Source organism: Pleurodeles waltl, chromosome 6, assembly GCF_031143425.1.
Source record: "Pleurodeles waltl isolate 20211129_DDA chromosome 6, aPleWal1.hap1.20221129, whole genome shotgun sequence".
NCBI lineage: Eukaryota > Metazoa > Chordata > Amphibia > Caudata > Salamandridae > Pleurodeles > Pleurodeles waltl.
In genome coordinates, this window is record NC_090445.1 from 1,681,126,323 (window position 1) to 1,681,198,411 (window position 72,089).

The following is a 72,089-nucleotide window of genomic DNA, read 5'->3' on the forward strand; positions in this document are numbered from 1 at the left end:
AGAGAGAGAGGATGGGAGACAGAGAGAGAGAAAGGACAAAGATAGAGAGGAAGTGTTACAAAGGCAGGAACCTGCACCAAAGTGAGATCACAGAAATACAGCCAGCCAGTGGAGAGCGAGAGAGAGAGAGCGGAAAAGAGGGCGAGAGAGAGAAGGAGAGGCAGAGAGAGAGAGAGAGAAAGCGAGGGAGAGAGAGAGATAGAGGAAGGGCAAGAGAGAGAGAGAGGGGAGGAGAGAGAGAGAGAGAGAGGAAGGGAGAGAGAAGGAGAGAAAAGAGAGAGGGGATAGCGAGAGAGAGGGGGAGAGAGAGAGAGAAAGAGAGAGAGGGATACAAAGAGATACAGAGAAAGAACTAGAATGAGAATGAGAAAAGGCGAGAGCGAGCCAGAGGTAATATGAGAGAGAAAGACCTTGAGAGAGGGAGGATGGTGTCAGGAGGGCAGGAACATGAAGAAAGGACAAACAGCGAATCCGTCTTTTTGGGGAGTTATTGGGGGAGTAGAAGTTTGCTCCTCGCCAAGAATTTTATTTAGTAAATGGGGCCTTACGATTTATTTTACAGCATGCACTTCTAAACATATGGGCTAAAAGTCATAGGATTTACAGGCAGTTCGGAGAAGACTTTCTTGAAATATATTGCTTGTTCAGGGTCAGGCACAATACCCAGGAGCAACGTTTATCTACAGCAGGAAATCATCATGTATGTGCTTTTAGAAACACGTGTGACAATGTGGAGCTGAATGGTTATCTCCCAGCCCATGTATTTCCAGGACCTCCACTTGCACAAGACAAGGCAGAGCAGCAGCTTTACAGTGGTGCCAAACCGCCGAAAATGCACCAGAAAATGGTCTTTTTGTCGTAGACGGGAGTGCTCCAGCAGGCAAAATACTATTTTGCTGGAAGTGCTGCAAATCCCAGCAGTGTTCCTACGCAGCTCTAGAAGCAGAATCTGACCCTCATCCTCCCTGGCAGTCACTGAAGGAAATAGATTAAAACAGAAAGGCGGAGAGAAAGACAGAGGCAATTGTTGATACCTTTTGTTATCATTGGTCTTTTGATCGGCTAGTTGAGCCATACCAGCAATTTTCATTGGTCATAGGAGTGACTTTTCCTGAAAGAAAGTATACTAGAAGATCAGAAAGTGAGCCAGAGGGTGAACGTGGGAAATAAGATGGAGAGAGGAATGACAGGAGGTATGAACAAAAATCTGAGACGATGCGGGACAAAATAAAGTTAATACTTAACAGGACAAGTAAGTTTTAGACAGACACACAGAGAGGCTGAATAAGATGGACAGGCAGGACAGAGGGGAAGTGAGATCAAGAGAGTTCCCGCGATACAATGAGGACAGGCAGGAGGATGTACAAACATACAAACATGGGCGTAGGAAGTGTGGGGGACGCGGGGGATATGTCCCCCGCAGATTTTGGAGTGGGGGGGACACGAGGGACAAGGGTGGGGGGGACGAGGGGACAGAAGAATTTTCCCTTCTCCTTTAATTCGCAGGGCCATTAGCGCATGAAAGCGCTACCTATACTGGCCCTGCACTTGACCTGTGACCTGGCTCCAGGACACTCGCCCTCCTCCCTTTTGTTGTGCTGCAGCACACAAGGGATTCCTTCTCACCTTGCCATCAGCTGCCTGCAGTCTGTACTTCTGAGAACAAAGGGAGACGAGAGGCCCTTTGTTGATTGCTGTCTGCATCCTGTCCCTCCTGAGCCAACCCTTCGTGTCCCTTGAAGATCCAACCCTGAAGACAGCAGCAAGATTTGAAGAAGATAAGGAGGTTTGGGTAATGAAATAAACTATTTTTAGATTTGAAGAAGATAAGGAGGTTTGGGTAATGAAATAAACTATTTCTAAGTAACTCCCTTTCTTTTTAAATACAGTGCTATGTTGCAGAGTATCTCCCTTTCTAAAAACAGTGTTGTTGAGTTACTGTGAGATATGAGCAGGGCAGGCTTTAGCGCACTAGTGGCACCCTGTGCGCCAATGTTTGTTAGGGCCCCCCTTTCTGTCGCCTCTCTCTCACTCTTCGCTTCTCTCTCTCCAGCCTGCCTGTCCCAGTGCTAATTATTGTCCCCTAAGTTGACATCCTGCCCCCCCAACATTTCGGTCCCCTGTCTCTCCCTCAGCCTTCCTGGTATTTGTGAAAGCCTGCTCTGAAGGCTAAGGGCCGTCTGTAAATATCATTTCCTGCCAATGGACTGTGGATGCAAAGCCAGCACTGTGGCAGCTCACAGGCTTTACAAGGACTTCACAGGCCGCGGTGGAACAGAGCCTGACACTGCTGGATAGACAGCGGAGAGACCAGCACAAAGCATGGGTCCCAGGAAGAACCAGATGGCCAGAGAGATGGACAGGGCTAGGTAAGGCACCTAGGGCGATGCAACCGCTGCTGCTGCACTTGGTGCTGACTTAGGATGGGGGTGCTATGTTTGCAAGTATATTGTGACTTTAAATGCACCTGCTGGATGTTCCTTGCCACCAACAGTTTTCAGGCAACAATACAAATTTCAAGTTAATTCAGGTGATTAATGGTCTTTCTGGAGAGAGATTGAAGTTTTGTCTAGTAGAAGTTTTGACTCATCATAACGTACAGGGTTACTATGCCTGCTACAAAGGATGTCTACATGCAGATCACAGAGTGTATATAATGTGAATAGGTCAGTGGGTTACTGCTTTTGTCAGAGGCAGGAAAGTACCCTCTTTTTGGCATGGCTACCCCACTTTTTGCCTGTTGTCAGTATGTTTTGACTGTGTTCACTGGGATCCTGCTCACCAGTACCCCAGTGCTCTCTCCCACTAAATGTGGTTGCTTGGACCACACACCCCACACTTGGCATACTGGTGCCCCTTATAAGTCCCTCGTATATGGTACCCAGATACCCAGGGCATTGGGGGATCAGGGGTTCCCCATGGGCTGCAGCATTTATTATGTATTATGCCACCTATAGGAGCCCATGTAAGCTGTGTTTGCAGGCCTGCCATTGCAGCCTGCGTGCGTGAAAAGGTGCTTGCACCTTTTCACTTCAGGTCACTGCACCAGGTCACTGTAAGTCACCCCTATGGTAGGCCCTCCTAGCCCCGATGGCAGGGTGCAAGTGTCTGTGTGTGAGGGCACCTCTGCAGAGGTGCCCCCACAAACTCCAGCTCCATTTTCCTGGACCTCTTGAGTGTGCGCGACGCCCTTTTACGCTTGTACTAGACATAGGTCACTACCTCTGTCCAGGTACATAATGGTAACTCCGAACCTGGGCATGTTTGGTAACAAACATGTCAGAATCATACCCGAATACTATTGTCAGTATTGATTGTATGATTCCATGCACTTTGGGGGCTCCTTAGAGGATCCCCAGCATTGCTCCTACCAGCTTTCTGGGGTTTTCTGGGCAGCCCACGTTGCTGCCACCCCTCAGACAGATTTCTGCCCTCCTTCTGCTGCTTGAGCAGCTCATGTCCAGGAAGGCAGAACAAAGGATTTCATTTGGAAGAGGGAGGCAACACCCTCTCCCTTTGGAAATAGGTGTTACATGGCTTGGGAGGGGTAGCCTTGCCAAGCTTCTAGTATGCTCTGAAGGGCACATTGGTGGCCTCCTTGCATAAACCAGTCTGTACCAGTTCAGGGACCTCAGCCCCTACTCTGACACAAAACTGGACAATGGAAAGGGCGTAACCACTCCCCTGTCCATCACCACACCGGGGGTGGTGCCCGGAGATCCTCCAGGTGGGCACTTGATTCTGCCATCTTGAATCCAAGGTTGGCAGAGGCCTCTGTGAGCATCCGAGTGGCCAGGTTAGGGAGGTGAAGTGTCAGGCCCCTCCTAGGTGGTCACTCTGCTAGGCAGTGGCGTAGCGTGGGGGGTGCAGGGGGGGCCGGCCGCACCGGGCGCAACATCTGGGGGGGGGGGCACGCTCGCACTCGCGAGTGCTAAAATCCACGGGTTAGGGGGCGCAAATTACTTGCCTTGCCCCGGGTGCTGACAACCCACGCTACGCCACTGCTGCTAGGTGACCAATTCCCCCTTACTGGGCTATTTAGGGTTTCCCTCCTGGGTGGGTCCTCAGATTCAACGTGCAAGATTCCAGCAGGACTCCTCTGCAACGTTTACTTTGACTTCTGGCCACTGGAACCGCAACTGGACTTCACAGGAAACTACAATCTGCAGCTCCAGCAACAACTTCGACATTGTTTCTCCGACTCCTTCCAGCAACTGCAACATTTGCCCAGCTGTGCTTCCTCGGAGGGCAGCAAGTCTTCAGTCTGCATGAGAAGAAAGAAGGAAAATTCCTTGGAGTGAAGGAGTCACTTACCTGCATCCGTAGGCACCAACTGCAACAACAACCGGCTGCGTGGATCTCCTCTCCTCCTGAGCTGCGTGGATCGTGCATCAGAGGTGGTAGTCTGAAGTGGTCCCCTTGGTCCTCTCTTCCATCTGTCCAACTGTGGAGTAGGTAGGTCCTGCCGTCACATGCAGGACAGTACCCCCATGCACTGCATCTCTTGCAGCTACCAAGGCTTGTTGTTATCTCCTCCACGGGATCTTCAGGCTCCATGTAGCCTCAGCCCCCAGCACTATTCTCTGTGAAGCACAGCCCTCAACGTGCTTCGCCTGCAATGTGGGACCTCTCTTCGGGTGTGCTGCGTAGGCCTCTCTGCAGCTCCTGGGCTCCTTGCCTATAGGTCTTCCGTGGGGGCTGCCTCTCATTCTCCAGACTCTCTGCCTTGCTGATGGTCACCTGGGACTCCCCTCCATGGGTTGAGTCCCCCTGGACCTTGCTGGTCCCTGGAAGCTCCACTTTTCTCCTACTGCGACATTTGCTTTTGCCAAGGCATTTTGGTGGGTTTTCCACACCCCAGACTGACTGTAATTCTTCATCCGGTGTGGGACATCAACTGCATCACCTAGGAACTCTTCATCGGCTCCATTGTTGCATTGCTGACCATCTTCGTCTCCCTGTCAACCAACTCCTGCATCCACAGATGGGTGGGTAGTGGCTCCTGCCACGACCAGACACTCCTACGTAAACTGGACTTGGTCCCCTTCTTTTCCAGGTGTTCCTCCTCCAGGATCCACCTCTAGTCTCTTGCAATCCTGTCTGCGTTTTGCAATATCCTTCTCCGAGGTCCTTTTGGAGGGATTGTACGACGGAACACCGACTTTAAAAACAACTACTGCCTTAACAACGAGTTCGAAACACCGACCTACTTCTTACTACTAATGATTTTACCACGAATGCCTTAACAACGATATTTTGTTGTAAAGGCATTCCTGATAAAAGCATTAGTAATAGGCACCATTCACCCTACATCCCTCACCCCACCCCCCCCAACCCCACCACAAAACCCAAAACCCCCTAACCCCACCCCAAAACCTAAAACCCCCTGACCCCCACCCCCTCCCCAAAACGAAAAAACGCCCCACCCCCCCAACCCCACCCCAAAACCTAAAACCCTCCACCCCCTCACCCCCTCCCCAAAACCTAAACCCACCACTTACCTTAGTCGACCCCTTCTCACCTGCGTCGTCCTCCTTCGCCAACTCCCTTCTTTGTACCTTAACCACGCATGTTCGTTGTTCAGAACATTTGTAGTTAAGGCACAAAATAACGGAGTCGTGGTTAAAAAAAGCGTTGTTGCGCTTTCGTTAACCACGACTTTCATAAAAAGAAAGTTGTAAAAAAGGATGTTTCCCTTTTGGTGGGTTGGGGAAAAAACAGTAACTTACCTCTTTTCTCCTGGTCGCTGGGGGGCACTCTGGTACTTACCTTTGGGGTTTCCTAGTTCCTCCAGATCCCCTCTACCGATTCCACTTCCTTGGGTGGGGACCCGGCTTTTGCATTTCACTTTTTTAGTATATGGTTGGTCCCCTCTAGGCCTTCAGTATTGCCTATTGCTTTTCACTGTTTCCTATAGCTTTTTATGCCAATTTCTGATTGCTGCTGTACATATAATAGTGTGTTACTTACATCCTATTGGAGTATTGCCTATCTAGTGTTTTAGTGTTTGTGTTACTGTGATAAGGAACCTTTATTTTCGTAACACATGTTTCTTTCAGGTGCTGTGTGACTACAGTGGTATTGCATGATCTTTGCATGTGTCCTAGATAAGTCTTGGCTGCTCATCCACAGCTACCTCTAAAGAGCCTAGCTTCTAGACACTGCCTACACTTCACTAATAAGGGGATACCTGGACCTGGTATAAGGTGTTAATACCATAGGTACTCACCACATACCAGGCCAGCTTCCTACATCAGAGAGCTCCTTTTATGTCCCCTGCAATTTATAAATTAAAACTGAATATAGAACAGTGAACAATGAACTCCTCAAATAGCTGCATGCAAACATCAAGGTGTAGATTAGAGCATTATGATTTCCCCCCACTTTTTGATTAACTTAATGTTGCAAAACAAGTTAATTTGAGCGCAAATCAGTTCTTATTATTAAAGAGAGCCCCCAACCATGGTGTTATTTTTTAAATTCTGAGTTTGCGCTTCTCCAGATGAAGCACTCTTAAACTATACCTGCTACCAGTATGGATGACCTGTGACACCTACACCTTGTAGTCCTCTGTCTTATGTAACATTTCATATACACTGATTTACACATATATGATGATTGTCTCTGCGTAATGTCTGTGTGATGTAAAGTGCTTTGACACCCTAGACTGGCGTGAGGGATGAATGATGGAACAACACATGCGTATATCGTGCATCCCTTAACATCGCGGTCTCAACAATGACCGTGTCTTTACTACGCATGCCTTTACAACGAATTTCATTATAAAAGCATGTTTGGTGAAGGAACATGCGTGGTCAATTCTCCCTACCCTGCCCCCTTACACCTGATACCGTACTCCACCCCTCCAAGCACTTAAAACTGCCCCTGCCCTAAGCCCTAAACCCGCCTGCCCTGTCCTAAAAACTACCCTGACCCCCACTCTGAACCCTAAAACCTACCCTGAACTGCTCTAAAAACTACCTTGGCGCCCCTGCCACCACCCTGAACCCTAAAACCTACCCCACTCTGTCCTAAATACTACATGACCCCCACCCTATACCCTAAAACCTACCCCACACTGTCCTAAAAGCTACTTGAACTCCACACCCTCCTCCTGAACCCTAAAACCTACCCCACCCTGTCCTAAAAACTACCCCGACCCTACCCTGTCCTAAAATGACCCCAACCTCCCACCCTAAACCCGGCCACAGCCCTACTTACCTTTCTCTCCTCTGCTTCTTCCTGTTCCACCCGAACAGCTAGACCGCTTTCTATGCTGTAACCACGCATATGCGTGGTAAAGATATGTGTGGTAAAGGCATGCGTGCTAGACCCATATTTGTTGTAATGGCAGCGTGGTCAATGCATTGCATTAATTGCGTTGTAAGGGATATTTCCCGGTATGAATGGTGCTATAAAACTAATGACATGCATCTGAGAGAGAGTGGTGACGGATAGTAGTGAAGGAATCCATGGCGGAGGTGGTCACTAGGGGGCGCCAACAAACAATGTCGCACAGGGCGCCACCAGCACTAAGGCCAGCCCTGTCAGACAGCACAGCAGTTCACAGGAACGCGGCAGCACAGAGACTGCCACTTGACAGTCAGACAAGGACCTAGCAGCAATCATAGGCCTTACTGACCTTCATAGGCAGGCAGGGGCCCAGAGACTGACACAGCCTGACTAGAAAGAAAGCTCCCAACAGGCACCACAGTGCATGGCAGGCAGCACAGGAATCAACGGGTAGAACTGCGCCCAGCAGGCAGTACAGGCCTCTTAGGACTTCACACAGGCAAACAGCATCACAGAGGCGGTCATTCTGACCTTGGCGGACGGCGGAGGCCGTCCGCCAAGGTACCGCCGTCAGAACACCGCGGTCAAAAGACCGTGGCGGTGATTCTGAGATTTGCCCTGGGCTGGCGGGCGGCCGCCAAAAGACCGCCCGCCAGCCCAGGGCAAATCAACCTTCCCACTAGGATGCCGGCTCAGAATTGAGCCGGCGGAGTGGGAAGGTGCGACGGGTGCAGTTGCACCCGTCGCGTATTTCAGTGTCTGCTAGGCAGACACTGAAATACTTTGTGGGGCCCTCTTACGGGGGCCCCTGCCGTGCCCATGCCATTGGCATGGGCACGGCAGGGGCCCCCAGGGGCCCCGCGGCACCCCCTACCGCCATCCTGTTCATGGCGGGAGAACCGCCATGAACAGGATGGCGGTAGGGGGTGTCAGAATCCCCATGGCGGCGGAGGGCGCTCCGCCGCCATGGAGGATTCTGACGGGCAGCGGAAAGTCGGCGGTACACCACCGGCTTTCCGCTTCTGGCCGCGGCTGTACCGCCGCGGTCAGAATGCCCGGCGGAGCACCGCCGGCCTGTTGGCGGTGCTACCGCCAACCTCCGCCATGGCGGTAATTACCGCCGGGGTCAGAATGACCCCCAGAGTCTGTTGCTGCCTAACAGGCAGCAAAGGGCCCAGCAGACAGGGAATTGCAGGCCACACAGGACTCGACTGGAAGCGACCGCCTTCCCCATCTCCCCCCACCACGGCAACCCTTCTGGGTGAAAACTTTGTGCAGGGGGCCCACCTCAAGGTTGTCCCTGTCCCCCCCAGAAATTTAGTGTCTCCTACGCCCCTGCATACAAATACAAGTGTAACAGAGAGAGAAGTTAGAGGTGTAGCTGTACTTTGAAGAAAGAAAAGGAAAGAACTAGAGAAAAAGAGACTAAGAGAGTGGGTGAGAGAGAAAGGAAGAAAGAGAGAACCAGCACTATAAAAATAAAGTATGTATATCTGCTCATGACATGGGCATTGTCTTCCATTCGTGTGACACAGCATAGTAGTGGGGAATTGCTATTCTCTACTATACTGTATTAAGAAGTAACCAGCTGTCCACGAATATACAACAGTGCGAGGAGATCAATGCTCGGTACATTACCACCCCCCAGTAACAGTGGAGAGTTCTGGTGTCGATATTTATACATCAAGAGAGATTTCCTCAGCCTTACACCGATATTCTACATTGTGAAAAAGTGATCCGCTGCCCACGAGCATCCAACAGCATGAGCCGAGAGCCCAGCTGTCCACAGATGTCCAGCATTGTGAGAGCAAAGCTAGGTGTCCGTGATTAACCAGCATCAAGAGAGAAGAGCTCAGCCGTCCATGAATAACCAACACTGAGGGAGAAGACCTCAGATGTCCATCAACATTCAACATGGTGAGAGAAGAGCTGAGGTGTCCATGAATAACCAACACTGAGGGAGTAGACCTCAGATGTCCATCAACATTCAACATGGTAAGAGAAGAGCTGAGGTGTCCATGAATAACCAGTGCTGAGGGAGAAGACCTCAGATGTCCATCAACATTCAACATGGTGAGAGAAGAGCTCAGCCGTCCATGAATAACCAACACTGAGGGAGAAGACCTCGGATGTCCATCAACATTCAACATGGTGAGAGAAGAGCTGAGGTGTCCATGAATAACCAACACTGAGGGAGTAGACCTCAGATGTCCATCAACATTCAACATGGTGAGAGAAGAGCTCAGCCGTCCATGAATAACCAGTACTGAGGGAGAAGACCTCGGATGTTCATCAACATTCAACATGGTGAGAGAAGAGCACAGCCGTCCATGAATAACCAGTACTGAGGGAGTAGACCTCAGATGTCCAACAACATTCAACATGGTGAGAGAAGAGCTCAGCCGTCCATGAATAACCAACACTGAGGAAGAAGAGCTCAGATGCCCATCAACATTCAACATGGTGAGAGAAGAGCTCAGCTGTCCATGAAAACCAACACTGAGGGAGAAGAGCTCATTAGTCCATCAACATTCAACATGGTGAGAGACTAATGAGCTCTTCTCCCTCAGTGTTGGTTTTCATGGACAGCTGAGCTCTTTAGTCCATCAACATTCAACATGGTGAGAGAAGAGCTAAGGTTCAATGAATAACCAGTACTGTGAGAGCAGAGCTCATTCGTCCATGAACACGACAAAGTGATTCTCAGCTGTCTTTGATGATCCAGCACTGTCAGAGACAAGCACATACGTCCAACAACATCGACAGAGTACAGCCCAGCTGACAATCAATATCCAGCATTGTGAGAGACGAGCTCAACTGGGCAAGAATAACCAACAGCAAGAGAATAGAGTTAAATTATTCATGGATATCTGATATTGAGAGTGGAGAGCTCAGCATCCATGAATATCCAACTTTAACAGAGTAGAGCTCAGCTCTACATTAGAAGCAGAGAGTAATGTCTGGGAGCTCAGCTGTCCATTAATATTCTGACTGAGAAAGTAGAGCTCAGCTGTCCACGAACATCCATCATTGAAAGAGTACAGCTCACCTGTCCAATAATCAAACATTGAGAGAGGAATAGCCATAAATATCCAGCAGTGAGGGTAAAGAGGAGAACCTTCCATGTTCCATGAATGCAACAGAGCGAGTGGATAGCTCAGCTGTGAATGGATACCCAACACTGAGAGTGGAGAAGTCTGACATCCATGAATAGGCAATAAGGAGTGGATAGTTTAAGCTTTTCATGAATCATGGAAATTACTTATCCTGCTAAAAAACACTTTGTCATACCCAGAGTCAAGTCCACGCTATATAAACAGTGCAAATAATAAACAAAACAGCAAAACTGAATATGTGACGTGTCCACGCATTGAGACGTGAGCTGCTCAAGAGTAGAAACGTAAGCTTCTATAAGTGTAGAGTTGAGCTGTCTATGAGTAGAAATATGAGCTGTCCCTGAGTGAGGAGGTAAGCTGCCCATGAGTGGAGATGTAAAGTGTCTATGAGTAGAGAAATCAACTATCTAATTATGTGACCCAGGAAACAGGCTGCAGGTACCAAATGGCTAGGACAAGAAAATGCCAACTTTTTAAAAGTGCCATTTTCAGAATTTTGGCTTAAAATCTTACTTTACCATTAAAGGGAATATTAAATTACAATTCATTTGAGTGTAAACATGACATTCCTACCTGCTCCCAATCAAAAAGTTAGCCCTTATTAAATGTAACAAGGTAATCCAATAGTATCCTATGGGAGAGGTAGACCTTGTAATAAAAAATGAATGCAAGTGTTTTTCCACTACCAGGACATATAAAACTTAAAAGTACATGTCCAACTTTTAAATACAGTGCACCCTACCTATGGGCTGTATAGGGCCTACTTTAGGGGTGGCTTATATGTATTAAAAAAGGAGTTTTAGACCTGGTGAGAAGTTTATTTTGCCAGGTCGAAATGGCAGTTGAAAACTTCGCTATAGGCTGCAAGGACAGGCCTGAGACATGTTTTATGGAGATACATATGTGGGTGTCACAATAAGTGCTGTAGGTCTACTGATAGCATTCAATTTACCATTTCTAGGTACATGATATATCACTTTACCAGGGACTTATAAGTACATTAAATATGCTATTCAGGTGTATGCCAATTTTACCATGTTTTCGGGAGTGAACATAAACACTTTAGCATTGTTTAGCAGTGGTTACCTACACTGAATCCTACAGCCCAAAAAACAAATCATCAAAACAGAATGGGTGAAGGCGAAAGGTTTGGGAGTACCACCCATGGGTGTCAAATCTAACAAAGTCAGTGCTAAATTTTCCTGCCTGGGTCGCCATGCCTCAAGCAATGAATATGGATGGGGGAAAGGCTGCATTAGACTTGTCTCCCCGGACAGGAAATGCCTTCCAACATGTAGAAGCCATCACCCCTGTGGTGGGTCGGCCTAGAGGTGAAATTGACATGTAGAGCCAAGCCAGAACCCAGCCAAGGATATGGATTGTCTCTAAGATCCTGTGCATGAGCTGAGTCATGAAAATGTGTGGCATGTGACTTGTGCAACAAAAATCCTGTAAAAATATTATAGGGGGTTATTCCAACTTTGGAGGAGGTGGTAATCCGTCCCAAATGTGACGGATTTACCACCAGCCGTATTACGAGTTCCATAGGATATAATGGACTCGTAATACGGCTGGTGGTATATCCGTCACTTTACCGTCACTTTTGGGACGGATTACCACTTCCTCCAAAGTTGGAATAACCCCCATAGTCTCTTCAAAATTCAAATTGAACTCATGGAAGCCGTTCATCTATGTACAAAAGAAATATATTGCTGCATTCAGAGGTATTTATTACAAATGAACTTAGAATCATTCACGCCCCCCGCCACTGCCACCTTGACGACAGTGCCATTAGGGAACTAAGAGGCAAGTTGGTTGTCATGTGTTTTCTATATGTGACCTAGATTCTTATTATAGACAGAGAAATATTATAGTATATTAAATCAAACATGAGAGGTTTTTTATAGCATGCTTCCTGAACTTGGGACGTGACTCAGTGAACTAAAACATTTGAGTAGGATCGTACAGTTTGGTCAAGTGGAGAAGCCACGATTGATCCCAGATTTTCGGCTTTCGCATTCTGCAATTCTATCACTAGCTGTGTATCTCTTTTGCACTTGCCAGTTCTCCATCAAAAGTCACTGTTGTCTTTTCAATTCCTGGCATCTGAGTGTGGTGGCAGCCAGAGGTCTTATGAAAACGTGGCTCATTTTGGGCTCGAGAGGCCGTATGAAAACTTGGCTCATTTTGGGATCGATGGTCAAGAGAATCTGGACCCAAGCCATAAGTCAGTGAAGTCACACACCTCCTGCAAGGGTGCCTTGAGCTATCTGTGGCTTCATCACCTCTAGATGGACCACTGGCCAAAGGTTTCTGGTGTAAGAGACAGCTGAGGCCTTGCGTTTGGAACGCCATGGTTCCCTCATCTCTGAAGAAAGCGGGCGAACTGCCGGTTTTGGGTAGCAGGGCACATACTGGATTACTGTCTATGCCTTGCTTCTTGCAAACCCTAAGTGACCCCTTAAGGTTTTCTCCACCATTAGACGTCCCATAATGCAACAGATTGTGGACTAAAAAGCAATGACTTGCTGGGGGAACAGGAGGGTGGAATGACATATGATTTGGCGCCTTTTGCCGACAGCAGCATGGAGGACAAAATGTCACTTCATCTAGGGAGTTCAAAAATACAAACCTCACTTGCTCGAACACCGCTTTTATAATGAAAAGACAGCAAACATGTTGCATCCTCACCGAAAACACAAACTGACCAGGGGCGGTTCCTTAGCTATGGCAAAAGAGTGTCGCCCCCTCTGGCTGAGCCAGCAGCAGAAAAATAAAACAATAGTTTACTATTGTTTACTTTTGTTTTAATTTTCTTCTGCAGGCTCAGCCAGCAGTGCCGGGAGGGTTGGGCTGGGCAATGGGAGGTGAGGGGGGGAGGAGGAGTGAGTGTGCACCTAAGTGCGCATGTGTGTTTGGCTGGCCGACTTAGGCCGGCCAAACACAATGCACACTCAAGTTTCTCCAGCCCGGCTGTGTTTAACAGCTGGATTGGAGAAACTGCACAGAGCCCAGGGCTGTGTTTGAGTGGCTGGCCAAGCCGCTCAGACCAATCCTGGTGCTGCTTTCATGCTAGGTGTAGTAACGATACTTGAAAAGCAGAAAAGGCCTCTACATATTTCTGGAGTGACGCAGAAAATGATAACGAATATTAAAATCAGCACTCAAGCTACTTGCGGTACATATGGAAATAACCGTGTCAATGAGTGAGACCAACATAGATCGCAGTCTCACAGGTCACCGCCCACTTCACATCTGTTCTACAGCACTGACCTGCCAGTCAGAAGTCACATATCTTCTCACTATTGATGCCGATCAGCATAAACTATCATCATCAGCATAAACTAGTTCATCCGACGTTACGGAACTTGGGCCCCCCGCCCCTGCCAATTTCATGGAGAGGCCCCCTTCTGAACAAACTCAGGAGCTTGCAGGCCGGGTACTGTGCTAAGGGGCCCCCTGGAGCTCGGGGCCCCCTGCACCATGGGAGCTGCAGGAGCCTTTGTTATGCCACTGAGTTCATCATGGGAGGCGGTGTGGCAAAGAGCCTGGCATCAGGAGGAGCCCAACCCAGTGTTGGACCCCTTCAACATCCTAATGGCATTTTGGGCAGGCATCTTGCCACCTGTCCTTCGGACACCAGCAAGCCTGATTCACAAAGATAAATTTGCTTGCAGATATGCTCCCCAACATCTAGATGTAACTTTCCACTTTTTTGCTATTAACCATTTCCGAGTGAAATGTATGTACACTTAGGTGTAGACTTACATGTCTCCACCTTCAATTGGGGCAGAGGGGCTGAGCTTCCTGTGACTGAGTGTAAAGGACAATTAAAAACGTTCTACCTGTTGGTAGAGATCTCCACCACTTGGGCATGAGATACCACTGCAGGAAAGCATAGGTAAATGTAATTAACTTTACTTTTCGAATTAATGAAACATCTTTTAATGCAAAATATAAATGAAAAATATATTAAAATAATTAATATCATGCCACAATTAATCAAAATAAAGTTACTATGCATTACCTCCTCAAACTACATATGTATTAATTTCTAAAAGAATTTAAATATGCTAGTTTTATTCATAAATATTTATTTTAAAACAGAAATGTAAACGTTATGGGTTAATTAATTTCGAAATCGTGTATAGTTTTACATGTGTTCAACTGTTTAATAATATTTTAATTTAAGTGCATTATTATTTTAAAAATAACAATAAAAAATCATAGCTAATTTTGTAATTACAAAAAAATAAAAGAATATAATTTAAATTTAGAATTATTTCGACTAATTTAACATTTATTATGGGGTCTTAGATAAATCCCATGCCATCACTGATTTCTATGGGAGTGTGTTGCAGAACCAGAGGCTGGCCAGGCTTGGTGTTTGACTTACTTCAGGATTGGGCTGGAGTACATTCAAGCCTGCTTTTACACTATCACTGTTGTAGTAAATGTAGAAGTTATATTTGTGGATTGCAATTGCATCCTAGATCTGGGCTTCAGCTGCGGCTTGGGCTTCTGTACTTTTGACCAATCCCCATGTGTTCAAATTGAAAGGGGTACTTGTCATTTCACTGGTAACATGTGTAGCCCTGTGAGTAGAATTCATTGGGTATATTGGTATGAATACCAGTTTCCTACCCTCATTTGACCCTGAAACCCTGGGCACTGCCCTTGCCAGCCTTATTCACAAGTTTGGGAAAACCCGAGTCCTAACACAGTAAACAGGACTATAGGAGTTCTGTTTATTTTCCTTGATTTCAGCTCCTTTCTCTTATCCTGGCCCCACAGCAGCAAATAAGTGATTACTGATGATTTAATTGTGAGATAAGAGGTATAACACTTGGCACCTTGGTGAGTTGCGGTCCACGTTAGTTATTAGGAGATAAAGTGATGTTGCATTTGCCATCCTATAATGTGTACAGATATATATGCCCCACTTACTTCTGTTTATGTATCTCTCCCCTGCAATGAACCTGTGACCAATTAGTCCTCCTGCAACTGTCAATTTGCATAAGTGTGATACAATCTTCACCAAAAAATTGAAGCAGCTGTTTAAAGTCTTTCTTTTCTTTCTTCTACTCTAATTCGTAGCTTACATTGACAAAAAAAAGTATATATGTATACTTTTTGCACTCCTTAGATAGAGAAAAGCTAGAATCTTTCTGCATGTTTCTACATGTTCCGAGCTACTGAAGTTTTTTTTTTTAAAAACAAGCTGACTTGTATAGAACATTTTCTAATATCTGTTAGCAACAAATGCTTAGCAGGGTTTTGATGTGTTTCATTTTTCATTAAAAGATTTATTTTTATCCTTCATGTTTGCAAACACGTTGACTCTTTCATATAAAAGAGCTAGCACCAAGGTTTGAAGTAGTTTGTGGGAAAGGTGATAGTGTGACTATGTATTATATGGGATAAAGTACCCCCTGGTGTATGTTCCTCTATATGGTTATAAACTTCTGGGTGACTTGTAATATCCTTATAATGTATGACAGGGTGTAATTTATCCCTTACGTAAATAGATTAAACTGAATATTATTTGGGGATATCATGGTCCTGATGAAAGCCACATGACCCATGTAGAGATCGTTATAATCTCAAATATCCCCCAGGTAATAATTCAGTACTTAGATTTTTAATCTTATCAGCATGACCACCAATAAATGATTACATATATAGTTATATATTAGATATTGTAACCTCAATATTTCTCATCCCTATAATTTCTAAGAGCTCCTAGATTTCTGGTCGAGCCCACCCTAATGCACGGCCATTCATAGGGTGAGGGCTCAGAAATGCAGCATGCCATGAAGTCTAGAGGGTGAGTACTCTTTTAAAGACCCACAAGGCTTTTAGAGTAAGCAGGCTCTTTGAAAAAGGGAACGAAGCATCTTTTGATTGGATAGAGAAGGAACTTACTTTGGTTGATCTATTTGTGTGTTGGCTTCATCACACTTTTTCCTCCTCCCCTCTTTGTGTCGAGGGGACTGTGGCTTTACAGGCAGCAGGAGAGCATCCCAGTGTCTTGCTGCTTAACCAGACAAGCTCTGACACCCACAAAAGAGCGACAGGGCTAAGGGACTTTTATTGTAAAGGAAGATTGCATACAGAGAGGGAGGAGGGGCTTGTTAAATGATATACTGCACCTTTTAAGTCAGATATCTTAAATTTATTAAAACCCTTGGTCATTTTAGAATAATTCCTCTAGGACTTTGCTTATAGTGTGAAGGCTTAAAATGCTTATATGATGTTAATTCATCTTTATGTATGATAGCCCATAGTCTTGTTAGATTTTTGAACAAAAATACTCAATTTAAACAAGCAAAATATCTGTGGTCCTAAATCTCAGATTCTGGTTCATGAAACAGGGAACTGTGGACATATATTTGGCAGGTGGGATCACGTGCAGTAGAAAGTTTGCAAAATTTTTGACTTTCTGTAATGCTACGCTTAGGAGTAGGCTCGGATACATACGTTTTTTTCCAGGGAAGAGTTCAAGAGGTTGGGTAGTTTGTGAAGACCCACATTTTTTTTTGTTTGTCAGTATTCACAAACATCCAAACATTTTGCCTCGCCTGTTTGCACACAAAGATTTACTTCAAAACGTTTAGAATAAATGTAGAAATGTGAGCTAAACAAACACCCCCATATATCATGGAGATATTGCGAAATTACCTATCCACAAAGAACACATTTTATTTAATAAATATGTGAATGTACACATTTGCTGAAGCACGGCAGGCTACTCTCAGACGTATGTTTAGCTGATGAGAAGTACTCTTGGAAATCTAGGACCATTCCTGGTTTTTGCAACTCCCCAACATTTTGGAAATGTCCTCAAATGATTACATTGAGTATATTTCTAGCAGTTTTCAAACGTTTTGGTCCCTTTCTCGTGACTTGTAAACAGGAATGTCTGAAGCCACTGAAGGAGAATGGATTTCTTTCTTAGCAGAAAGATGACCACAATATATGCGCTGTAAAAGGTCATACTGTTGTTTTAATGTTTGTACACATGCATAATTTTTTCTAGGAGTGGGTGGTGAGCTCCGCTCTGCTGGTGGAGTTAACAGAGTTTTAGGCACTCCGTGTGCCGTGCTCCACTTGGAGCATGGAGTTCGGGCAAAAACTCTGCTAGCAGTGGAGCAGAGGTCACCAGCGTACACTGCAGCCCAGTTTTGGGCCACAGAGCAGAAGCGTAGACAGTCTGCGTTTGCGCTGTGTGGCCCATAACTGGGCACCCACACCTGTAAACCTCTTTGTACTCCTGCCTTCACCAATGTATTCATCACTTGTGCAAGATAATTAGCTTGTTGCAAAAACAACTCACAGAGCTGCTCTGCCACACAATGCTGAAAAGATTTGTTGCTGAAAACATATTGCAGACCTGCCAACTTCAACAAAAATCACACTGTGCGGGTGGGGGGGGGGGGACCTTGGAGGGGGTGAGACCTTGTGCCAAGAAGTACCTAAGGGGCACTTTTGCCCCAAGTCCCCTCCTCTAAAAAAAAAAGAAAACAAAAGCTTGCTGAGGCTTTTGCCAATATCCTGGGGTGTTTTCACACCCATTAATGGATGTCGGCAGTCGAAAGCCTCCGAAAACAAGCTGAAAACCACTGTTTACAGTGGTTTTCATCCCTTTTCCTCTGCCATCATGTGATATTGACTCCTCTCTGGGTGACCATGTGATGGGAGCTGAGATCATGTGTCACACAGTGGCACCGTGTGAGTTGGCAGGCTGGTATTGTGTTTCTTTCTTGAGGCATAAATACTCCAAACCTTCTACCAGGATTATTGTATTGTAGAAACGATGTCCCACCAACCGTGCAGAACAGGACCTCTCTCTCTGAATAGAATCTCCAACTCCTCTGGCCCTGTTCACATTCTACCATTAACTCTAGTGACATGTCAATATTGCAAACCAACTTATCTCTTAAGCCACAATAGATAGGAATAGGCATGTCTGTGGTGAGTTTATGGGTTGGATTTACACAAAAACTGTAAACTTAAATGCATGGATTTACACTTCCACTTTAACATACCTTTATGATATTTTGCAGTTCACATACATTCCCATCACCAGTTTCCAGTTTTACTACTGTGAATGTCATCTGAAATTTTTACAGCTCACAGGCTCCGAAGGAGTAGTCTTACATACATGTACATTTATGTGGTGTTGCAAGATAGCCAGATATGCAAACTCACAATTTTTAGTTTCGTCTTCTCCTACAACATAGCCACATTTATGGGTGTCTATGTTTCTTCCCATGATGTAAGGGGAGATACTCGAGCCCTTTGCTGAAGTATCCAGGCTTAGAAAGGCTCACGGAGGACTTTCAGAATGTCCAGAGACTCACAGGTTTGTACAGATATATGTGGTATTTGTGCTATCAAAAAGGCAGCAGTCAAAGAAAATAAGTGATGAGAAAGGATGCTAAGCCCTGTAAGGTGGCGGTGGGCTGTTACTTTGCCATGATGTAGTGTTTCTTAAAGAAGTGTGTCTTCAGCTCTTTCCTAACTTGGAGCAGGGTTCGGTTGGTCCAGATTGATACGGGGATGTCATTCCTAATCATGATTGCCCATACGGAGAAAGTCGGTTGTCTTGTTTTTTTCTTTTCTAGAGCCACAGGAAGTGATGAGCTTGTCAGCCAGACAAGTGGAGAGTGGCAATCATCTGGGGGGATTCACAAACTGACCAAGCAAATCAAACCTCCCAATCCCTACCCTTGCGTGGGGTTTACTTCTGCATGAGTCTGTGTACTTGATGCAGCAAATTCAACAGTTGTAAACCCATTTACATCTGACAAGTCTTCTTTTATGATTAGCTGTAAGACATCATCTGAGTCATTTACGGTTATAGTGGTGACTGGTGAATGCTTTTGTGAAGTGGCTCAATTTAGTCACATGCGCAACAATGTACGACAGTGTTGAATACCTCGAATTTTTCACGCACCCCATGGAGACCTATTTTTACCAGCATCCAAGATCCAAGGGAAATGTTACACAGAAAGAACGAAAAACACTTTCTTAAAGTAGCAAGGCTCCAACACACACACAGCTGTAATTGTGAATGCCCAAACATTAGCTGTTGCTTTTTTGTGGTTTGCCGAGAGCATCAATTCTTTTAGTTGCTTCTAAACCAGCTTCCAAGAGGATCCTCTTCAGGACAAACACGACTAACCCCACACATCAAAACAAGACATCCGCTCACTTCTTCAGGCGGATCCCAACATGCACCGCATTCCACACGTGACCACACACCAGTGGACACATACAGAAACATGCCTGAAAACCAACAGGGCGAAGGGTCTTGTGCAGATTGTTTTCTTGCACTCGCCTGTCACGTTGGGACAGAAAATGCTAGGTATGGAGAGTTCAATGACTCTCAAAGACCAGAGAACGTCTCAGCGCTTTCCCCATCCGAGTCGGATGACAATGGTGCCAATTCTCCATATGAAAAAATTGAGGTCTGTTTAATAACTTGGTGTAGTTCTGCAGGGCGTTTCCTATGTATAAATAATGACTTGCTTTTTATGAGGCGCCTCAATTGCTTCTAAGGGCTATAAACAACAGATGTCTCTATAACCCAGTTTAACAGTACTCAGCCTTTGAAGGATGGGAGGTTGAGTTGGTTTTGCCAAGATTCAGACTCTTGCAACAAACAACACAGTGATGAAGGCATGCTTGAACTAATCTCAGTCTGTGCCAACGATCAAGCAACACTTGAGTCCATCGTTCTTCACCCACTAGGACACCACAGACAGAGACCCTCCGTATGCAACTGAGTCTTGATCATGCTCCAAAAGGAACAGTCAAGCCCAAGCAGCCATTCCAGATCTCTCCAAATAGAAAACAGGCCTACCTCATCAATGAAGTCCAGTTTGATTTATCTTTCATGGTGAGCACAGGACCCACATCTGGGCATACGCATTACGCTTTTGGAGTCTAGTGAAACAAGGTGATGGAAGGAATGCAAGAATTAATGTCAGCCACTGGCAACTGGTTGGAGCCTCATACCAGTCCATAACTTTTTGCCCACTAGGCCACTCTGAACAGAGACCTGACATATGCAAACCAGTCTAGGCCCTGCTTCGTCCCGAACCACCAGGCTAGGTCGCTTCCTAATGGGAACACACGCAACCCCAGACCGTGTTCAATCAATGAGACTGCCTGTTGTCGGTAGCATCTCTCCCCAGCCCCGGAGCATGCAAGGAATATGCCACATATGGAGCTCTGTAACTGACATTTATATTCTTCAACATACTCTCGCACTCTGCACACATTTCGTCATAACTCTCATGGCCACACCTTAACACCTCCCATCGGATTACGCAGTTCCTGTCTAGAGTCCACCCAGGATCGCATGGGTCCTAGCACACATGATATCAAAGACACCACGTCTCCCACTTAGTTAAATAAAAAGCACAAACAACAATGGCATCATATTTTCTCAATGAATCACGAGGAGCTCGCACTGGTCGGCCAGATTGGGTGGTATGAGGTCGTTGAGATGCACCGTCATTGTGTATCAATGACATAGGCTCAGATGTGCACCCTACTAGGTGACGGAGAGCTTCTTCTGTACACTTTTTGAATTTTTGGAATTCAACATCATTTGCACAAGGTTGAATACTTTTCTTCCAAGATTGCGCGGTAATGAGTTCTTTGAGGATGAACATGTCTTTATCTGCTTTGGTAGCAGCAATAATCTGTTCAATGGATAGAGCTGCTGGCGTGATGGACCTTACAATGAAGTGAAGATACTCTTTAGCTGCTTTGGATGTTGAACTGTGGTGATGAAGTAGCACTTCTGAAAAGTAATCTGCAGGGTTTTTGTCATCCCCAGCTTGTGCACAATCGCATAGTCCTACTCTTGCATTCACAACCCCCACCTCTCGATGCGAGGGGGCATCTTAACTTTCTGGTTCTGGATACTGAGCAACACCTGGTGGTCTGTGATGATAGTGAAACGTTTTCCATATAAAAACATATGAAAATGTTTGTAGGCCTACACTACAGCCAGGCTCTCCTTCTCCTCCGACTGAGAGTGGGCACATTCTGTTTCAGACAGGCTTCTACTGGCAAAGGTCACACTGATTCTCTTTGCATTTGGATGGCCATTGTTTTGAGCAAGGATTGCCCCCGGTCACACCAGGCTCGCATCTACTGAGATCTCAGTATGTAAGTTGGGGTCAAAATAGGCATTCTCAATTGCATGTTTTATTTCTTTGAAACTGTGATAGCATTCAGGAGACCACTAGCATGGGACATTCCACCATGTTAAGTCTCTCAATGGGGCACTCACTGTAGCAAAGTCACAAAGTGTACCATGAGCAATATCTGGCTGTTCAAATCTCTAAAACTCTTTTAGCTGCTTAAATTTCTTAAGAAAAGTCTTTGACTACTCTGTCTTTCGGCACAGAAAATTGTGGCCCCCATCTCTGATTGTATCCTGGGTGAACTACAGTAATGTGCTCTATTTAGGTGCCCTTAGCAAACACTGAAGAGACTTCAGATTGTACAAAATGATGCAGCACATCTGCTCTGCCATGTTCCCAGGCATTCCTCTGTCACTACTCACCTATCCTCTCTCCACAGGCTAACCACTGAAAAGTGAATCTAGTTTAAAACTTTGGGCCGAATTTAAGAAAAGTGGTGCTGCATCCAAAGTAGCACCACTTTTGTTGCGCCCCACTACCGCCACCAGCTGTGCACCTTATTTAATATACAGCGCACCATGGCACAGGGTAGGGGCAATAGGGTCACGATTATTATGGGAAGATAAGTCATCTAGTAGGCGTATTTTTGCCCTAAGTAATTCAATATGTCTTCTCTGGGATAATACACAGCAGCGAGGTAGGGATAACATTAATGTATATAAATACACTTGCTTAGGGCTGAAAGGGCTCCCCCTCAAGGTTAGAGAGACTCCTAGAGGGTTTCCACCCACCCTTGCCACAGGAGTTTGAGGTGCCTGGGTTACACCCCTGCACTTGCAAGGCAACAGACCCATGGCTGCCGCGTTCTCCATGCTAGGAAGAAGCGTACTTGCTAAAATGAAAGCACATGACATGAATTCAGATTAAGATGCCCTAAGGTCTTACAAGTCTTAGCAGCCATCTTGGGCACAGCTTTTGTATGAAGGTCTCTCCCAAACAACCGTGAACCACCATTTCTTGAATAGATTCTATGAAGCAACATCGCAGTTTTGAATCTCCAGTCAGAAAATCTCTGAGAAAGAAAAACTACGCTCACTAAGTTTTTTGACTTTGAAGTAGGAAGGAAAAGATTCTTTGGTTAGTAAAAGAAGACAAACTTATCCAATATCTGCTATGTGAGAATTCATAACTGATCTCCTCTTTATGTTTGAAAAATATTTTTTAAACCGTCTGAGACATACGTAACGAAAAAAAGATAGTTAAAAGAAAGTCAAAGATAGAATAAACTATGAATCAAGAGAAGGAACAATGCAGATTTTCAAAATAAATAGGTAAGAGAAAGCAATATTTGCAACTAATAGGTGATGCTCAAGTTTGCGACATAAAAGAATGACAGCCAATTTATGTCAAAAGGCAATGTCATAGTGTGCTAACATAGAGATAAAAGACAAATTAATCTATATTTTGAACAAGGGCAAATTACCCATGAATGTATCCAATGAGACAATCATACTAGATAAGCAAATACAAAACTTCACTGGGTAATTGCAGAGGTGAATTTAGGTACGAACAACAACTAGAGTAGGGGTGTCTAGTAAAACAGTGAATTGTCACAAGTTGAGCGTAGATCTGTATGTAACCTTTATGCCATTTATTTTATCAGGTGACTTTGAGAGCATCAGGTGATCACCCTCAGAGAAAGACCATTCAGAGCAGGGTCTATCGCACAAAAGCCCAGGAAAAAAAACAAAGCTACTGCAGTGTCTTTGTTTCTTTTCTCTTATCCCAACATCCTGTTCCCCTTTGGCAACATCGACCACCAACTAAGAACCCTGGTCGATGTTATTGATAAACAGAGGTTTGGTGTTGTTCCTCGTTGATCATGCCAGCATCAAACTAATCGGTGAAAGAGGGTAGCTTGACTGTGCCGCTATGTCTCTGAAAAATAAACGTGAATGGGTGGTCATTTTCTAGTGGTCACAATTGGTGGTCACATTTCTGCATGTTATAACTAATTGTTTCATTTAAATGGGGCACTGCAAAGCAGAGAAATACAATGCATAGTTGGATATAATGTTTTTAAAGTATTATTCTGAAAAATCATTTTATATATTCTAACGTCTAATGCCTAGAATTCATTTAATCTGAAAGTATATTCGTGTTTTTCATTTAACTTGGCTGGAGTGAAGGCCTACATATATATTTTCTTCATGGTTAAACTTTCAGTGAGGAGATAGTTTTTTTTTATGTTTTCTCCAAATGAAAGTTTTAGGCTCAGAGAGGGAGCTAACAAGAAGTCTAATGTACTTGAGAGATAAGAAAGCCTGAGACGAGCTGTGCAAGGAGGAAGAGGAGTATTCTGGAATTTGGAAGTCATAACTCTTTGAAATTGCTGAGATCATACTGTATCAAGGTTGAATGTGCGAGGCTTCTGAAGGTGTAGATACTAATCAAATTAAGTGGAAACTTCTTGTGCCAAACGAGAAGTTTTGATTGTGATGTCACCACCACTGAGGAAACTGTGATTTAAGAAAGACTTAGGACCTCATTATGAGTCTGGCGGTCTGCAGGCCACCCCGGTCATGGCGGTCCGACCACCACATTACGACTGTGGCGGAGTGGCCACGGTCGGTCCGCCGACACCACCAGATTGCCACCAGCCGGCAGCCTGGCGGTCCCAGCAGTTGTAATCTGCCAGGGATTATGAGTCCCCATACCGCCAGCCTTTTCATGGCAGTTCCACCACCATGGAAATGCTCATCAAATGGGGGCGTCGGGCGCCCCCTGGGGGCCCCTGTACTGCCCATGCCAAGAATTACCAGCAGTGGAATGTGTGACGGGTGCTGCTGCACACGCCGCACAGTCACATTGCCACCGGCTCGATTACGAGCCGGCTGCAATGTTAAGGCCCTGCGGTGAACTCCAAATAGGGCAGGTGGTGTATGGACCGCACAGGCAGTCTCTCAGCGGTTTGAGTTTGGCGGGAGGCCTCTGCCACCCGCCAAACTCATAATGAGGGCCTTAGTCAGTGAGAGCAGGCAGATTTGTTCCCCCCTTTAAGCTGAACTGAACTTTCTGAGGTTTAGACAGGGTGGCTTGCAACCACAGAGAGTGGTGGGGTGCGCAAATAGGGTGGGGGGGGATTGCATGCACGCCTGCTACATGAAAGGAGGAGGGGACATAAAATAAATCAAATTTTAATAAACTTACCTTGCTTGAAGTTGCTGACGGACAGGTCCTCCTCACTCCGGTTTCTTTCTTCACCCTAGCCTCCATCTCAGGCCCCATCTCACTCCTGTAACCAATCCTGGTGCTGCTCTCCTGCTGGTAACCAGCATGAAAGCAGCACCAGGATTGGAGGGAGCAGCCTCTCTCGGTGCTCCCAAGGGCACTGGAGGCCCGGTTTTTCTCTAACCCTGCTGTCTTAAAACAGCTGAGTTAGAGAAGTTTAAAGTGTGCATGTCTGGCTGGCTGTCGTAAAACTGCCGGCCAAAGGGACATGCACACTTTAAACAAGTGCTCAGGCAGCCCACCCTCCTCCGTGCTGCTGGCACTAAGGTATCCCCACCCTGTCTTGATACTCAGTTTAGGACAGAGGATGAAAATTAAATGGTGATAAATTAACTTTATCACCATTTTATTTTGCAACTCTGGGCAGTGCCTGGGGTAATTTTTCCAAGTGGGGTAACACTCCTCCACTCTATCAGAGGGGCTGTCCCTGGGTTTAGACCTCATACTTTGACGTTATGTGCCTTTATGCCACACACATCTCTTAACAGAATATTCTACAGAATATCTGTTTGCAGACTCCTTCTTAAATAATCTTTTAGAATTAGAATAGTTTAGGTTTAGTTTAAATGGTTAGGCACGAGAACTTGGTTCTAGAGACAAAGAACCACATGCTTTTTCTCATTTCCTGTGTTGTGGCTACCGAAGTCCTAGGCCCTGATTACGACCTTGGTGGATGGGATAGTCCATCACAAGCATGACGGATATCCCGCCCGCCGTATTACAAGTTCCATTATACCCTATGGAACTTGTAAAATGGCAGGCGGGATATCCGTCACGTTTGTGACAGAGTATCCCATCTGCCAAGGTCGTAATTCGGCCCATAGCCTTGTATATGTTGACTAAGTTTAATAATGTACGGCGCTTTAATTTTCCATTAGTAATTTTATATGTCTATATTATGGTTTTGAGACTCATTTATGTAACGCTGACTTTGAGTCTGCAATAAAGCCCTTGTGAATATTTGATTTGACTCTGAATATTAATATGTGAGTAATGAGTTGCACTGTAATTGATTGAATAATTTAATAACTGTCTCTGCCCACCCCTCAGAACTGAGAAGAAAAGATTCATTGGACCCCAAAATTATGGATAGGGCCCCAGGCTGGATCGCAGGTTAGTGGACTAAGGTTATAACATAGACTCATGCAAATCATTTTCAGTATCTCATGTTAATGCACAGTACAGGGATCCCAGGGCTACTCAGAAAAAATATAATTAGAGCTCTTGATACCATTCTCATACGATTTGTGTCTCTGAGCTCTGAAGGAATGGGCCAGATTTACTAAGACTTTGCACCTGTGCAAAGCGATGCAAAGTGACTCATGTTATTTGCTATCCAGCACATAAGCTGTTTTGCGCTGGAAAGGTGTCCTTTTTTGAAGATAAACTTCTGTGCATTGTTTTTGACAGTGCTTTGCACCACTTTGTGATGTTTTAGGTTAAGAAGTGTTACTGCGGTGGATCAGCTAACTACTGCTACGTTTTAATGCAAAGGCGCATCTACTTATATAGCTGTGACTGGGCTTTGCATTGAAAAACTAGAAGCATGCATTAACAGGAAATGAACATGAAATGTATTAATTTCCCTAAAAAAACATGTGTTACATGCGTGCTTCGGTGCACAGCGCTCATCAATGCATGGGATCCTTAGGAGTTTGTTTAGGCATGTGAATTTGCACTAGAAGGGTTTGCTCCAAGTTCAAGTCCCATGCTAGATAGTACACACTTGTTTCTCTGCCATGTTGTGAGGAAGTGTGTCACACAATGCAGTCTGATTGTGCACCCACATAGCAGATGACTGGAGTAGCAGGCCAATCTTAACAGATAAGGTTCTGCATTGTGTTTTCCCCAGTGCGAACCGCAGCACAGAAAATTTAGGGCTTATTTAAAAGCCCCTTGCACCACAGGTGCGTCACTTTTTCCCATATAAAAAGTCAAATCTTTGCAAATTTCAAACACAGAGGTGCATTTATCAAGACTTTGCTCTGCAGCAAAGTCTAGAAAAGTGACCCAAAGCAGTGCAGTTTTGATAGGGTATACTCTTTCAACCACAATTTTTTTTTGCCCTGGAAAAATGCCCTTTTTAGAGCAAATAGCACCTTGAGCTGTTTTGCACTACTTAGCATCAAGGTGGTATTCTGTGGGTAATACTTCGTCATTTTTGCACAAACACCCACGATTTTTTACACAAAGACCTATCTACTAAAACTGTTAGACTGAGCGTTGCATCATAAAATAATGCCTCCTTGATGCAGGTCAGTGCTTTAAATGGGCCGGTACTGTCCGGTACTGAGTACCGGCACTTTTTTATTTTGAGAGAGATAGTACCGGCACATCTCAAGAAAAACGTAATACTTTCAATTGGAGAGTACCGGCACTTCTTAGAAACAAGCAGGTACTCTGATACAGAGTACCGGCACTTTCATTTTTCCATTTCAAGCACTGATGCAGGTACAATGTTGGAGAAAATATTTTTATTTCTCCAAACATTTCACGTGTTCTTTGCTGTTCAGCACAGATCTAATGTGTGATGCTTTTAGCGTTTGTCTGGGTGTTGGATTTCGCAGTGGAAGAGAACACTTCAAGTACAAAACCTATGCTAGACATCATGCGCAAACCTTTGCACTAGAGGTGAGTGTGTGGTACTAGGCAGGCTATTTGTGCACAGCGCACAGGGAAAGAGAAGCAGCGAGACATGTTTAATAGACATAGCTTGGAAGTGCCCTCTCCTCCTAAGTACAAAACACTGCAGTAAATTTGGTTGTTTCAAGAGTTGTGATACAATTTAGTAAATCTGATGTACCATGTGCAAATGAGAAGACTACTATAATTCAAATGGTTATATGCTATAACTATGTTCAGATTGGCTCTGAACATGCTGGGCAATGGTCCACAGCCCATTCATCACAGATAACCTGGTTTCACAAAGGGCAACATCTGCTCACATTTAGTAGATTTGTCTCAGTGACATGTCAAGCCACATAGGCCCAGATTTACAAGTCTTTGGGGCTTCAGTACTGATGCGTCAGATTACTTGAGGCCGCCCATCGCCAGCTAACGAGACCATGGTTGCGCCGTCTTTAAAATACGGCACACCATGGCGCATGTTAGACCAATAGCATCAATATTTTTGACGCTATTGTGGTGCTTTGCTCAGCTAGTGTCAAAATGTTGATGCTAGTGGAGCAAAGTGCAAGGAGGCCCATTGATTTCAATGGGTGGGCCCTTTTAACACCTGCTTTGAGCAGGCATTAAAAATCAAACCAAAAATGGCGCAATTAAGACTTGTAGATTTCATTGTGCCATTTTTGCGGCCCCCCCTAATGCCAGAATGCCTCCCCTTTGCATACATTAAGCCTGGCGCAGGCATAATGTGGTAGAAGGTGTCGCAAAGTGGCGCAATGCATGCATTGCACCACTTTGTAAATATGGTGCTGTGATTTTTGCCTCGCTGAGCCACGTTATCGTAAAAAACGGACACTATTTTTGGCACAAGGATGTGCTAGGGCCTTCTACATCTGGCCTATAGAATATATGTTTATTTAGGTGAGATGCTTATCAAGCCAACATAACAACAGCACAATAGAAAATGAAGAAGTTTAATGTCTGCGACCAGCTGAAGCAAAATCCACTTGATAACACAGGACAAAGATCAAAAAAATAAAAAGTGTTGAACTAAGGGCAAGAAAGAATTCTAAAATAGTCAAAGATATCACCATTTATGAATAGTGCTAAAAGTGTAATGCTAAATATCAAGGGAAGGGTATCAAAATGTATAACATACAAAAATAAATTGTGATTGACTACCTCATCCTAAAAACCACTGGGAGCAAAAAATATAGAACCTTTTTAAAAATGGCATTACTGAAAATGAATAGAAACAATACCAACATACGCATTAGGTTATCCCAATTGAAACTTTAATAGTAAATATTCATTTCACTAAATGTCAAATAGGAGAAATCAAATTAAGAAAAATAATGAGAAAGTTAAAAATAGGACTGCCAACATAGGAAGCCTTAGTTACTGATTTTCAGTCGCTCTTGGCGGAGTATAACTATGAGTACTTTGTTACACTAAATGATTTTATGGTCTGGTGGAAAAATGTTTATGGAAATCAAACATCCTGACCAGAAGAAGTCTGGATGCTCTGCCTGATATTACTTCCAAAAGCTCAGATGGTCACAGGTTGAGATGTCAATCAACAGAAAGTTTGAATACGCTTTAATCGTGCTGAACCTGAAGTTGTGACCAGGGTTGGTCTCAAGGAGCTCAGACACTTTTTGTGTGGGATCCCAGTCACCCACAGACCTCTGGTTTACAGACTTCAAAGAGTTCTATGTCCCAGCAAGTCCAGAACATCCTTTCTCCAGGTTTCCCCTATCTAAATATTGAGGTTTCAAGTTTCATTTAAACAAGTGAAAACGAAGCGTAGTCTTTCCAGTGCTTCTCAGGACTTCAACACAGGTCTTCTGTGACCGTGTTCATCTACCAGAGATGTTACAAAGTGGTTTCGACAAAACAACCTGGTCTACTGAGATCCAGGTCAGCCTTTCCAACTGGTGAGAAACCCCTTCATAATTTCAGCAGTCAACTTATCTGGAAATAAGCAATCATCAGCATGCTCATCTGAGCACCAGGACACTTCCTAAGCCACAGCATGCAAGAACAAATGTTCCTTATGCAGGCAAACAAACATCTCCAGTGGGTAAAGGCTAACAGAAGCTGAAGCCTAATGCAGACATAGGTGCACTCCCATCCAGACATAAGTATTTCCCAACAGAATTAGCATGGAAAGTTTAAGCAATTCCTCCAGTTTATCTTGCCCAAGTCAAGCTGAATTCCAGTATATTTTCAGTGTCACAAATGGAAAAATGAGTGCGTAGCTCACCTAGCGCCAACAAACGTAAAATAATGTACCTCTAAAATGCACCATCTGTGCTCAGTGCCCAGCAGAGGTTTAAATCTAGGGGCGAGAAAAGCAGAAATTCCCAGGCAGATTACTTTCTGACTGAAACTAATAAAGAAGAAACACTACCTGAGGATACTTTTTACCTCACGAGATGTTTCATTCCAGATGCTGATTCACCACTGTGGGACGAACCACCTACTTCACCCATACAAAGTTTGATGCCATCTTGTGCTATATTAGTTGTAGAATTCGTGGAGCAGAACTCAAACCCAAAGGAAAATTGGTACAACAGATAATTCAAACAACTAGTGCAGCTGCTAGCCTAGTGAGAGTACAAGAAGAAGTTTAAGGCCATCCTAAATTTAAGATGATCTGTTTTTAATCATGGGTCTTTCGTTAGAGTACCATAGATGATCGACTTGAAAAGAAAGGACCTGCTACCAGTGCCAGCCTTCCTAGACCTTGTGGCTGTCAAGTTCATAAGTCTCACGCATAGGTAAGCAAAAGCAAAGTAGGAGTAAAGTACAACTAAAGGTGTATTGGGTGACTCCCAGACAGTAGGGAAGAGATAGAGTGGTGGATGCGGTGGAACATATAGGAGACTTATGGTTCCCAGAGCTTAGTTACCTTTCTATGGTTGCCACACCTTTTCTTTCTCCGCCTGCACTGCAGCAGATAGGAGGTTGTTGATGGGCTAAGAGCCGTGGCAACATTAGGGTATTTCTTCCATTTCTATTGAAATAGGCCTCAAAGCTTTATGGGTCCCCTCCTCCATGAACATCTGGGCCCGAGGAGGGACACAGACTCCGGGGCATCACCTCCTCGACTCTAGCTGCAGGTAAGCTGAAAATGGTGACACTCAAGGATGCAAGGTCCCATCGTCTACTAGGGATGAGTCTGTGGGAGACTGCAGGCACACAGGAGGATGATGAACTCCTGTCACTGTGATTTGTCCAACAGAGGTCTCGCAATTTAGTCCATTAAAAAGTGCGTTGGAAATAAAATCTGCATTGCTCTTACGGTTGAATGATACATGTACGATTGGCGTGTGAAAACAAAATACTTTTTTCATTCAAAGTTGTCTCATCGTTCAAACAGCATGACCAGTACTTAATTTGAGCAGGTGGTTTCCAGTGTTTGGCACCAGCACGTAATTGTCAACACCGGCACTTGTGATAGTGGCGCTGTTTACATGATTTAGGGATAAGAGGGTGACAGGGAAGGGGGATCATGAAAAATAAAGTTAGACTAACAGAGATAACAGCAGAGAGGTGGAAAAGGTGAGAGAGAGCAGAGTTTGAGAAGAATACGAGTGAAAGGAAAAGAGTGAAATGAGCAGGCTATGAGGAGGAGAATGTGGCAGGGAGGAAATGATACATGAAAGAATATTTGGCGCAGAAGAAAGAAAAAAGAAAAGCATTGCATATATTTTAAAAGGAAGAATAAAGCGAAGAGATAAAGACATAGCGAAAGGAAGGAAAGGAAGAAATACGCAGAATGACGGGGGAGGGGACATCCAGCAGTAACTAGCAGCACTAGACGACCCCCATTCAAAAGAAAATGGCGGAGAAGGTAAGGGTGCCATTTTGTTTTAAGGAGTGCGCGTGTCAGTTCGGGAGATGTCGAGGGACTTCCCAATACTAATTTGAAAAGGGTCCATTGTCTTCTTCAACTGGCCGTGTGTAGGGGCGGGACTAGGGGTCGACCCTGTGATGTCATCAGCAGTCAAAGTGTGTGTGGATTCACCCCCTTGTGTTGTAGAGGATTAGCTTCCACCATAAAGGCTGGTAGGTCATTCTGCACTTCGCACTCACTCTTTATTTTGGCAAACTGAGTAAAACAGAAGTGAAATATAATTTGATGGCAGTCGTGGCTTCGCGCAAAAACTAGATGCAAGAACAGCGCCATATGGCAATCGCTCAAAGTCAGCTGTCGTTCGGATTTGTTTCCTCGCTTGAAGTATTCGGCAGCTTAGCAGGTGAGATCATTCACACGGAGCGCAGTTTGTGTGCACCCGGCGAGGCAGCCTCCTGTGCAATGTACCGTTCACTCTGCTGTGTGCAGTGGGATTACCAAGCCTGGGTCGCCTGGACTTTTGTGTCATTGCCATGGGCTTCTAGATGCGGGGCTCCCTCGAATAACCAGCTGGAGTCACCCCTGGCTCCCCCCACCTCCAGCAAACTCATTTAAGTGCAAAACACCCGCCCTCCCAGACTCAGAAGAATAGCTCAAAGCCCAAATGTCCTCCCGACATCCACTTTCTAGCCAGAAATGGGAGACTCCGCTGACAACAGTGGAGTTGCGGTACCACAAAAAAAGGGTACAGGAATGTAAGACGACTGGACCACAGCAGAGATGGGGCACCTGGAGGTGATGAGGCCTCAGAAAACACTGATGAAATCAACACCTGATGGCGAACGTGTGTCTCTACTGAACTTGAGTGCTGCAGAGGTAGCCAGGGTTGTCAGCTGCAAGAGAGAGGCATCTTTCTGCCAGTTCGTTTTCCTTTGGTTTAACCCCTACACCCCACTCAAGGAATCCATCTATTGTATTTTTGGGCACAGTATGTTCAGTAGTACCTGCCCTGCGCATCCACATTAATAATTATGCACGCCAATGCCAATGGAAGGAACTCGTGTTAGTCTTGGTATCAATCCAGCTACAGATGAACACTGTTCTGGGTTTAAAATTAATGTTTAATCCGTGGGAAGGGATCCAATAACAACATAGGGAAATGTGTCTTACTCTGTCATCTTCAGCTTGAGGTTGTGAGACCTGTATAACTTTTCATTTTTAAACAATTTCTCTTTCACTTTGATTCCAAGGCATAAAAAAAGTCTGAAAATCAACTAGGAAGATTTCCGCAGGACTTCAAAATGAAGGAAGTGGAATTAAGAAATAAGGAAATGTGTTACATACATTTTACATTACGTTTTAGATGTCAAAATACATATTCAAATGCTTTAACTGCTTCTTGATTTTCAGACACTTTTCATGGAAATGCTGCTGAAAAGTTCCCTTGGAAAAGTTTGATCCCTCAAACCCTGAAGTTTGCCAGGCACACCATGAACACACTGGACTATTTCATGAGCACACATTTAGAACCTGCAGCTTTCTATGCACTTCATGAAAACACTGTTTTCTAAAATACATCACTTGGGCCCATTTGAACATAACTATTTTGTATTATTTCCGTTCTTCCTCCACAGGAAGTACAATAAACACAGCAAAGCCAACCATACATTTTCCATTACTTGCAAACATTTCGAACAAACGCACGAGGTGAGAGTGTCCCTGCGTAAATAAGTTTTGCCTTCTCACAAACCTTGAGTTCAACTTAAAAGTGCATACAAATATTATAATTATTATATTATTATAATGTAGCCTCTCACCCTTCTTTTGATTAAAAAATAAATAAAAATTATTTGCCTCTGCGTTCACCCACCATTTCTCAAGTAGATTCCACATTTTTAAGCCAGCTTCCTAGCCTTTCTGCTTTTGCATTTGAAGAGGCTTATTTCTGTGTGATAATGTGCACGATATTGTGCCATCCACTGATGGAAAAGGGTCGGACCTGGGTTTACCCACCCCCTTTCTCTGCAGTTTCTAGCGATAGCCATTTCCACAAACCAAGGGAAACTCACAGCCGAGTTATAAAGCTGTCTGACTATCTAAAAATATTAATACTAACAAAGGGCATCATTCATGTGCCTGTAATAGCAGAGAAAAGTTCCTCAATCTTTGCCCAGGTAACAAACTTATGCAGATTATCCGCCTCTAGGTTTCCGCACCTTGGACAGTCAGAGCTGGGACCTCCCTATCTCTGTAATTTGCTCGGAGAGAATTACAGATCAAAATTGTTTTAAAATGTTGTTTTTTAACCCGAGAGACAGCAAAACTTTATGTCCCATGATTAGTGACTCTTGGAAATTAACAGCCTCGTCATTGTTGTTTAGTTTACCCTTAACGTCATCTAACTCGAGTTCAGAGACATGGGAATATCATTTCCTGCCAGTAGATCCCTTCTTAGAAAACATTAAGTGCATCATAGCGATTTCTCCTCCATTAAACTTTTTTGAGTTCATCGTCTGCAGGAAAGGTCTAAACTGAAGAACTTTGAAAAATCCTGTTTCCCCAGATTGAAATTGTCTTGTAAGGGTTTGAAAATAACAGACATTGCCCCTTTAGCAATATCCACAACTTTTTAAATACCAGCGTGTTCCCATCTCATACAGTTAAAATCATGAAATACTGACTTTAATTTACTCTTTTTATAATAACTCTCCTCTGTGAATTTTGATTAAAAACCAGAGGCACGTTTTCCTGGACTATAAACATAAATTGATGGCACAGCATCCTCATTCTCTTCCTGAATGTAAGGCTGTACTACTAAATACTGTATCTGTTGAATCACTGCAGCCAGAGAGAAATGCATAAAGTTAGAAAAAGTTAGTTCGTCTCTGTGCAATGAAAATCCCGTAAATGTAAGGGCCCTTTGTGGCACTGGTGTAACAATGGACCCTGCAGCCTCTGCGGTGCAGGGACCACCGAGCTCCAGTACTGTGAACGGGTGGGCCTGAGAGATCCTTACTGGGCCCAAAGCGAAGGGGGGGCCCTCCATATACTTTGCAAGGGGTCCCCCTCAAGTTTCATTGCATCACTGCTTCTTGGTTGCTTACATCCCCAAGGAAACCGATCACATACCAAGTCTAACTTCTGAAATCACTTAGCGCATACTTCTAATGGAATTGCTCTGAATAAGTAGAACACCCATGACAGTATAGCACCTTGATTACAGTACAACGCCCAATGATCGTGAATTTAAGATTGTCCCAGCACTTCAAGCCCGTCTCTATCTTACTCAATACCAAATCACAATTCTGAGAGATGACTTGTCTTGCATTAGCTGTAATTTTGATGCCAGGATAAGTAGCGAACGCAATTTGTCTATCCTCAGGCGACTGTGAGCTCTTATTATAAATTATCTGTATTTTGCCATATTTCACACAATGTCCCAATACTGTTCCAAAAAACTTTGCTTCTTTCTCAATCTCATTAATGGTTACATCTATATCAGTGGAGAAAACTGTAACATCATCTGCATATGCTGGTACTTTAACTGAGTACCCCGCGTATGAAGGAGGTTTGATTTTAACATTTCATAATAAGTCCTGCAAGAAAGACTCTATATAAAAAGCAAATAAGAGAGTAGAGCATGGGCATCCCTGCTGCATACCCAATGAAATTAGAATGTCCTTAGCGTAGTGTAGTGTAGAATGTCTTTAGCGTAGTGTAGCTCTCGGGTTCATATAAAGAGTCTGGATAGAACTAACAAGCCTTGGAACGAATCCCATTCCGACCATGAATCTCCATAGATCAGGGGTTCCCAACCTTTTGATTTCTGTGGACCCCCACTTTAACATTAATGGAACCCAGGGACCCCCACTGAATTATCATGGGAATCCGGGGACCCCTGCCTGAGTCATTACCGGAAGCTGGGTACCCAATTTGTCAATATTTGTTAATATTTTTTAATTTTCTAGGCTTTCGCGGACCCCCTGAGAAGGCTTTACGGACCCCCAGGGATCCCCAGACCACAGGTTGGGAACCACTGCCATAGATAATCCCAGGACACGCTGTCAAAGGCTTTTCCCACGTTGAGCAGGATATTGGAAGAGGAGTGCTAGGGAATTCTGCATCAAAAAGAGCAATCGAGCGAATAATATAGTTCACTGTTCCTCTCCCAGGAACAAAACAGTGTTGTCATGGCAATACTAATCTCACAATTACCCCGCTCATATGTGTGGCCATAATGTTGGAGTAAATTTGGATGTCACTGTCGCTCAAAGAAATGGGCCTGTATGACCCAGTGCTTGTTGGAGGTTTACCTTTCTTGAGAAAGACCACTATGTTTGATCTGGGACTACAACTCCAGTGCTACCTGATTCTGCTTCACTGCTCCAAATAGTGCAAAGAGTTTGAGCAGAATTAGCAAACCGAAGTGGGAATAAAATGCTAATGGGATCCCATCCGACCCTACAGCTTTCGTGGCAGGTAGGTTTTTAATAGCTACTGTTATTTCTAGGAGGATCACAAATGCTTCCATAACTGTTCATTCTTTATGAGACAGAGATTCAAGATGTACCCCATCAAGAACATGACCAATCATACTTATTGTAGCATTATGATCCTCTAGCTACAAATCCTAAAAGCTCTCTTGAAACACCTTAATGACTTCATCTTGCCCATACAGCAAATCCCCCTGTGCATTTAGAATTTCTGTAATTGAGCTCTTCACTTCCCTTTGTTGAATCTTCAATGCCAAAACTATCCCGATACAATCAGTATATTCATAGTACTCCGAATTCTGCATGTGAAATCTACAAGCTGCCCTTTCTCCATAGAAACTGTGCATCTGGACTTTAAACACTGCAATTTGTGGTGTGATTTCGATATCTTCAATATCGTTGCCCACCAACCAACACATTCTGGATGTATGCTCTTTCTCTAATCTTGCAATTCTTGTAGCACACACCCTTGATATCTTTCTGTCTTAATTGAATAACTCAAGGTCTCTCCCTGATGCCAGACTTAAATACATCCCAGACTATTCCAAACTGGGCACTATTCCAGTTCCAGCTGAAAAAATCTGAAATCTATTGATTCATGTGTTCTGTGTATCCGGGTCTACTAACAGGACTCGCTCCGACATCCATTGTAATTTAGAGTTGCCTCCTCATTGAAACGTTACATCCAGTGACAAGAGATTCTGATCGGATGATATGCTAGACTATTGTATCATTTGCGCACATCTTAACAAGCTCAGGGAAAATAAAAATTAATCAAATCATGTCTATTTTTTTATGTGTATAGGAATAAAAAGTGTAGCCCGGGTCATGGCTATTGAGTTCTGCCCAGGCATCAATGAGGTCATGTGTTTTCTTAAGATCTAATATTGCCTTGTAAATTTTAGGCTTCTAATCATTATAGGAGCATTAGGGTTTAAGGTTGAAGAACCAGAACCTTATGGGCCTGGCGGCGCAGGGTACGCCTGAAATCTCCTTGGATTCACCTGCCTCAACTAACAGAGACACGGGACACTCTGTCAGGCGTAAAAGATCAGATTTTATTAGCTGCAGCTAGTACAGTTGTCCAAGAAGTACACAAGGTATGTTCTCAGGAGACTGCCACTTTACTTTGTGGCGCACAATCTTATATACCGTATAAAAACCATTTATTAACTACATACACTCCCAGAACACATAGAAAGGAGCCAGTAAGAATAATGTAAAGATAGAACAGAGCCAATAGAAATGTCGGAAAACAAGACAGCACCAATAGAAGGAATTGGAAAACAAAGTATCAAGTGACTTAAGGTTGCCTCCCCTCCAGCTGTGTTTGTCACCCCTCCCTTGAACTAATTCATTAACCGATCCACAACGAAGTTGCATGTGGTGTGATAAGTTTGTGTGCGTTTGGAGGACAGTTGTGAAATGAGAGAATACTAGCAAAGGACAGCGAAGGCCAGACGATAAGATAAGATCGGCGGAGAATAGTGTGAGCCTACAGATAGTTGAAACAAGGATTAGAAAACCAGACAGGGATTAGTGTACTCGGTCAGACCTTAATACCAGCCTTGTAAAGATAGAGGCAGAAGGCTGTTTTGAACACCATGTTGCAGAATAAGCAGAAAAGGCAGAATGGACTTCGTTCGCTGTGCTGCCTGAGTGAAGGCAACATAAAATGGCGGCGGGCCACAAAATGGCGGGTCGATACGATCGTATTAAAAATCGAATTTCCTCAGACCCTCCTTTTGCCAGAACTCAGGCAAGATACACAAACTCATGTTAGTCTGAGTCGATGTCTATGGCCATGAGGTCATCAAGCTGTTGCTGTACCATCATTTTGATATTCTCTGCTCTTTGTGACTTGGGTTTGGGAATACATGCAGTAGCACATAGGTTACAGATGGCAGGACCGCAGTGCATACAAAGACAACAAGAGAATATAAAAGCTAAAATTACTCCAAAGAATGTCAATACCTTCCAACCCCATTTGGACAGTAATCCCCAAAACCACTCTGAAAAGGACCAATCTCCTTCGTCCTGATGAATCGACTCGGAGATTATGTGTAACTTAGAGATAGCTTGGTATACTGTCGGAGCGTCATTAGGTATGAAAATACAGCAACTTGATCCGATCAATTTGCATACTCCACCACGGTCCGCAAGAACAAAGTCTAAGGCAACACGGTTCTGCAAGGTCATAAGACGATCAGCCTGTAGTTCAGCTGTAATGTTACTTAAAGCTCCTACAGTGATGTCTATGGTGGTTTCTACGACACGAACCAATTGCCTTATATTTCTGCTGTTGGCCATTGGACCCCAGAAGGGAAGAAATCCTTTGAGGAAATCTCCTCCCTCTTGTCCTGCTGTGTCTTTCGAATCCACAATCCCTCTGCCATATCTATTTTTATGATGGTTCGCAGGAGCGGTGTATGTAGGGGGAAGAAGGAAGGCTATATAACAAGTACCAGAGAAATCAGCTGGCAACCATGTATAAGCCCTATTGTAGCAAACGAAGTATGTACCTTGAGATGGTACTAACGGCGGTGAATTCAGGGCTGAATAAACATATGTATGGGAACATAAACTTTCTCTTTGTCCGGTGTTTGGAGTTCTACCATTTATTTGCAGACAGAAATTTCCTTGTTGGGGTATGACCCGTATCGGAGGAGATTTTCCTTGCTTAACCTTATCATTGAGGCTGGAAATGTAATTAGTTATGTTCCAATTGGTATATGCTTTTCTTTCATCTATGGAAGCTTCACTTTTTTCCATGATTTTAGCCATAGCTACCATTCCCTTTATCAATAAACTATGACTGAAATCTGAACCAACACTATGTGAACTGACGGGTTGTTTAATTTTACTTTGATATGCATTATTGAAAATGACAAAATAAGCCCAAGCGGAACCTTCATAGGAGAATGGAAGAACTAAATATGGCATTCCTTTTTCTACCGTATGTGGTATGAGTCCACACACCCAACAGTCAGTTGTATTGATCACTAACTGATGTTGATGTAACAACTGGACGAAGGAATTGTTAAAGTATTCAGTTCTTCTGATGAGTTCATGCTGGGGAAGAGTGTGAAATAGGTGCGGAGAGATAGTAGAAGAAGATGTAGAGGTAGGAGAAGAGACAACTTTTTGCTGCAGAGTAATAATGATCCAGTTTACAGATGCCAAAAGAATACACGACAATATAATGACGCATAGAGCAATACTACAACGACTATATATTTCTTTACAATTATTCTTTACATTTTTACTTTCTCTTTTATCTAATGTAGCCTCCATCTTTCTAAGTGGATGCTCACGGCAATCTTCCTCAATCACTGTAGTCACGATTATCTACCGTCCTATGACACTGTGAGGTCCTGCAGGCCTATTGCCACTTACTCAGGTCGTAACTAAGACTCCTACCGTGACCCTGCAACCGGGATAGAGTACTACATAGGAGAGAAATTTACAAGTTCTTTGGTCTTGGTCTCAAATTATAGCGTTCCTGTCCAGAGGCAGTCTGGTTTTGAAACAATGTTCCTGGATTTGTCGTGTTCAAGCGACGATGCGATGGTATTGCTTCTTGAAGGATGTCGTCGTCCTCTTTCTCAGAAAGTGTTCCAATTAGACGTGCATCACTGAATGGTACAAATTGCGGAACTTTCTCACTTTCAGAGTCACTGATGCCTCTACGGACCCACTGATCGAAAAGGCAAGGGCAAAGGCACTTTCTTGCAGTGCACGGCATGCACCCAGTTTTTCTTTCCTTCGACTTTAACTGCTGTTCTTGTGGTCAAAAGAACCAGGCGTGGCTCTCTCCATCTGGGTTCCAAATTTCTCTGTCGCTGGAAATTTTTCGTGCAGACCCAGTCACCTGGTCGGATGGAATGACCTGGGTCTGTGGAAGCCTCTGGTAGAGCACTCTGAACCTGTTGATGAAGAACACGCAATTTAGTTGTAAGGTCATGCAAGTAGTCAATCAACATCGGGTATGGCAAGTCTGAGTATTTCTTAGGGCGAGGAACTCCCCATACATTAGCTGGGCGACCAAATATCACTTCGTAAGGGCTAAGCCCCAAACGAGAGTGTACTGCTGTTCTGGTGGACAGAAGAGCCAATGGTAAAGCATCAGGCCAATTAAGTCCTGTGCTAGCTTGCACCTTAGCAATTTTAAGCTTCAAGGTTCCATTGTAGCATTCTACTAAACCAGCCGACTGTGGGTGATTCGCCGCGTGGAACTTCTGTTTTATGCCAAGACCTGCACAAACTTTTTGCATGACTTGACCCACAAATTCGCTCCCATTGTCACTCCAGACAATGCGCGGCAAACCAAACCTAGGGAAGAATTCTTTCAAAAGTATTTTGGCAGTTGATAAAGCAGTATTGTCCTTCAGAGGGTAGGCTTCTACCCATCTAGAAAAGGCACATACTACCACCAGAACATATTTGAGGTTGTTGCATCGTTCCATGTGAATATAATCGATCTGCAACACCTCAAATGGATATGTTGGAGGAGCAAAATGACCTGCTGGAGTTGGGGTTCCCTTTCCCGGATTGTACATCAAGCAAACAATACAATGTTTTACTACATTATTTGCACACTTTGGGATCCCCTCATTTTGCCACACTGGAGCCAGAAGTTTACATATTCCTTTTGCACTTAGGTGAGCTGGACCATGTGCCATAGTAACTACAGGTAGTACATAAGCATCTGGTAACAGCCAACGTTGATGTTCTGATAATTCAACCCAACATCCCATCTCATCTAACATTCCTGTACTTTCCTTCTACTTTCTCAACTCATTCTCCGTAGCCTCTCCTTGAATTGATTTCACACTCTCTACTGTATCTTCACACATTCCCTTTTCTCTTACGCAGTTTGCGGGACCTGCAACATACATTCGACTTGTGTTGTCTCTGGCTGTCTTTTTCGCTACCTCATCTGCAAATGCATTTCCTCGACCAACATCGTCCACAATCTTTTTGTGTGCACTACACTTCACGATCGCTATCTGAGTAGGCATTGTAAGTGACTCAAGAAGTTCAGTCACTAATTGACCATGTTGTATCTTAGTACCATGGGAAGTAAAGAATCCTCTTTCCTTCCATAAACGCCCAAAGTTAAACGCTACACCAAAAGCGTATTGGCTATCAGTGTACACGTTTACTCTTTTTCCTTTGGATAACACACACGCTCTAGTTAAGGCTATCAATTCAGCTGCCTGAGCTGAATTATGTCTAATGCGTGCTGTCTCCACAATCGTATGCAAAGTAGTAATAGCGTAGGCTGAAACTGTATCTCCATTCGGGAGCTTGAAACAAGAACCATCTACCCATAGTGTTCCATCTGGATTCACTAATGGCGTGTCTTTTAGGTCAATTCTACCCTTAGTCTCTTCTTCAGTACGGAGAAAACAATCATGCTGTTCAGAGACATCTCTCTCTTCTGGAAGAGGCAACAAAGTAGCTGGATTCAGGGTATTACATCGTTTGATGTGTATGTGACTAGCCAAAAGCGTCAGCTCATATCCGGACAACCGAGCACTCGTAAGATGCTGCGTTTTTGTCCTATTTAGTAAAGTATCCACTGCATGTGGCACCATAACAATGAGAGTATTATCTAGCACTACTCCAGCAGACTGTCGAATAGAAATTGCTGCTGCCGCTGTCGCCTTAAGACAACTAGGCAATGCTTTAGCTACTGGATCTAACGTAGCTGAGAAATATGCGCATGGTCGCTGTTGATCTCCAAAACGCTGCGTTAAGACTGACAATGAACAACCCTCTCTTTCGTGGACATAGAGCGTAAAGGGCTTACTGTAATCAGGAGTACCCAATACAGGAGCAGAACACAAAGCAATACGCAAATCAGTAAAACTCTTCTGACATTCGTCAGTCCACGGAAGAGGCTGAGGCGTATCTTTTAAAGTTAGCGCCAACAGCGGTTTAGCCAATAAAGAGAAACTCGGAATCCACTGTCTACAATAAGAAGTAATGCCCAAAAAGGCACGTACCTCTCTTTGTGTGGATGGCACTGACATTTGTGCAATTGCCTGAATTCGTTCGGGGGTCAATCGTCGTCCCTCCTTTGACAAGAGATGACCCAAATAAGTCACCTCGCGACAGACATATTGTAATTTAGAAGGAGAAACCTTGTGATTTAGATCAAACAAATGACGCAACAGTGCAACGGTCACGTTTTTGCAAATCTCCTCTGAATCAGCGGCAACTAATAAGTCATCCATGTACTGAATGAGAGCGGCACCGGACGGTAAGGAAAAGGCATCAAGATGACATTTTAGAGCTTGACTGTAAACAGAGGGACTTTCACAATAACCTTGAGGTGCGCGTTTAAACCGGAAGCTTCGGCCTCCGAGGGAAAAACCAAAAATATCTCTACTCTCTTCGGCGATGGGAATACTAAAGAAAGCATTCTTTAAATCAATAACTGAAAACCAAGTCGCTGTAGAAGGTATCATCGTCAACAGAGCAGTGATATCTGGGACTACAGAAACTGCGGTACGACAATCTTGTTTACCTCCCGAAGATCAATTACAAAACGATAAACAGGAGGCTGAGAAGGATCAGTGCGTTTAAGAACCGGAAGAACAGGACTGTTACATGTATTTCCTCTCGTTTCCTCAACCACACCCTTCTGAATCAAATCATGGACAATTTCCAGAAGTGCTTTCTCACCTTCAGTAGAGATTCTGTATTGCGGAATACGTGGCATTTCAGCATTGGGCTTAAGAGTAACAACATAAGGTGGGATCTCAAGACAACCAACGTCATTCGGACCCGTAGCCCAAAGCGTTTCGGGAAGAGAAAGCAATTCAGGTGGGAATTGATCTTTTGATAAGTACATTGGACTAGTCATTTTCTGTCCTAGAGTGAGGTATACACCAGAAGGTGAACAATATATCGTAGCATGCATTCTTTTTAATAGATCTAAACCCAACAGATTTTCACCACAACCATTCGTCAGAAGAAGCGGAGCTTCTAAATCATAAGGGCCTATTGAAACAGGCAAAGGGCAAGAAACTGGATTGCGAACAGGGGCGCCAGAAAATCCTACAGATACATTCGTTAAGCCAGACAAAGGTGCGCCAGGGAGTTTAGAATGAATGATAGAGCTTCTCATGGCACCAGTATCTAAAAGAAATGGCTCTGAAACACCCATTGTAGTGACATTAACATAAGGTCCATTCTGATCCACTGGAATTGACGTAACCCCCTTACTTTGTCCATGGCTGTCCTATTCAAAATGAAGACTTTCATTCCCTCCTTCAATATACTGATCCTCACTGTAATACTGTGTAGACCTAACATTTTGCTGGTCAAAGTAATTTCCGGAATTTGGAGGAACAAAAGAACGCTGCTCTTGGGTTAACACACCTCGACCTCCACCTCTATTTGCTGACTGAAGACCACCACGACCTCGTGAAGCAGATGTTGCTCCATTACGCTGCAACAATGCCGGACAATTGTTCTTAAAATGACCTTCCTCCCTACAATAAGCACATTGATTGGGACCTAGCAAAGGTCTTGGAATGAATGGTTCAGGCTTTTGATACAACCTCTGAAACTGCGGAGGCTGTTGAAACTGAGGCTGAACATAACGAGGAGGATAAGCCTGTTGCAAGAGAACTTTAGTTTTTAATTCTTTCGTCTTTTTCTCTTGTTTTTCCCTTTCTTCTTTGTCTCTATTTTCATAATATTGTGCAGTAGCCAATATCTGGGCGGAAGAAGAAACTGCCCATGAACTCTCGGAGTCTTTTAGCTTGTGTGATAGTTCAGGAAGCAAGTTATATACGAACTTATCCACAAATAATCGCTGTCCCCCTTCTGTAGCCATATCTTGACCACTGTGATCAATGAATGTCTCCTCGAATTGGGTAAAGAAATCGGAAACACTTTCATCTTTCTTTTGTTTACATGCTGCTAGCTTATCCCAATTAACTCTCAAAGCAGGCATCATTGTTTTCATTAATGTAATAATCCTACCAGGGAGTTCTGAGATCAAAGCGTCGGGCTTTGCACCACCTACTTGACCTCTATCTGCGGCAATAATAGCGTTCCAATCGCCGCCTAATTCTTGAGCGTGATCCTCTCTACGAATTTTAGCCCATATTGTCTGTGGAACTACATTTCCCATCAACATGTCAATATCTGCTAGATTCATAGTACATGCATCAACTGTTTGCGACAACTCTTTATAGTAACCAGCAGGATTTTTGCGTGGATCTGGTAGTGACTGTTTAAGTGCTAAAACTTCAGACCTTTTCCAGGGGACATGTATCCATATGCGCTGAAAATGCGCAGGAATAGCTGGATTAGCACCTGCTGCTGCAACTTCTTCCTTCCATATTGGAGAAACCTCTCTCATGGGATAGTTTTTCAGTGCTGTCCTAACTGAAGGATCAGAATCAGGAAAAGTCTGTGAGAACAATAGGGATCTGAAAGAAATAAGTGTTCTGACAGCGTTTTCAACCTTAGGACCCACAATAAGTCCTTTGTCAAAGTCAGCCTGAACATCTAACAGATCCTGTGGGACCGAACCCAAATTCATATCCTCCCATTCTTTAGCGAGAGTATCGCACATAACTTTAAAAACATATCTCTGCGTAGGTGCATTCCATTGCAGAAAGGTGGACATAATATCAGACGTACTATATTGGGGACCCTTCTTGATCCATCTACAAGCAAGTGAGTCCAATTTTTCTCGCTCTTCGGAGTCTGGGAATTGACTACGAGACTGTCTTCGAGAAAAAGCTGGAGACACGTTTAAAGCTTCAAAGAAAGGTGATAAGAGACCAGAGACAGTATCTGCAAATCGCTTACGCATAGATGGAGAATTTGACATAAGGATAGGGGACAAGGTATTAGGTGAATTAACTAAAGGAGCATTAGGAATTGCCAAAGGAGCAGAAGGCAAAGGAGTTAAAGGCAAAGCTGGCATAGGCAATACTTGAGGAGGCAAATGTGGAAAAGCTGGAGCAGGCGGAAGCACAACTGGCGGCTGAACAGGCTGTAACATCGGGGGTGCATTAGCACCTTGTACATAGGGCGGAGGCAATTTCAATAAGTGGGACATTAAGGAATCTTCCTCAAAATCTTTTCTCTTATCAAGGGAAGAGATAGGCAACGTCGGATAGCATTTATCTATTGCCATTCGATGCTGTCTGTCTGAAATTTCCATTGCATTATCTATTTCATCATTTTTGAATTGCTGAGCAGCCTGTATAATCGTCATTCCCTGTGTTTTCCTATCTCGTTTCGCTTGTTTAATTTCTCTCTGTTTGGCTTCCTTACGCCAAAGGCGAAAAGAGTCAAACATTGCTGGCCGGGCTTTTCTTTTAAATAACGTTGCTTCTAAATTATCTAGCACATCAGTTTCGAAACTACCATTTTCTGGCCATTTTAAAACACCATCTTTCTTTGTATATCGGGTCCATGTCTTATTAAAGACAATAGGACCAACACCATGTTTAGAATAGAGCTCATATGTGGGAGTTCCAACCGAAGGAATCGGACAGGAGTCCTCAAGCTGGGAGTCCCTATTACAACCAAAGCAACAAAGTTTTCCAAACTTAGTCAGACCAGACATCTCACGATTTTTACTGGCTGTTCACAAACATCAAGGGGGTAAAACTTTCAGTTTACACAGCACAAATGCACTTACCCCTCGGCTTTGGCCACTGCAATGGCCAAATCTAAGGACCTAAGGACAAAACAAAGACCAAAATTTGTGGGCGCGACCCACCAAATACTTAACTAAGGATGTCTTCTTACACCAACAGAGGCCCGTCTATCGTCTCGCTTTACCATACATCATCAAAGAAAGGGCCAAGGCAGGGCGGCAGTCAGGGCAGCAGTCGTCAGTAGCCGTCAGGAAGGAGTAACCGCGCTGAAAAAGACCTTCGGACCACTTCGACATACAGGGGTCGCTTGACGTGGCTCGCGATTCCTCCAGAATTTTCTTGCGGGGTTCCTCACGACCTTCAGGCAGAACCGGTACCGCTGAAGCCGCCCCACGTTGGGCGCCAGTTGAAGAACCAGAACCTTATGGGCCTGGCGGCGCAGGGTACGCCTGAAATCTCCTTGGATTCACCTGCCTCAACTAACAGAGACACGGGACACTCTGTCAGGCGTAAAAGATCAGATTTTATTAGCTGCAGCTAGTACAGTTGTCCAAGAAGTACACAAGGTATGTTCTCAGGAGACTGCCACTTTACTTTGTGGCGCACAATCTTATATACCGTATAAAAACCATTTATTAACTACATATACTCCCAGAACACATAGAAAGGAGCCAGTAAGAATAATGTAAAGATAGAACAGAGCCAATAGAAATGTCGGAAAACAAGACAGCACCAATAGAAGGAATTGGAAAACAAAGTATCAAGTGACTTAAGGTTGCCTCCCCTCCAGCTGTGTTTGTCACCCCTCCCTTGAACTAATTCATTAACCGATCCACAACGAAGTTGCATGTGGTGTGATAAGTTTGTGTGCGTTTGGAGGACAGTTGTGAAATGAGAGAATACTAGCAAAGGACAGCGAAGGCCAGACGATAAGATAAGATCGGCGGAGAATAGTGTGAGCCTACAGATAGTTGAAACAAGGATTAGAAAACCAGACAGGGATTAGTGTACTCGGTCAGACCTTAATACCAGCCTTGTAAAGATAGAGGCAGAAGGCTGTTTTGAACACCATGTTGCAGAATAAGCAGAAAAGGCAGAATGGACTTCGTTCGCTGTGCTGCCTGAGTGAAGGCAACATAAAATGGCGGCGGGCCACAAAATGGCGGGTCGATACGATCGTATTAAAAATCGAATTTCCTCAAGGTCATATTGCAGTTTATATCACCGCAGATTAAAATTGGGGTCGACCACTGCTCAAGTTCCAATGCCAGATTGTCAAGGGGTCATCTAGAATAGGGCCTTACACACGAAGCTTAATCTTTGAAACCTGCACCTCAGCTATAGCCCACCACCCAAATTAGTCCAAGGCCTTACACTTTACACTACATATGTTTCTTTTTAACAATATGGTCACACCCATTGTATAGAACTCTTGTGTGGTGCTGACTAACAGGTCATACCCCCAGGAATAGAGTAGATGTTTCTTTGCATGCTAAGTCTGAGTTTCCTGGAAACAGATCAAGTCAGCCTTGAAAGATCTTTGTCCTCTCCCTCAACACCTCTCTTTTTGCATCATTCAGATCCATTACATTGAAAGTTTCCACCTGTAAATGTTCAACATCACACATTGTGAAAGAAAGAGAAATAAGACAATAACTGACCTCCCGCAGATCTCCCTTGACACTTGTACCTAGCCGTCACTTTTGATGTTGCTCTTCTATAACAAGACACAGACACAGATATATTTGATATCTTCCAATTTTCTACTGCACATCAACCAAATAAGAGCTGTGACCCTTAGCTTGAGCTTGCATACCGGTGACGTATGACTCTACAGATGCAGCCTGCTCCTCAATTACAGTCAAACATTCTGAGATATCGTTACAGGCATAAGATAATTTTCAAACTCCGCTTCCAAGTTTCCTTGTTGCTGTACAAACTTTCATACTGTTGTTCTTAGTCTCTCGTCTCTGGTCGATGATACCTTCATAGATAGCCTCTACAGTTAGGACATCTCTGCTGTCAAGCCCTACCTGAAGATAACTAGGTGCCATTACAGGAATATAATTGTCAGTGTTAGGGATGAAAAGTAATCCCACATCAAGGCGTTGGCGGGTTCCCTTCCGTGGCTTATGCTAGAGAGTGATTTGTGAACCATCTGAGGAGCCTCGCCAATCAAGTTAGAGTCTGAATGCTCTACATCTGAGCTGTCTATGTTGTGATCAGTGTTTGTATTACGCTCAAACTGATCCATAGAAGCACCAGAAAAGCAATAAAATCTCTTATCAACATCCTGTTCCTTCACAGTCATATGTGAGCCTCCAGTGTCTGTCCTTCTGCAGCGTCCTGCTGTGTTTTTACCTCATAGCCACGCGGCCAGCCCGAACTCATCTTCAGTTTGGAGTATATCCAGCCAGTAGGCCTATTGACGTAACCCAGTCAGAACTGGAGTTTCCCTATTTGGATCCTCCACCCCTGGACTGGAACTGACAGCCTTCCCTTCACATGGTAGAGGTGTTAGAAAAGGCAGGAGAACAATTATTTGTGAACGCGTAGTTTGATTAATTTTGATCTACACCCATTGTAGGCTTGCCATCCACAGAGATCACCTTTTCAAAGCACATTAAGACCCTCAGCCCACCAGCAGGCCATTTCTCGCCCCCACCATCCACTAGCTGAGGTGGCATGGATAAGCCAATGTCCTTATCTAGTATACCAACAGAGCAATGTGCACCACCAGTAGCAGCTCCATCTCATTCCGTCTGTCTAGCACTGTTTCCCAGCTCCATCAATATCCATCCGGCAGCTGTCTTAGTGGAGGCACCTATCCTCTCGAACCTACAGGTCCAGTGAAAAACCTGGTAATCTAGGCTACATCAGGCTTCACAGACGTCTCCTTCACCACTGCTTATTTAGCCCCCAGCTTGTCAGCTTCCATATCTCCGGTCCGTGGCCACATCAAGCTGCCACCTACGGATCGGGCTTAGGCTGACAGGTCTGGTTGGGGACTTGGGCTATTTGGCCTGCTGGGGAGACATGTTGGCGTCCTGTCTCTAAACTCTAGACAAAGGCCCTGATTTACAAACAAACAATGCACTTGGGTGGATGCTCCTAAATCGTAGGGGGATCTCTGCCTTTGTGGTGGGATCTCTGCACTGCAGTTTCCCAATGTGGAGATCCTGCCAAGAGTGCCGAGATCCCACCATGACAGTGGAGCCTCTGCCCAAGTACGGAGACTCTTTGTGCATCAGGGTCTGAGTAAGGGGGACTGCCGGAAGGTGCATCCGAGCAGGAGATGCCTTAGTGCTGATGTGCCACAATCCCTTGCACCATCGGATTTGATAATTTAGATTATAAAAGCCACCCATGAGAAAAAACAGAGATGAGGTGCTTATGTCCTATTGGGGATGGAAGAGTACTATGGTCGATCACACAGCCATCATCTTGGATCCCCTGCACCACCTAATGTTTTACAATAGGTTATCCCAAGCAGCCTCTTGGAGGAAATTTCACTCATTCACTCCACGCACTCAATGTGCAATATGGAGAGAGCACTTTTAAAGATCACCAGCTGCCACCACTAAGGAAATTCTCACCTGTTTAAAAGTTCTCCATGGCACAGGGTTCTGCAAAGTCGGTCCTGGAGAGCCAGGTCCATGCCAGATTTTTAGCATATCCACATTTAGAAACAAGATGTTTCAGAATTCTACATTTTTCTAAATGTGGATATGCTAAAAATCTGGCATGGACCCGGCTCTCCAGGACCGACTTTGCAGAACCCTGCACTGGGGCATCCAGATCATGTAGATGGTGGTTTTCCTGATGGTAGAGGTTGTGGTTTCGCTGATGGTAGAGTCAATAATTCAGGAATGTCTGAGAGTTTTACTATTGCCAGCAGGCAGGTGCCTGCTCTACAGAAAGCCACTACTAAAGTCTTAGCAAAATGGCCACGGTTTGAATGGCCAATGAGCCAGTGCAAGCCTGTCTCCCTCTCTATGAGACTGACTGATACAGGTGGCAAGTGAAAGTAATATAAGCACTGCGACGGATAGTCGCAGTCAAGTGGGATCTTAACAGACATATATTGGAAGCAGTAAATTCACATTATGGATTCATCGCTGTTCTTGAAGACATTTCAATTGGGATCATATGCTATCCAAAAGAAAGCGCGTAGAGGCTTAGGTAGGAAAATATGTCCAGGATATCTTTGAGTGGGTATCTGTAAAGAACCATTCACAAACTTAGATAGATTTTAATTCTCCCTTGTGGGCAGGGGTTTCGCCATTTGTTATCGCACATGGATTTATAAAAGTCAGGAGCTTCTGTATAGGACTCGTTATCCGCTGCATAGTTATGGAACCTGCTTGCCACGGTGGAGTGTAAGAGTGTTGTCATCTGTGGCTTGATTGTAGGAAGCAAGTAGATCATCTAGGTCTGTGTGTCCTCCATTCTATTCCCTGATTGGCTGTAGTTTCTGAGAGCCCCAGAGACTTTCGACATGTGATGCACCAGCCCAAGCATGGTGTGCCTCATTCATACAGGTGCTCCATGAGTCTCATTGCACTTCCTCCAATGTAGAATTTTCTCACAAGGCAGTCTCTGTGATGCAGCCTAACAGGAGGGATTTCAGAGAAGGTTTGTGGTTAGATGGCTCCACTGTGAAAGTTAAAACTTTCTCAATGTTCTGTTCTCTTTATTCTCACAGTGAAGGACTGGGTTTCTGCTGTGGGGATGATCCTTCCCAAGAGCAGCATCTGTGCATGGCCGAGCGCCCTCTCCTCAGCAGTTAAAGGGGTACGGCTGCTCCCTTAACTGTCCTGGTCCAACTGGAGAGAGAAGTGTCTATTTTACAATCACCACACCAAGTCCTGGTGAAGCTGATGTTTTCCTTTGCTGTTTTGTCTTCGTATGGTTACCTTAACTCTAAACATAAAAGTAAATGTTTTTCTCAAATTTTTCTGGCTAATATGGGGTAAAGATATTGATTGTAACTTTCAGAGTGGTAACAGTATTTATTTGTGTATGCCCACAAGGATGCTATTCTTCAAATGTTTGAATCAACGCTTAGCGTTTGGAATCCCAAGTGCATAGATTTAGTTGCATAAGGTAAGTTCCTTTACTGATGAAATACTCATAGAAAAGTTGAGGCACAACATTAATTATTCACCATCTGCTCGGGGTAGTATTTCAGAATATCGAGTTCAAAAATATAGTTAAACAAAAATATTGTAGCAAAAATATTGACTACCGCGGTATGGAGAAGGTAAATTTAATAGGAATATTGATAAATAGATATCTTCTAAGTATAAAGATTTGAAGTTAAGCTAGTAAACCTATAGATACCTATATGGACTTATCTTCATGGTACTGTATTATTTTATGTTTTGCCTACAATAGATGTGAACCAGTATGGAGCCAGAATATTGGAACCAAAATATTGTTTGACTGAAGTATTTTGTCCTAAATATCGTTCATGAATATATCACTCATTAAAATTAACAAAGAAAATCTACACCAAATTGACACTCTTTACAAACAATATTTAAGACACTACATTTATGCCCAGACAATATTTTGGCTAACAATATTCTGGGAGAATACCCTCCAGGGGCATCCACTTCCAGGATCACCATAATGGTTGGCATCTCACCACAATGTCAAGACTACTGAATCAGTGGTCATGCATCTTTTGACCCCAAACACATCATAAGTTGGAGCCCTTGTCTCACCTTTAGACTTCATATGCATACCTGCTGCTGAGGTAGCAAGACCAGTCACATGGGTACTAAGGACACCAAAACAGGGCCAGACTGAGGAACAGAAACAGTCTTTGCAAAAATGCTCTCTTCCTCCTTCTCCCCTCTTTCTCTTCCCTCTCTGATCACTTTCGCTCTACCTTCTCCTCACCCTTTATCTCTCTCTCTCTCTCTGGTGAGGCTTCCTCGTGCCTGCTGCAATTAATCTCACTGAGCTGAGGACACTGAGGCTTTCAAAACTGGCTCCCAAGGATTCCAGCCCACCATGGAAATGACCGGTCAACTAAAAGGCCTATATGGCCCTGACCAGAAATCAATTGATGTCCTTGCTCACCATCCTCATCCTGGAGGAGTGCAGCCTGTCAATTTTTGTTTTTATGTGCACATTTTGGGTAACAAATTATTTGTGCAAGTTTGTGATTTTAATGATGCATATTGTGGTAACCGACGAACTAATGAAGATGCACCTGAAACAACTTGATGATATTGGTTAGAAATGTGATTAATAATATAGTATAATTATGACAACTTATTGTGCAAAGCTCCATTTTATTAGAATAGATGAGGTTTCCAATGTTCTCCTCATCTTGCTCTTTCTCCCCTCCCAGTCAGAGTCACTCTGCAAGTCTTCTCTTCTCACAGTTTCCCCAGAGCTCAGAGAGCTAGGACATGAATGATGATTGTCTTAGTAAACATGTATTTTGAATTAAACTTTTCACCGTGTACTCTATGTATCACTTTGAAAGTTCTGAAGTTAGCTTGCAGAAGAACTTTGGGTCATATGTACGAAAGTCCAGATTTGAAATTATCAGATTGCAAATCCATAGAAATGGCTATTTGGGAATCACAAAATGGTGTGCATGTAACCGCCGAGTCCACTTTAGCGACTCCTATTGCAATTTTAGAAATTGAAAAATTGTGATTTCCTTAGAGGAATTCGCAAATTAGGGAAAGTCACATTTTCAATGCAGAATGATGATGTCAGACCGGGAAGATTCTAAGCACAGGGTATAGCCACTACCCTGAAGCCTAGCAAGGTGCTTGAAGGAAGGAGTTCTCCTGGCTCACTACCTGAAGTGTATTTTGGCAATTCCTGTACAGCATCGTGTCATATAAAGATGGGGGTCAGGATGCTGGCAGCTGGAAGAGGAAGGTCACATTTTCTTGGAAGGAGTTGGAGCTTCTAACAGAAGAATGTGTGGCATACATGGATCATGTCTTTGGAAAGACATTATTTACTGTGCCAGAATCCTAGAACACCAAGATATTAAACAGCATCCTGGAGAAGGCTAACTCCCTTGGCGTGGCCCAGAGGACCATACCTGAGAAAATTAAACCTGAGGTCCCACAAAAAGGAGAAGGTGGCCAGCAGAATGGCTGAGGGACGTGGAAATGATGGTGGACTCTCAAAACACCACCCTCCCACTCCCTTGGCCGGAGTGTCTGACATTGACACCTCCAATACTGCAGGAACCAGCCAGGGTAAGTCATCTTCCCTTTACTTAGCTAACATTATATGGTGTTAGCAAATCCATATGTCATTCATCACAACAGGAATAACTCCATTGACATGCTTACTTCACCCTGGTAATGCATCATGGGAGTTGCAGTACATATCAGTTACCTGTTGTTCTGTGTGCTGGTGACTGCACCAAACATATCTGTACTACCTAAACATGTCAAAAACACATAAATCACAGTTGTAACATTATTGTGGATACACATTAACCATTTATTTACACTAACTACAACATGCATTTCCACAGATCACAGCCCGGAAGTTTCAGAACCCATTGCAGCCGAGGGGGCCACTGACACTCATGTTGAGATTGAGGACACAACCTCACCATCCACTCAACCCATCACCCCAACACCAACTGCCATGAGAGTAATCGTCTCACCACTGCCAAAATTTGTGGACAGTAATGAGGGGCAATCGTAGGGAAGGGACCCCACAACATTGGAGGGCAAGTCACACAGACAGTGCAAGGGCCAAACATCTACAGTCCATATTAATGATGTGTCGGAAGACACGTTGGAGAGGTCTCCTATGTTTGGTGGCTTGGAGAGGCCCATCCTCTCTGCACAGCGCCTGCTAACAAAACAAAGAAGGATGGTGAATGGGCATCTGCATCGAATGTCTAGGTCGATGCAACAATTGGAGAAAGTGCATGTACGGTGGCTAGCTGCAATGGAGAAGGAGCACAGTGTGCAGAGACAGAGGCACAAGCAGTACCTTGCAAGGTATGATCCCTTCACACGTTCCATCAACCAATTGGCAGTAGCCAGAACAACACTAGCAAGGCAGACTGTGAACATACAGACTGACATGGGGCACTGCTGTCAGGATGTTGCACGTGGGCTAGTGCAAGTGACCACAGCCCTTGAGAATATACAGAGGCAGGTCTGTATCCGCAACGTTCTGCCCCATCCTGAGAGCGAAGAGGACTCTAGCCTCAGTGGAACATCAATTCAGGAGGCTTGCAGTTACAGGCTTTCAGGCTGACACACCTCTGGGAGTGACATGTCAAAAGTCCCAGAGCCCAGTGCTGCTGACAAGGCACCCAAAGCCAGAGGCTGAAAGAGTGAACTACTGAACACTCTGTGGAATGAGTCACCTTTGTTTTGTTTTGCCTTACATACTTTGTTGCATATTTTGTCACACTGTTACATCCACAAGGATACAGTAGATACTTGCATGAAGCAATGTTGTTGCTACCTGAATAAAATGTGGCCTTTTAGTTATGCACCAATCATTACCATCAGTTTTCCTGTCTCATTATTAGATGTTTTAATTGCTCATACCTCAGAAATAGTTGATGATCTCTGTGCAGTGTGCACACCCCTCTACCGCACGTGTATCCTCCTGCCGCACCTGTAGTTGTGGTAAGTCATTATCAAAGTCGGAATCAGGCTCTATGGGGATGTTGTGCAGAACCTTCTTCATTGTAGTATTGTGCAGAATGACACAAGTGGCAACTATCTTGCATCGCGTCTCCGGTCTGTACAGTAGTGCCCCACTGGTTTTGTGTAGGCAGTTAATTTTGTGTAAATGAATTAATTTGCTCAGTCTGTTCAAACAGGGTGATCCTCACCCTACAAATTCTCTCCTATCTCCCCCTCCTTCTCTGCCTTCCAGCCAAAATCCTCATTCTACTCACCAGGACATACAAATATGCCATTGTGAAAGAGCCTGATGTATTTTGGGTGCCTTTTTATAATTTGCACCTCGTTACCACCTGACCTAAATCAATGGTAATTGCATTTCCTAAATGCCGTTTTGCAACTAATCACAATTAGGAAATGCTTTGTACATGCAGTTAGCGATTCTCAATTTGGAAATCTACATATTTGCGATTTCATATTTTGCGATTTCCAAATTGTGTTTTCTACAAGGTAGGAATTGCATTTTGCACAACTACAAATGCCTTTCATCCACAGCGAAACATTGTCAGTACTCTTTACGAATTTGGCACTTAGAATATAGAAAGATTTAACTGCTTAGAATAGAAATTCTTGCTGGAACTCTTAAATTTGGGTTCTGTATTTGAGCCTCATTGGCAATCTATGCATTTTTCTGACTTGTTTATATTAAAAATTCTATAATAAATATTTTAAACGTATTTTCGTTCTAGAACTCAGTTATTGAGCATTGTTAGTTCCTACCTCAATTTCACTCTGCTAATTCATAGGTTTAATGTCAGGCGGTGATGTCTCCTGCTGCTAGATCAACAAGAACAATGGAGCTGGATTGCCTTACTTAAAAATTGGGGGTGCGTAGATTATAGGAGTTGAGTAAATTATTGGGGTTTGGCTTCCGCGACCCCATGCCTCACCTAAAAGTCTCCTCACCCACCAACAGGCAGGGTCCATGTTGTCTCATGTAGGATGTTAGAGGACAATAACGCATTGTCACAAAACACAGCCTGATGTTATGGAACTAATTGCTGGCTTGAAGAATAGTATTTTTTTTATAGATCACTTACTCTAACTAAGAGGTCCTATGATTTATTTAAGCTTATTTATAAAAAAAATACACCTATTTCTATAGTCATGCGAGTATGCTGAGGTGAACTGGTGCATGGACATGTATTCCTTGTAAAATATTCCTTCCAAATTGTATCTTCCATCTCAGTTGAGTCTATCATTTTATGTTTTAAAATGTATTTTTAACAGAGTTTATCGTTCCTATCCGTGTACAGTCTGAGCACAGTACAGTTGTTGAGGTATTTGATTTTACAACCCTCAATCTAGGAGCCATAATAGATGCCATAGATGCGGTAGAAGATGCATGTTACTTCAACCACACATTTCATCGGCCACTAAATCTTTCTTCTTCCAGATCAAGATTCTGAAGAAATTCCTGCTCTACCTAACCTTTTCCTACAAACTAGCAGTGGCCAGACCCTGTATTTAATCTTGATTTTGGCAAAGGCATTTTACTACGAAATGTAGTGAATATGCGTCTACAGCTCATTCAAAGTACAATAATTCGAATTTTCTTCAACGTGAAAAAGTCTGGTAGGATCTCTGAATAAGGAAACAACTTCACTGGCTGCCTGTTCAAAAGATTATTCAACTTGAGTAGCTTGTATGCTACACAAAAACTGCTATACCAACAATCTCTCTTTTCTCTCCAAAATTCTACAGAAACATATCCCCCAGAGCCACGAATACATTTATCTCAGGATATAAATCAGAAAAATAAGGAGACCGGTTCTTCTCAGTCATTGGCCCAAAACTTGAAATTCCCTCCTATTCATCCTGAGAGCTGATGTCAATGTCCTGAAATTCAGAAAGCATATGAAATCGGAGCTGCTTGCTCGATCATGTGTAACTTGCTAATAAAATCATTTCTTGTGCCTTGAGTCTTTGTCGATATGTGATGGTGTGCATCCTAATTAAATATACATAAAATAAATGACAATGAGCGACCCCCTAAATGATGGGATGGTGATAGCAAATGGAGTGTGAAGTTAGTAGACATCCAGTATGTAGCGCTATGAAGCAACAAAAATACTTAATTAGCTGCATGCTTTGTTCCTCTTTTAATTTTTAGTCCGCTTTTAATGTTGTGTAATATGTTTTTTGTGTGTACATAATATTAAACCATTGTTACAACAAACACATAAATAATAGAGCACTTACCACCCAGTTCTGTCTTTTCGAAGTGCTGTAAACAACTTCTGGTATAAACACCCATTTTATCATAGTTCATTTATCAACCTTGCAAGGATAAAAGGCAAAGTTAGCCCTTCTGTCATTTGAACCTATGAAATGCAGGTCATTTCATTCCCACTTTACTCACTGCTAGTGACTAAAAACTAAAACATGGCATTTAGGGCAATTCTAGAGTTTATGGATATTACTAATGAAGTTTCGTATATTTTAAGCTGATATTTGAGCGATAACATGCTTTTTGGCGGACACGTTTTGCACAGGACACTCTTTCGCTGATATGTTGTCTATTCTACAGAACTATTTCAGGAACTACCGCTCCCAACAGCTTGTAAAGCCTGAAGCTTTTACCAGTATCTTTTGGGGGAGGCAGGGGTTGGGGGGGCTAACCCTGTCATACCTACTTCAGTGCTCGTTTTTTCATTTCATCCAATCAGTGTAACTTGGTCAGGTGTTTACCTTCCCCAATCTGACAGCTCACCAACCTCTTTGTAGCCATCTGCTTGCTGTAGAGGAGCTGTGAACAGTCACATGTATGGCAATATTCTGAACTCATGGAAGTTAGATGATTAAACTCTAGGAGTAAAGCATCCTTCCTAGTGTTGAACCTAAAAGTAGTGCTACTTCTGGCTACAACGGATCTGCATCTGTCCTAAGCATCTGACTCTTAGAAGGGTGACCATTAGATGTGGACATGATTATAGAGAAAGTGTTGACTCTGCAGTTTATAGGTGCTGAATAGAAGGTGGATGATGGGAACAGAGATGTGGACACAATAAGTATACACAAGAATGGCACCGCAGACGTTATCACAAGTTCAGTATCAGATAAAGGAACAATCAATACATCCTCATTGCATCATCAGCGTTAGAACCCTCTGAAGAGGGTGACATGTTCATCAACAGGCTAAGAGTTTGCTGTTTGGGTGACCCTTTTCATGTGACTTTTGAATGATAACCATGTTTTTTAAAAGGGTTTGTAAGTTGTCACTCACCATGGTGGATAGCTTTCCTGTTGCATATATGATCCATACTTACACCAACCACAAAGACCGTGGTGTAGTAGATTTAAGCTTGCACGGATTACATTGTGGAAGATGCAAACTGCTTTAAAGGTGAGCGTCTTGCAATAGGTAGACTGTAAAGTCCTTTAATTACTGGAGTAATGTGCCAGATGAAGTAGTAATCTTGTTGGATTTTTTGGATCCCTTGTACTTTTTGTAGTATGAAGTTTGAGGCACCAAAGAAGCCATTAGCATCTTCAAAACTTGATATTACAGGAGTGCAAATTGACTGTAGTTTCTGAGAGTACCCTGCGTAAGGGAGGATGTGCTGTAGTCTTTGTGTTGCGTAGAAGGTGCATTTCTTAATTTTATTGACAGGGTAGGTTTGAGTCTATATTCACTCCAATAGTTTTTCAGTTCCCCTGATGCTGCAGGTGAAGCCTCCAATTCTTTATGCCAGATCAAGGTACATTGTTGGCTTTTTTGTTGTCCACAAGTCTCAGGGTGCATCAGTGGGGGTTCAACGGAGTCTGATGACAGTCTGCCCCACTCGCTAGAATGTTGTTTCTCTAAGATATAGAAGAAGGTTAAGAGCGCAACACAATGCTTGTGGGGAGAGGGAATGGGACTGAGTGACAAAGAAGCACCCAGGGCTCCTCATTCTCTTCAAGGAAAGGTTTCTATGAGTCTGAGTTTATAGGATAGGTTTACATAGGATGGAGTTTCAAGCAATCAGTGTGGACAATGATGGGGGTAAAGTCCAGATATATTACCACTATGAACAAGCATATGCGCTAAGTCGCTGGGTAGCTAGGCCAATACTGAAGGCCAGTATGGGGGATGAAGCTGGTGCAATTTTGGCCATAAGCCCAGGTAGGAAGCCACCTGGAAAGCAAGGTAGGAAAGGGCAAAAACACAAGGAAAAAAGCAAAAACAGAATCAGTAATCATAATTGAGGTTCAATTTAAGGTGTCAGTAACTGAGGGAACCGACAAAGGGAAAATTAAAAAAAGTGAGAAATTAATCAACTTTGAACCAAATGATTCGCCAAGCAGTAACACAAATGCAATGAAGAAAGCTGCCAAGGACCTTCTTAAGGAAAGGTCAGTTCTTGGGTAACATCACTGCCTACAAGGCCCTGGATGTCCTACTAACTAGGCTCTGTTCTGCCTAAATGCCATGATGCCCCATCCGCCATAGGCATCTGCAACTTAGCAGGAACACGCCTCACAGCTCTCCGAGATTACATCCCAGAAGCAGGCAAGCATCTTAGAGCTCCCTACTTATTCCTCACAGCGCCTCATAGTCTCGGGTTTTGCTAGTGTAAGCTTAATAATGTTGGTCTTTAAGGTGGGAGGAGATCCGTTTTAGTGTATTTCCTCTTACGCAAAGCTCACCTAATCTATATAGTATATATATATATATATATATATTTTTTTGTCCTCATCTCACCAGCCCGTGCCAATAGCAAGAGGATCCATGTTTGCTCCAGGTATCCAGCCCCTTAGTATCAACGGGCCATTCCACCTGATGCAGTTTTCTGTGGATCTCCTTAACTCCTTGGCAAGTCCTTCCCTCCTTCGCCCAAAATCCCGATTGACCAGTAGGGCCCGGTATATCAAAGAGGGGGTCAGGTATAATCATCGGACCTCTTTAACCACTTGAATAATATTTTACCATTCATTTTCCCATCCCACCCACAAAACATCTCTTTTACTGATCGGCCCGGCTCTATCCAGTTTATGCAATCTATCTATTGAGTTCAGCCACTCCTGTACTGTAGGAGGTTGTGAACATATCCATTTATAACAGATTTGTCGCCGAGCAATAAGCATCAAAAGGAACAATAAACATTGCTGAGATTGGTTTCTCATCTCACAAACGCCAAATAACACTAAAACAAGATTCAATATTATTTCTTCCCCAAATATCCTATTTAAGACACTCTGCACATCTATCCAATATTTAACTAATCCTGGACAGTCCCAAAACATGTGCAAATCGTCCGCCTCAATGCCTTCACATCGTGGGCATTTCCTCTGGGTTCCACTTATCCGAGATAATCTCGCTGGAGTCCAATACACTCTGTGCAATGTAAACAAATGATTCTTCCTTATTGCCGCAGATTTCACCGTATTCCAGAGAATAGAGCATGATTTTTGCCACGTCGCAGTTGTGTCTATATTTGGGAACACCTCTCCCCATTTCTGGCGTGGGAGAGGAGGGTCCTCCTCGACTGCCTCCATCAATGCTTTATACCAAACCGCAATTTCCTTCGGTATAGATCTTTGAGTTAGTTTCTCCTCCCAGCTGGATCTACCAATTTCTCCTTCTTGTAAAGATTTGATCCAACTGACCAACTGATAGTACTTAAATTTAGAAATGTCTCCTCCCACTCTCTTCAGAAATGTGGCCCATAGTACCAAATTCACACCCTCTATAATCTGTCCCCATTGTATTATCCCGCTAACTTTTAGTGGATTTGATAGTTTATCACACAAACATACCGGAGTGCCTGGTGAATCCCATATTGGAGCTGAGCCGGAGTAATAAGCTATCCGCAGTAAATTGCAGATCTGTAGCCAAATTTTACATGCCTGCCGCAGAATCTTAAGTCTAACTTTTTTGAAAAAATTTGGGTGGCCAAATTTGTATAGAAAAAACTCCGCTCCTTCCCCCATATATGCTGTCAATGCTGCCCACATTGGAGTGTAATCTGATTTTTTATTTAAGAGAATTCTACTATTCTTAAATTGAAAAGCCAAATAGTACTTGTAGAAATCAGGTGTTGCTAGCCCCCCCCCCGTTCCTTTCTCTTGCATAACTTTTTCCACGAAATTCTTATTCCCTTTTGTGCCCAAACAAACGAAGACATATCTCCCTGTAGTTTTGTAAACCACTTGCTCTTAAATTCCAACGGGATAGTATTAAATAAAAAAGTGAATTTTGGCAAAATAATCATTTTCAAAATATTGGATCTACCTATTAAGGACAGCAGGAGAGCCGCCCATGATCTTAGGAGTTTCTTGGCCTCTAGATGTGTTTTCTCAAAATTTATCCTTGCCAAGTCCCCCAATTCTTTTGTGATCAGGACTCCTAAATACCTAATTTCCTGTTTAATTAGAGGAGATTCATATGCCATATTCCAACACATAACCTCTGTTTTCTCAGCATTAACTTTATATCCCGACATTCTGCCTAAACCTTCTATCGCCAATTTTATTGGAGGAAGTGACAAAGAGAGATCCCTGGTGTAGATCATAAGATCATCCGCATATAGTGCAACCTTCTTTTCCCAACTCCTACTCTGAAAGGAGAGGATTTCCCTATTATTTCTAAGCAGTGTCGCGAGTGGCTCAATATATAGATCAAATAACAAAGGAGACAGAGGATAGCCCTGCCGCGTCCCTCTGAAAATAGCTACTTCTTGTGAAAGCACATCATTGATCAGAATTCTCGCTGTTGGTGACCTATATAGTTCATTAACTGCTCTAATAAAAATAATCCCTAGTCCAAACCTTTCCATAACCACCTGCAAAAATAGCCAGTTTACTTGATCAAATGCCTTGGCTGCATCAAAAGTTATTATTGCAAGAGGAAGCTTCTCTGCCAAAGCCAGATCCATTGCTGCCAATAAATCGTGCACTAATTCCTGTAGCTGTCTATCCTTAATAAACCCTTTCTGATCTGGGTGGACCAGTCCCGGTAAAACCTTCCCCAACCTTTTAGATAGCAGACTTGTATACATTTTATAGTCAGAATTGAGTAATGAGATAGGTCGATAAGAAGAACACTGTGTTGGGTCCTTACGGGGCTTCAAGATCAGACAAATTACTGCTTCCCTCCAGGAGCTTGGTGCTTGGCCCCCCTCTAAGAGCATATGATTAAATAATTTCAATAAAACCGGAATTAATTCTTCCCTCAGTACCAAATATAGCTCATTCGGGAGATCATCTGGGCCCGTGGCTTTACTTCTCTTCAAACCCTTAAAAATGTCCATTAATTCAGACCCAGTTACCTCTTCTTCTAAAATGTGCAACGCTGAGCTCTCCAGGCGAGGCAAGCTGACCGTAGCCAAGAAATCTCTAACCTGCTCCTCAGAGTTCCGCAGCTCATCTGAATACAGATCTTGAAAGAGGAAACAAAAGAAGCTTCTATTTCTGTGCCTTCTACACAAATCTGACCAGTAATGTTAGACCTAATTGACGCAATATGTTTCTTTGAATGGTCAGATTTTACCTTCCAAGCCAGTAACTTACTGCACCCTTCCCCATACTCATAATGCGCATACTGACTAGCTTCCCATTTCTTTCTTTCTCGGACTTCCAATAAATACTCTAGTTTCGAATGAGCTTCCTCATGCTGTCGTTCAAGTGACCTTAATTGATCCCCATTCCCCATTCCCTGTGCGGCTTGTATAGAGTCCTGCAGCATCGCTATACTGGTCTCGACACTATGTATTTTCTCTCTCTCCTCCCTGCGCTTAAATATGGCCAAATTGATCAGCCTCCCCCTTATATAGGCTTTATATGCATCCCAGACTATTTGCAAACTAGCAGATCCCTGATTCACTTCAAAAAAGTCTATTGTGTCCTTTCTTAGTGTCTCAATAATCAGGTCATCCAGTAATAATAAACGACTTATTGTACCTCGGAACCTAGGAACTTGCGCCGTGAAGGAAAGATACAGCTTAACAGCCGCATGATCTGATAAATGTAGCGGGGCATGAACTATTGAATCAACATTTCCCATCAAGCTATTCTGTACTAAAAAGAAATCTATTCTGGATTTATGCCCATATTTCTTATTGTGGAAGGTAAATCTAGGTCCTACACCCCCCTTAACCTGCCACACATCAACCAACCCCAGATCAGTCATAGCCTGCTTAACCAGTAACCTACATCTAGGGGAATTAGCCATTCCCCGGGGAGTGGACTTGTCCAAGGCCAAGTTCAGTAATATGTTAAAATCCCCACCTATAATCTATATAGTATTGTATGATACTGAACAATGTTGAAGACTGTTGACATGTTTGCTTCTGTAACATACCATAAACTTTTTACCCCAGTTTTGGTATCCATATCTGAAGTTGAATGAGTCCCGAATATGATTTGAATACTCTCGCTACTGATATGCTAACATGTTAAAAATGAAACTGGCATTCAATGTGGATCTACGTTTCCTTTTTAGAATGAGGAGTTTGTTCTCTGCTGAGGTAGTATGCTGGACCCAGACACCCTGACCCAAAAGCTGTCTAGGAGACCAGAATTAAAATTAGAGTCACACAAAGTTTTTTCTCACAAACTTTCTAAAGTACTATAAAAAGATTGCCAACGTCCTTATTTGTTACAATTTATGCATTCCCTATATTTGCATGATAAACTGGACATTTTCAACAAAGGTAGTCACCAAGGTTAAAGTAGCAAGAAGAATTTAGCATACGTTTGTGATAATACATAGAAAAATTCTACAAAAAGTAAAATTACAGGGAAAAATGTAGCATACGCATCAATTATGGGTTTTATTAGAATGGAAGTTATCTCACAATGAAGCAAAACATTTCCTTTGGTGAATGTGAACAAATCCAGAAAGACAGCAAATTTCATGAATTGTGAATTGGAGGAATAATAAAAGCCTTTGCACAAGCATAATAAAAAAAACACTATTACCTCCTATAGAGTTTCCTTTTCCAAACCTGTCAATAGTAACAAATTAACCGTTTTACCAGTTCATAGTGGATTGAAAGTACATACTTTAAACAACTTAAGGCCTTGCGTACAAAAATTAGGAATTGCCGATTTCCAGATTGTGATTCTTACTGGATCACAAATAGGAAATCGCAGTTCCTAATGTAAGAAACCTTAGAACTTTCAATTAGCGATTTCTAGTAGGTCGCAAGTTGATCTACATCATGAATATCAATGAGGTAGGTGCAGCTTGCGATGCATTAGGAATGATAGCCCTCACTGTGATGGTGGCCTGCTGGGGTCAGGAGACCTTCCTGTCTGTGATTGCTTTTAATAAAGCTTTTTTTCAATGCAGCCCATTTTGCTTAAAGGAAAATAGGATGTGGTTCAAAAACAAAAAATGAAATGTTCACAATTTATTTTTTAGAGTAGGCAGTGGTCTGAGAAACAACTAACTGTAAAAAAATTCAAATAATGAAAGGGGAAGGAGTGCCGTCGAGGTCCTTTCCAATTGCACATGGTTATCACTAACTTTTAGTAGTTTGTAAAAATATATGTTTTGCGACCGTAATTCCGTCGCAAAACATGAATACATACCACTGTGATTCTTTATTTTAAAGGGTCACCCTTAACATGCTCCATCCAAATACCGAATCACAAAACCAAATTCTGATTCGGAAACAAATTACCAAATCACATTTTGGCTTTCGTATATTTCAAATGCTTTTTTTTTTGCTGTCACAAAGGCCTTATTTTGCGAGCCCTGATTCTGCGAATCAGGCATTTGCGACTTCCAAAAAAGGTGTGTGCATGAGGCTCTGAATGAAAACAGATCCTCTATATTTACACATTCTTATAGCTAAATATGCCAACATTTAAAAAGCATAGTTTTAGTTCTGAAAGAGGAATTTTTGCCCTGCTTTTGTTCTTCTGTTAAAATATCATATTAGGCTCTGATAAATTGCAAAGACGTGTAAAACATTGTGCCAACTTTTATGCGCAGCAAAGGCAGACATTCTGGAAGAGGGAAGAGGCATGCTTCAATTCCCAACTGACTCCAGTTCAACTGGATGCATGTCTCCAGAGCTCTGATGTGCAAATGCAATAGATTGCCAGCTTGTTGACAGAAAAAGTGATATTTTGTTCATGAATAATTATGTGAATTAGGAAGGAAAAGAAGACAGGAAAACAGTCATCAGAGTTTGATGAGATAAGTCTTCACCGGCAGGGAATTAAATACACTTTAGCTGCCAACAATGTAGGAAATGCTGGTATCTCAGTGCAGAAGGGCCAAGGTGTTGGTTATTAGGGGAGCACAAACTCCCATTACAACTGGGCATGAAATTGTGTCGGAAAATGCTTCATGTCGAAGCTGTTCTGCAGGGATGAGCTAAAAAAGATGGATCCAATCGTGGCCCGCAGGGACCACAAGAACTTCAGGTTTCCATGATTATAAGGTTTGCAGCAAAACATAATCTGGAAGATGGAGTCTGTAAACAAATTGTGTCAAAAATGTTTTCTACAGAAAACAGAGAATGGAAAAAGCTGTGGCTAAAAAAAATCGAAAAGTGTTCTGCAGATATAAGTATACAAGGAGCAGGGGTGAAGAGAAGCATTACAATGAGGTGGGCAAGGGGGTGAGGGATAAGTAGGGTTTCTTTTAGGATTCAGAGAAAAGAGACATTAAGGAGTAGAGACAGGGCTCAGGAATTGCAAGCATTAAGGCATATTAAGGGGCTTTTGGAGTTCATGCAAGGGTAGTGTTAAAAGGTACAAAGAGTTTTTAGGGTACAGGGAATGGAAGCACAAGGAGATGGCTTCAGGTTTTTAGGGCACATGAATATATAGCCTAAAAGGGTAGTAAGGAATTTTAGCATTCAGGGAAGAATAAGTTTAAGGGGTAGTACGATCTTTAAGGGTTTAGAGATGGGAAGCGTTAGTGGTTGCTAAGAGGTTATCTGGGTACACTTAGATAAATTAAGGAAAACAATTCAGCATTTTTTAAATTGCCCTAGGTGATAATAAAGGTCACATAATTCATACTTGATGCATACAAGGGATAGGTGAATAGAATATGTTTCTTCTACTTTTGATGTAGGATCGTTTATCTCAAGCTGCTATCCCAAAACTCTGCCCATGTCTTTGTGTATGGCGAGCGGGCACGACTGAGCCCAAATACTAGAGTGCTTCATTTGCCTTGGAGGATCCCCTTCTGATGTTTGGCTACAGCATCTTTGCATGGGTGATTGATCATAATGCACTTCTATTTATGGGGTATTAGATATATGGATGTGGCTTCCATTCTGCACTAAGACCTTCAGTGCCATCGGGTCCAGCAGCTACTCACCTTGGTTTCAAAGACTCCAGTATGGCCCAGAGCCTCGTCGGTTTTTTGATCCAAAAAGTCAGTAGTATATTTGTGATTCTGTTGTTTTCAGTCGGCACATTTTAATAATCACAGACCACCCGGGTATGGACTTTCGTGGATGTGGCTGGAGGTTATGCCAAAAACGTATAACTGTAGTCTAGATTACTTGCATAGCACAATGTGTTATGAGAGTGCATTAGCTGAAGTTAGTGGTTGGGATTTGGGAGACATATGCCATTTCCGGGCTGTATTTGTTGTGTGTGTAAGGCGCTATGTTTCACTTGTTTTGTTGATTGGTTGTTCCATTCAGTATTTCTTTGAGAATGGGCTGCAGTGGTTATAATAGCATCCACCTATATGGAAATCTTTCCTATGATGGATGCATCTTGGGTGTTCTGTTTTGTATTGTTTATGCTATGTGTGTGTTGATTTTATAATCCTGTTGTGATGATGATGATCAATACCCAACTAAACGTGTACATCAGTGCAGCCTTGGATGTGTTGTATTTGTTCGTTTTTCTAACTACCTTAATTTTTTAATATTTCTTGCCCTTAACCTCTTAAAGATTTCATACTGCGAAAGATACTATCTTAAGTGTATGACATCACACTCTAGAGATGCTGTCTGACATTTCAAGATATAAAGCGTCAGGGCTTGTGCCAAAAATGTCCTGAATATTTGGTAGAAACATCTGTATGATGCACATCAAGTCTTTTATTTCACCTTGTACATGCCCATTTGCTGCTTTTTGAAAACCTTTCTTTTCTTGTGAAATGCATCAAAATGTGCCTTATAAAGCCATCGCCTGCCACAGATAAATCCTGACTTCTTATCTTGCTCAATCACACCATGTGAGGCTCAAAGGTGGGATGAAGGCAGCACTGTGACGAAGAGCTCAGTCACTTGGAGGTGACTGTAGCCTTCAATATCCCCATCACTTGATCAAGATGAGAGGCAGAGACTCACTGGAGGCTGCAGCTTGGAGCTAGGGTCACTGAGGATTAGCAAGAAGTGTCTGACAGCACCATGGCCACTTTGAACATCATGATAATGTCACAGGCTCCTGCAGGTGAAAAAAGGATTCTGATAATGTCATCTTGAACTTGAAAGAGGAACTGGTGCCAAAAGAAAAGAGACATGACTGCCAATGAAGTGCATCACAAGAATGCATTTAGATACAGTTAAATGCTATTCTGAAAGGACCTTAACACAAGAATTACAGTAGTTACTATAATGTGCGCTGTAGGGAATAAAAAGCCCTTAGCACTGCAGGGAACAGACTACAACTGTCAGGGCAACTTTTCAAGAATAGGTATCTGCCTCTCAAGATGTAGCCAGGCAGTGGTGTAACGAAACTTGAGGGGGCGCCCCTGCAAAGTACCTGGACCCGGTCAGGGGCCTGCCACCAGTGCACAGGGTACTGTGCTGAAAGACCCCCCGGAGCTCGAGGCCCCCTGCCCCATGGGGCTGCAGGGGCCTTTGTTAGGCCACAGCAGCCAGGAATATACAAAACATAAAATAATGTTCATAGACTAAATATAAAGACTACCAACATTATCTACCTATAGTCCTGCCTGAGCCCTCAATTACAGTGTGTCTGGAGGGCTTGTAAAGTGGTTTCTGTGCAGTTTAACTACACTTTTATTACAAAGATTTCAGATAAGTGTTGTTAGGCGAAAGAATAGTCCCTAATGCCACTTCACTTCATGGCATGGGAAACCCATGCCCGCTAACACCCACAAAGGCTGATGCTAATGTTGCACCCTTAAATGTAGAAAAACAAGCAAAAACTGGGGGTGATCTTCCCCATTTAAATCAACATTTGCAAAGATAGCTGGCAATGCAATTACAGAATAGTGGTATACCACAATATTCTGTCACTCTCCTTGCCACACCCTTAATGTTTATAACTCTCCACTCACTTCCCAGAATGCTATTTTTACGATTTCCCTGTAGCATGTTATTCCATACTTTCTGTTGAGGTAGAAGGATGACCGCAGACATTTGCATGCCACTTATCTCTCCCTCCGAGGGTCCCTTCCCCCTAAACTATTTTTCTCTTTGCAGTTTTACATGAGGAGAACTCAACCTGAAGGTATTGGAGCACTTTACATGAGCTCCAGTTACATTACACAAGGACTCATTCATTTTTAGGTTGAGCATAGCAGCGTGCATGTTGTAATCTATTCTGTGGGCTTTAACCACGCCCATTTCACGCCCATCACTTTCATTGGTTCCTGGACCTTCCTTTAAAAAATCCCTTGATGTCGTTGGTAAATGCTTTACATTTGTCCCGCCTTGATGTTGTTCTGTTACCGCCTTAGAGACTGACCGTGTTACATGGATTATTGCACAATCGGCCATGTACCTTAGTGTGGCGCACTATTTTTTTTCTCTTGCCTCGCTACTTCACAGGCGTATGTTTTTTGTTCCTCTGCCTTGTTTTTAGGCATCTTCCTGTCTCATTGTAATGTCTGCGGGGCCTTTAATTATTTCTTTATTTTGTTTGCAGTTTTATGTAGCGCAAACTCGATACAAAGGTATTATAGTGCTTTACATAAGCACCGGTTATATTACACAAGAACATATTCATTTTTTGGTGGAAAGGGAAGATTAAGTGATTTGTCCAGAATCACAGGATGATGAGCCAGTACCGAGACTCAAACCATGTTCCCAAGCTCCAAAGTCGGCAGCTCTGGCACCTAAGCCACATCCTCACTCCTAGTTTTCTTTGTCTGGTGCGTGTTGGGGTAGTCTGAGAATATTTTTTTTTTTCATATAGCGCTTAGTAAGACAGGTTCTGCCATTTCATAGCGCTGCAAAGCAGGTGCCATTCTTAACAAAATCACTCAAATTCATTTGCATCGACCTTGCAGAGATGAATGGGTGAAAAAGCTATGTCAGGATTGTAATCTGTGAAATTCTCACTCTGTTAAGGCCTCTGCAATGGGTGCATTAACCAACTGATTTGAGTAGAGCTCAACACTAGGTGATAGCACCTGCTTTTGATAACCTCTGGAGGGTCATCAACCAAGCACATAGGTCAGTTCTAGGCAAGAAGATAGCGAAAGCAGTTGTCTCCAAAATGGTGGAAAAGGAGTTGTGACTCCAGACCCTAGTACTTCACGGCCTCAAGCTTGATAGCAAAAAACATCTAGCCTTTGGCTCTCCCCAAAAAGAGTTAGTATGGTGCAAGGGTGCCAGCATTGATGCTAGGCAGCACACAATGCACTAGGGCTCGGAGAGAACAGAAATGCTCCATATCTTTGTGAATATGGAGTATTTTAGATCTCTCCATTTCATGCAAGGAAGCACAATGAGTTCCCTTACTAAACCGTATTAAATAATAGTAAATGTGCCTCAAAACCTGTTTCATACCAACCCTGTAACAAATAGATAGCTCCTTGAGGTTCCTAAACCTTCCCACATCACCAACAACCTTTTCTGGATCTCAGGTGACCACCACCATAAACGTGGCCTTGACATCACCAGACCAGACCTGACCTGACCAGAGAAATGTGAAAGATCACAAGTTAAGCCTTCTCTAGCTACACACCGATGATCCGGAAAAATACCCGAGTTTAGATCCACTGAGCATCAAAGTACTCCACTCAATGAAGGAATGAAGAAGGTTTCTCAAGCAGTGCATGGCCCACTTGAACTAATGCATCCCGCGACCCTGGCACCAGGTGTCTGAAGAAACTCCACTCAACTTACACCCCAACAATGAACTCTACACACTCTTAACCATCCGCAGTCCTCCATAGTGTTTTAGGCAAGGCTAGCTTTAGAGCTAGTAGTGCCAGGAGTGACAATAATTTTTGGTGACCCCTTCCTTGGATTCCCTCATTACCACCTGACAAAAGTACCCCTCACCTCACCATAGCCCCTCTCTCATATACATTTAATTTGTTTTAAAGCACTGGTAAAGGCTGATGTTACTAATAAGAATGAATATATGTCCAAACAAACCTATTTTAGCAACATTAGAAATAGATGATGGAAGAAAGGCTGGGTAAAAAAACACAGGGCCTCATTTTGGGTTTGGTGGTCTTATGACCACCAAACTCATGGTGCAGATCGGACACCACACTCCTGGTGGTTGGACCGCCAGATTACAACCCTGGTTGTCAGACCACCAAGGGACTGCAGCCACCGCCGGGATCACAGATCCTGAAAGGGGTGGCTGCGGTCGGAGTCTTGGTCAGCCACGGTGGTGCCCATGGCATGAGTCTACTTTCCGCCAGCCTTTCCATGGCGGTTAGGGGAGTCGAGGCCAACAGCTTGGCACTGTTTCTGCTGGGCAACCAGAGGATATGTCGTAATATGATGTTTCCGCCGGTCAGCCCGGTGGAGACATCCTATGACTAGGGGTAAGGTCACTGGTACGACAGCAGCCTTACAGCTGTGAGTTTGCGGTCTGACAGTCAGACTGCCAAACTCATAATGAGGCCCTTAAAGTCCTAACCAGTTTATGCATTTTGCAAGCAGCTCTTTGATGACATTTTGTAACAGTCACTCTTCTATATTAGGGTTGCATCTTATAAACTGCCGTAACAAAAGGATCTCTGTGCTAAAAGCAGTAGTGCACTCAGCTATCCACATAAAACAGATCTATGATGGGCACTGTACAAGTTTTTTACATCGGGTATATTAACTCTCTGAGTTACTTTATGTTGAGCCAATACTGGCATTAGGCAAAACTCTTAGCTCTCTCTCTCTGGCAGGAACATTAGGAGTTATCCTGGCATTTTGATTGCTGCCTGAAAGCTAGGCACAGAAGGAACTCTGCAACAGGTGTTTTTAAAGCTTAATTTATCGCTAAACACAGACCCCCCTGAAGTCAAAGCCCCCTCCCCAGGTCAGCGCCCAGTGCCGCTGCACTGGTTGCACCACCCGAAAGCCAGCCCTGGGTATAGTTTGTTCCACTGAACAACTACCCTCCTTGCCCATCGACACATACCAATGGGCTGCTCCTGCCATCAAGAGACATCCACCACATTACCGGTCAATACCTAATGCTGTACCTTTTGCCTGGTGAACACTTAGATATGTCATAACCCTCACTTAGCACTTTACAAAGAATGAAAATTGCAATAAATGAAAATGAGCAAAAAAGGTACAGTTTTTGGTCTTCGCAACTAGACCTCAACGGTGGAGATGCATTTGTTTCTCTTTATAAAAGCAGTTACAACAGCTGAAAACCACATGGCTCACTATCACCAATAGTACATCTCATAATGGCATGTTAAACATATCCATTGTGGTTTTCTAAAATTCACTTTCTTGTCTCAAAGAGAACATTGAAAAGGTGAGTCTTGTTAAAAGAAAAATCCTAAAACTGAATAGTCTATAATTGCTACTTCAAAGTAAAAAAAAAAAAAAAAAAACAATGGGTATACTATGCTTTGAACAATACAAATCAGCCCTGTAGCTAAATTTAGATATTTTAATGATTTGCCATGTGACAATATACAGCACAGTGCTCCAAATAAGAGCTGGTCCTTGGGTAAAGAGCCCCAGTTTCTCTTCCCTTGTGTGGGCCCTCACTGGCCAATGTAGGTCCAGATTTGCTGGGAGAACACAAGTATTTGGATATGCAAGTTCCATCTTGGGTGATGAGCCTTAGAGCTTTGTCTTTCTTGATCCTGTTTTTGTTTAACCTCTGGTACTAGTAATTCTATTTTTCATGATGAATTATATGTATTTCTAGGGCCAATAGGTTACCAAGAGGTTGCTTCATGGTGCTGAGGTACAGATAAACAATTGGAACACAACCAGATGTAGAGCTAACTTTGCAAACAGGAAAGCAGTAGCTTTGGATATTTTATCATTCAAGCCAGATGATTATTTATGAAGCTGGTGTGTTTGATGCTTTCCAAAGTTGTGCAGTGGTTATTGATAAGGATAGATACCACCCATCACCCAATCTGCATTTCCTGAGCTTAGGGATAACCAGGAGTTGTAGTTCGCCTAAATGGAGTTGTCTCGACTGTCAGCTCTGTATTACTATATGATGTCCCTCCGCTTGCAGTCGCTTGTTGCTCATGGCCCATGGTTCACAGGGTCCTTGAGCAGCACTAATTAGCGATGCACTTGACTCCTACATACAGAATATTGCCTTCTTCTGCATGTTGGTTCTTTCCCATTTGATGCCTCCCCTCTACCCTTGCTTACTGGTTCCCCATTCTAGTGGCTTCAGGTGATCTGTATGGAGAATACAATTTCTCCATGGTGGACAACAAACTACTTTCATAGAGAGAACTGGCATCCCTGCCTCTGCAGTCTCTTGGAAGTACTGATGCAGGCTCAGGACTTTGTGAAGACTATGTTTTATTCCCACAGTTTTTGATTCTGGAGTAGGGGTGAGGTCTAGGATGCTGGTTAAGGACTTATTGATGTCTAGGTGCATTGTGTCAAATGGTGTCAGATTCCAAATTACAGTGGTAATCATTACATATATGCCTGACATGTGTGTAAGGTAATATACACTCAAAGGAAAACAAAAATGCATTGGGTAGATTGCTTTAAACATTCTCAGCCACTGATAATTATTTATGACTCCATTGCAGTCCATCGTTTTTGTCAACGGTGACAGTCATGAAAGAGCCCA